This window comes from Jaculus jaculus, chromosome 4 (assembly GCF_020740685.1).
Source record: "Jaculus jaculus isolate mJacJac1 chromosome 4, mJacJac1.mat.Y.cur, whole genome shotgun sequence".
Taxonomy (NCBI): Eukaryota; Metazoa; Chordata; class Mammalia; order Rodentia; family Dipodidae; genus Jaculus; species Jaculus jaculus.
The window spans coordinates 88929011-89001099 of NC_059105.1; the positions used below are offsets into that span (position 1 = coordinate 88929011).

Here is a 72089-nt window from a genome sequence, read left to right on the forward strand (position 1 = left end):
CATGGCTCATGCCCATAATCCCAGCACTCAAGAGGCTGAAGTAGGAAGATTGCTATGGGTTCATGGCCAGCCTGGGCTACTGTTGTAGTCAGCTTCACGTTGCTGGTATGAACATCAAACAAGACACAGTTTAGGGGAGGAACAGGTTTATCTCAGTTTACAGCCCGATACATCCAAGCAGAGAGAACACGCTACAGCAAGCAAACACCAATAGATAGCAAGCAGAAATGGCAGAGCTCTAAAGTGCTCTCCACACTTTTGGGTTGGAATCTGATCCGTCCCCAGTGACATGCTCCCCTACAGCAGAAATCTGCCTGCTTGGGACTGAAGACCCAAGTTACAAGCTTTAATAAAACACCTAGTCAATGGGAGATATGCGTTCAAACTATTGCACCATACTTGGTCCATAGCAGAACTTTTTTTTTAAAGGCAAGGTCTCACTTTAGACCAGGCTGACCTGGAATTCAGTGTGTAATTCTGGAATTCACTGTGTAGTTTCAGGGTGGCCTTGAATTCACTGCAGTCTTCCTACCTCTGCTTCCCAAATGCTGGGATTAAAGACAGGCCTCACCACATCCAGCTAGAACTTTTTTTGTTTGTTTGGTTTTTTGAGGTAGGGTCTCATTCTAGCCCAGGCTGACCTGGAATTCACTATGAAGTCTCAGGGTGGCCTTGAACTCACAGCGATTCTCCTACCTCTGCCTCCCAAATACTGGGATTAAAGGTGTGCGCCACCACGCTTGCAATGGTTTGAATGTAGATATGGCCCCATAGCTTCAGGTACTTTTTTTTCTTTCCTTTTTTTGCAAGGAGAGAGAGAGAGGAGACAGAAAATGGGCATGCCAGGGCCTCTAGCTGCTATAAACAAACTCCACATGCCTGTGCCCCCCTGTGCATCTGGCTTACATGGGTACTGGGGAATCAAACCTGGGTCCTTTGGCTTCATAGGCAAGTACCTTAACTGTTAAGCCATCTCTCCAGCCCAGCCTCAGGTACTTTAAAATTGTTTTTATTGATAACCACCATAATTATAGACAATAAACCATGATAACTCCCTCCTCACTTTCCCCTTTGAAACTCCACTCTCCATCATTATCTCCTCCATCTCTCAATTACTTCAAGTACTTTTTTTTTTTCAAGGTAGGGTCGTTAGCCCAGGCTGACCTAGAATTCACTATGTAGACTCAGGGTGGCTTTGAACTCTTGGCAATCCTCCTACCGTTGCCTCTCTTTTATTTATTTATTTTTCTTTCTTTCTTTCTTTTTTTTTTTTTTTTGGTTTTACGAAGTAGAGTTTCACTCTAGTCTAGGCTGACCTGGAAATCACTATGTAGTCTCAGGGTGGCCTTGAACTCATGGCGATCCTCCTACCTCAGCCTCCCGAGTGCTGGGATTAAAGGCGTGCACCACCACGCCTGGCTCTACATTTGCCTCTTAAGTGCTAGGGTTAAAGGCATGCATCACCGTGCCCAGCCTAGCTCAGGTACTTTTTTTTTTTTAATACTTTTTTTTTTTTCTTAACTACTTCCATGATTGTAAACAATATCCCATGGTAATGCCCACCTTCCCTCCCCCACTTTCCCCTTTGAAACTCCATTCTCCTTCATATCTTCTCCCCCTCTCAACCAGTCTCTTTTTTATTTTTATTTATTTTTAATTATTTATTTATTTATTTGAGAGCGACAGACACAGAGAGAAAGACAGATAGAGGGAGAGAGAGAGAATGGGAGTGCCAGGGCTTCCAGCCTCTGCAAACGAACTCCAGACCCGTGCGCCCCCTTGTGCATCTGGCTAACGTGGGACCTGGGGAACCCAACCTCTAACCAGGGTCCTTAGGCTTCACAGGTAAGCGCTTAACCGCTAAGCCGTCTCTCCAGCCCTCTTTTTTATTTTGATGCCATGATTTTTCCTTCTATTATGATGGTCTTGTATAGTTAGTGTCAGGCACTGTGAGGTCATGGATATCCAGGCCATTTTATGTCTGGAGGAGCACGTTGTAAGGAGTCCTACCCTTCCTTTGGCTCTTACATTCATTCTGCCACCTCTTCCGCAATGGGTCCTGAGCCTTGGAAGGTGTGATAGAGATCTTGCAGTGCTGGACACTCCTCTATCACTTCTTCCCAGCACCATGATACCTTCTGAGTCATCCCAAGGTCATTGCCATCTGAAAAGAGAAGGTTCTCAACCAAAAGTGAGAGTAGCATTAATATATGAGTATGAATAAGAAAAGTGCTTACTGGGCAGATTGATGAGCATAATAAATGCATTTAGCCAGATAGCAGGAGTCATTACACCCCTAGGGCTCATGACTACCCCTGTGGTAGGTTTTCAGTATCAGGGATGTATTCCCTCCCATGGAGCAGGCCTCCAGTCTAATTAGAGGGCAGTTGGTTTCCACCATGACAGACATGCCACTATTGCACCAGTTGGCTCATTTGGCCTAGTTGGCCAAATATAAGGCTTGTAGTGTCCACTGTTGAGTGTCTTTACTGGTGATTTCTCTTTCTCCCATTGAACTGCATGTAGAATGGCTTCATCCAGCATTCTGTCAGCTGTTCTACATGGAGGAGGTTCTCAGCTCAGTTCCAGCAGGATTTCTCAGTGGCCTTGCAGCCCAAGTATGTGAAGTCTTCTGCAATAGGGTCTTACCATCTATTCTTGGTGGGAAACTAAGGGCCTTGGCAATGGCCTATAATGTTTTGAGGGCATCAGGGACCTCCCTGGCCAACAGCTCACTGGAAGGTTTCCCATCCCTAGCTCAGTTACTTTTCATTAAGCTTCTTCCTTAGTGTCCAGCAGGCAGAGCCCTGCTGGAGGAGGTGTGTCACTGAGGTGGGGTCATTGGTTTTAAGGTGTGTTCCGAGCCTACTTGAACTCTTGCTGTTTTCTCTCTGTCTCTGCTGTGGATGTATGATGAAGTGAGCCTGATTCCTCTACCATGATGAAGCTTCCCCTTGAAATTATAAGTCTAAAATAAATTCTTTCCTCCTATAAGCTGCTTCTGATTGGGTGTTTGTCCCAGCAATGTGAAGGTAACTATAACACTTTTGCAAATAAATCCCAGATACATGCTACTTTGTGCATCTGGCTTTACATGAGTACTGGGGATTTGAACTTGGGCCAACAGGCTTTGCAAGCAAGCATCTTTACCCATTCAGCTAACTCCTCAGTCCCATTGTAGAATATTTTACTTATCTGATAAAGGAATGCTGTATTATATAACTAATATCTCCTTCTCCTCCACTCCAGAGTTATAATTCCCAGTCCCAAGCAACTCCTGAATATTTTATATAAATGAAATTAAATAATTTGTGATCTTCTGTGGTTGGCTTTTGACATTGAGCATTTTGTTTCCTTGGGGCATCCACATTGTAGTATTTATCAGAACTTCATTCCTTTTGCTTGACTCAGTGGATATATCTTATTTTGTCTAATAATCATTTGATGGATATTTGAAGTTGAATTGAAATCCCAGTGTACAGCCAGATTAAAAGCTATAAGTAAGGAGTTACAGTCTTTGGTGAGATAGTAATGGTCTGGTATAGAATTAGGACATTCAAAAATACTTAGTATCTTTTTATTTTTATTTTTATTTTTTGTTTTTTGAGGTAGGGTCTTGCTCTAACCCAGGGTGACCTGGAATTAACTATGTAGTCTCAGAGTAGTCTCAAATTCGAAGCAATCCTACTACCTCTGCCTCCTGAGTGCTGGGATTAAGATATGCACCACCACGTCTGGCTACAAACTTAATATCTGGGATTTAAATGTAGCAACTAAATTAATTGACAAAGGAGGAAAAAAAGTCTGGGCATGGTGGATCACCCCTATAATCCTCATTCACTATGAGTCAGATCAAAAAGACTCACCTCCCTTTAGGGATACTGGAACAGGAATCTAGCACTGTTAAGAATTGTTAAATGCTGGCCTAGAAAACAAGTAAGGGTTGCTATCCTAATATCTGACAGGGTAGACTTTGGAGCAACAATAGTTAGGAAAAATAAAGAAGGTCACTTTTTATTGATTAAAGGAACACTCCAATAGGAGGATATTACAATCTTAAGCATATATGCACCTAATATGGAGGCTCCAGATTTCATCAAACAAATGCTATTTGAACTAAGGTCCCCGATACCACCAAACGCCCCACCTCAACACCCCACTCTCACCAATTGACTGGTTATCCAGCAAAAAAATAAACAGAGATGCATCTGGATTAAATGAGATCTTAGAACAAATGGACCTAACGGATGTCTACAGGACATCTCATCCAAATACTGCAGAATACACATTCTTTTCAGCAGCATGTGGAACATTCTCTAAAATAGACCAATATTAGGACACAAAGCAAATCTTAACACATACAGGAAAACTGAAATGATTCCTTGCACTCTATCTTATTACAATAGGATCAAATTACAAATCAATAGTAAGAAAAGCTGTAGAACACATGCAAACTCCTGGAAACTAAGCAATACACTAATTAATGATGAATGGGTCAATGAAGAAATTAAGAAGGAAATCAAAAAATTCATAGAATCAAATGATAATGAGAACACAACCTACCAAAATCTTTGGGACACAATAAAGGGAGTCTTAAGGGAGAAAGTTACAGCTTTAACTGCCTATATTAAGAAATTAGGAAAGCGACACTTTACCTTGAGGAACAAAAACAAAAACAAACAAAAACCCCTGTTGCAGTCCGGTTCGCATTGCTGGTAGAAATCACCCAACAAGAGTATTTTCTGGGAAAAAAGAGATTTATTTTGGCTTACAGGCTCGAGGGGAAGCTTCACGATGGCAGGGGAAAACGATGGCATGAGCAGAGGGTGGACATCACCCCCTGGCCAACAGAAGGTGGACAACAGCAACAGGAGGGTGTGCCAAACACTGGCATGGGGAAACTGGCTATAAAGCCCATAAGCCGGCCCCCAACAATATACTCCCTCCAGGAGGCCTTAATTCCCAAATCTCCATCAGCTGGGAACCTAGCATTCAGAACACCTAAGTTTATGGGGGACACCTGAATCAAACCACCACAACCTCCAAAGAATCAATGAAACAAAGAGTTGGTTCTTTGAAAGGATAAACAAGATTGATAAACTCTTAGCAAATCTGACCAAAAGAAAGAGAGAAGAGACACAATAAAGTTATAAATGAAGGTGACTTCCGGTCAAGATGGCGACCGCCTAGCTGCACTACAAACAACTAGGGGAAAAAAAGATAGATGCAGATCCTAAGAAGAGAGCTGCCCCAACATACCTCAAAAGGGGCCCAACTGAAACTAAGGACAACTGGTGAAATAAGCAAGGGTGATGTTTTCCTGTGAACTGGATACCAGCACAAAGGGGAAGGAGATCAACGCAGAGAAAAATCAACTCCTACCAAATCAGAGAGCCAAAGCCTCAGAGGTCCCCAACACCTCAGCACTGAAGCAGACCAAAAATGAACCCAACATGGCTCAGGGAAATCTTGCGGAAGAGGGGGCGGAAAGAATGTCAGAGTTACATGTTGGGTCATGATTTGCAGAGACATTTATCATACTAATAACTGGGGGCTATCTCCACAATGCATGACCCATTTTCATTAACAAGGAGGGTCTAATGGGAGGGGGTAGATCACAGATGAGCCTAAATAATGGTACCAAACTGCCTGTATTCACTGAAATGAAAACTAATAAATTAAATTAAAAAAAAAAGTTATAAATGAAAAAGGCATCATCACAACAGATATCAAAGAAATTTAAAAAAAATCATAGGAACATACTGTAAGAACATATACTCCACAAAGTTTAAAAATCTGAAAGAACTGGATTGTTGGGCCCTAAAAGGCCCAGGTGTGAGGCCTAGTGGAACTTCCTGAGTCTAGCTAAAGTTTGGCGACCTGTCTCTGGCAAGCTAGGACTCAGCAAGACGCCTAATGGCTTCTGGCCTGCCACTTCCATGTGGTAATTGTAATTACCATTTCAATAGTTAAAGTTTACTATTGTCCCTTACCTCTGCCCCCATCCTAAAATCCCCACCTTCGTCCCCAACATGATACAGGCAACTGCTCAGAGTAATAAAGCGAGTTGTTTCTGCGAGTTCCTGCATCAAAAAGACTCCCGACTCAGTGTGGTTTTGCTCTGGTGGCCAGGAGAGGTCTGGGTTGTTCAACGCTCATCATCCCCTCAACCCCTAGGGAGGAGCCAGCAGGCCTGGTCCTTCCCTCGGCACTACCTGACCCGGAAGGAGCCCCACATCCGGCGCCTAACGACGTGTGGCTCTGGGACCCAGACAGACTAGTGCACCCCGAGAAAGGCAGTCGTTGAGGAGGTAATCAGTATGTGCGGGTGAGCCTGTATGTACTTGTCGACATCTCTTTTTCCCTTTCTCTTCCTCTTCACCTTCGGTTCGCAGGCGGCTTTTGTATCTCTAAAGGCGTGTGTTTCTCTCTCTCTCTCTGTCTCTCTCTCTCTCTCTCTCTCTCTGCTTGGGCCTGTGAAGGCAGGCCAGCCTTTTCTGCCATTATGGAACTTCCCCTGGATCTGTAAGCTTCAGTAAATATTCCTTCCTCCATAACTGTACCTGGTCTGGAAGTCTATCTCAGCGAACCTAAAGCTGTCTGATGAGCTGAGATGAACCTGACCATGTGGATGTTAATCTTTTGGAACCTTTGCTTTAAAAAAATAGACATGGACCCCACTTTTTAAAAACTTAATTAAATTAATTTATTTATTTAAAAAAAAAATAGACATGGAGTTGATGCCTACAACTGAAGGCATCTTCTGGAGTGGTAAGCCAAATTTTATGGACTATTCAGATAAAAGTTTAAAAATACTAAGTACAGACAGACAGCATTAAACTTCGAAGCTTAGCTTATAAGCTTTCTAAGAGGAAAGAAAGACTACAGGGAACTTCGTTGGATCTGGGCTACTGGCATAAGGGCTGGCTGCGTCCTGCTGCCCAGGCCCAAAAAGAGTTTAATCAAGGTTAAATTTGTAATAGACTGATATGCTTTGCTAGAGATATTGGATTTAAAAATTAAAGGTTTGTTTTGGTTTTTCGAGGTAGGATTTCACTTTAGCCCAGGCTGACCTGAAATTCCCTATGGAGCCTCAGGGTGGCCTAAAACTCATGGTAATCCTCCTACCTCTGCCTCCCGAGTGCTGGGATTAAAGGCGTACACCTCCACGCCCAGCTGAGATTTAAGATTTTAAGCTAAAATCCTCAAGCCAATTAAAATTACAGACACTGAGACAAATTTTAGGTTATAATATTTCATTTTACATTGTTTTAGTCTCTCCTTGGTATGCCTCTATACCAGTTAAAAATGTTTACTCTGTGCCTTTATATATTGGAAATGTTTAACTTATTTAATTTTACAAATCTCAATATCTTAAATTGATCAAGACTGTGGGGACCTTTAAAATTAAACTGAGTACAATTTATAATATATGATAGTTATAAATCTATTGGGAGCCAAGGACAAAATTTGGTAATTTAAACAGATGGTCCCCCCTCCTGGTAGCTTGTGTCCCTCCTACTGGGAAATGGCGGGCAATCCACCTTCTAGGAGACTGCCATGTGGTCCCCTTGGACTGACCCAGGTGGGGACAGGGGAGATGGCCACCATCTCGTGGTTACTGGGCTCACTGACCTTTTCCTGCGCCTACTGGGCATTGACACATGCCGGAAAAAAAAATCTAAACATGCCATTAGTTATATACTTCAATGTTTCACCACTCTTGGGCTGCCTGATCAAATTAAAACAAATAATGGCCCCTACTTCATAAGCAAGGCCTTTGTAGATTTTCTCCAGACCTGGAAAATCTCACATTCCACAGGCATCCCATTCAACCCCTGGGGCTAGGCTATTATTAAAAGATATAATCATGGGGTGGAGAGATGGCTTAGTGGTTAAGCACTTGCCTGTGAAGCCTAAGGACCCAGGTTTGAGGCTCGACTCCCCAGGACCCATGTTAGCCAGATCCACAAGGGGGCGCACGCATCTGGAATTCATTTGCAGTGGCTAAAGGCCCTGACATGCCCATTCTCTCTCCCTCTCTCTATCTGCCTCTTCCTCTGTTGCTCTCAAATAAATAAGTAATAATATTTTTTAAAAAAGATATAATTAAACTCTCAAGTCTCAATTACAAAAATAAAAGGGGGAATCCTTACCCCCACACAGCCAACTAAAAAAGGCCTTATTTACCCTAAATATTTTAATTTTTTCTAACAATTTATAATGTGTGATGGTTATAAATCTATTAGACTCCAGGGGAGAAGTGTGGTAATTTAAATAAATGGACCCCAATATATTCAATTGTTTATCTTAAGGTGTGATGTGGGTTTCAGATTTCAATCTAAAGATATACAAAGTGTGCCTAGCAGGAGTTCCTAACATGTGCTGTGGCTTTAGGCTTTAGGCTTGTACTTTTAATGTCTAACTATCCTTCATTCTCACAGCTTTAACGTAGTTCCTGAGAAAGTTCAAACTGTACCACCCTTTAAGGTCTTGGGCTTGATCCTCGCCATAGATACATACATAGATACCTGTTAGATGCTCTATATACTAGGGTTAAAGGTTAAAACTCATTTGGAGTGTCATGTAGATTTTCGATGGATTTGTGTTACTTCTAAAAAATATAATAACAGCTAACAGCATTGGGAAAATACATTTAAGAGATATTTGGCACAACAATAATATTTCCTTATCTAATTCAGTTACATTCAGAGATTTTGTCTTTACAAAATAATCATCTTACTTTTGATGCAGCTAAAGCTGCTGATGGCTTAATATCTGCTTTTAAGTCTACCTTGCCTAGATAAAATTCTCTCACTTTTTAGATAGAAAGCTTTACTACTACAGGTGTTTGTCTTTTACTCATTCTGTGTCTACTGCCCATACTTGTTAAATGCCTTTTAAGATCCTTTATGGATATTCGTACAGAAATACATGGGATACAGCTACAGACCTGACCTAGGCTTCCTGAGATATTATCTTAAAGCCCCTGCAGAGGCTGGTAGTCAAAGATGGCTAAGATTCTCTCGAGTTAGGTCAACCTAAGACAGGGCATGAATGATGGAATTCATGTACCGATGACGGGTAAGGCCTAAATATCGTAGAGAACAACCTAAGAAAGACACGGTCTTTCTGCACCGAGGCCCGTAGGGGCCTGGTTCATAAAAAAATAATAAATAGAAAAGGGGGAATTGTCGGGAGCCATTTTGGCTGGACTTGTATCCATAGCTCTGGCCATTTGATAGCAAGGCTTTAGCAAGACATTAGCACTTACATGTAAGCAAGATTATGTATATTCAGTGTCGGAAGCCATTTGGCTGGCCTTAATAGTCTTTTGTACTGAGAAGTAATTAAAATACAAAAACTCTGTAACAGGAGTTTTTTGATAGAAACTTATGTAAAGCTCATAAAAGTTTTATCCATGGGAAAACTTTATAAAAAGAAAAAGACCCATTTGGGTACCAGCAAGAGAACTAAAATATTTGTCCCAACAAGGGGACACTGACAATCACTTCTCTAGGGAGTGTCCCACCCCTGAGGACTGTTCCTAAAATGGTCCTTCACCCTGCTAAACTAAATAACTCCCTCCCTTGTGGAGGATTGCTGGCTTTGCCTCCGATCTGGGCCTCTCTGGCTACTTGCAGTACAGTTGTCCATACGACCTTAAAAAGCTGCTCAGCCACCTCCCCCATCCCTGTCCAGCTTTTCCCAATGTTTCCTCTGGGCATTTGGGCCCTGCCTTCCCCTAATAATTCCAGTATAGATGTGAAATACAGTCATCCTTCCTTCTGTACTTTTAACACAACTGAGCCCAGTTCTCAATGCTGCCCGCCTTCTGGAATGGTTTGTTTGCAGAGGCGAGATGGCCTATGACTTTCTGCCCACCAATTGGACAGGCCTTTATGCCCCAACCACCTTAATCCCAGATGTATATATCATTCCCGGAAGCTAGATTCCCTGGCTGAGGTAGTCCTACAAAACAGGAGAGGACTAGACCTACTAACAGCGGAAAAGGGAGGCGTATGTTTGTTTTTACAGGAAAAATGCTGCTTTTACGCCAATAAATTGGGAATCATTCAAGACAAGATTTTAAGAAGCTCCAGGAAGACTTGGAGAGGAGGTGATGGGACCCCCAGGACAACTTGCTGCAGATGGGCTTACATGACTTCTTATCCTACCTCCTCCCTCTACCTGGACTCCTTCCCCTTCTCTTATCCTCACTGTTGGGCCTTGTGTAATTAACAAAATTATACAATTTATTCACCAGCATCTAGAGGCAATAAAACTTCATCAGGTTGAGATATCACAGGCTGGCAACTTAGGAATTAAGTTCCTCAGATGACCCACTGCCACTTCCCCTGCCCTCCATGTGACCAATGATAAGATTGCCAGAGGGGGACAACCTAAGACAGGCCATGGAGTGGGTTCTCAGTGAGCTAAACACCTGGTACTCAATGACGGGTAAGATCCCCAGAGGGGGACAACCTAAGACAGGGGCCACAGTAACTAATGCTCTTACAAAAACAAAAGGGGGAAATGTTGGGCCCTAACAGGCCCAGGCGTGAGGCCTAGTGGAACTTCCTGAGCCTAGCTAAAGTTTGGTGACCTGTCTCTGGCCAGCTAGGACTCAGCAAGACGCCTAATGGCTTCTGGCCTGCTACCTCCGCATGGCAATTGTAATTACCATTTCAGTAGTTAAAGTTTACTATGGGCCCTTACCTCTGCCCCCATCCCAAAATCCCCACCTTCATCCCCAACACGATATAGGCAACTGCTCAGAGTAGTAAAGCGAGTTGTTTCTGCAAGTTCCTGCATCGAAAAGACTCCCGACTCAGTGTGGTTTTTCTCTGGTGGCCAGGAGAGGTTTCTGAGTCATCCGTCCAACGTTCATCATCCCCTCAACCCCTAGGGAGGAACCAGCACGCCTGGTCCTTGCCTTGGCACTACCTGACCGGGAAGGAGCCTGGCAATGGATGATTTCCTTGGTTTATATGACCTACCAAAATTAAATCAAGATGAGATTAATTACTTAAATAGACCTATAACAAATAGGGAGATTCAAGCAGTTATCAAAAATCTCCCAACTAAAAAAAAGTCCAGGCCCAGATGGATTCACTGGTAAGTTTTACCAGACCTTCATGAAAGAACTAACACCGATGCTTCTCAAACTTTTCCATAAAAAAGGGGAGGGATTCTACCAGACTCCTACAAAGCTAGCATCATTCTGATATGAAAACCAGATAAGATAGAAGAAAAAAAGAAAATTACAGACCAATATTCTTCATAAACATAGATGCAAAAATTCTAAACAAAATGTCGGCAAACAGAATACAAGAATATATCAGAAAGATCATTCATCCAGACCAACTGGTCTTTATCCCAGAGATGCAGGGGTGCTTCAACATACACAAATTGAAATAATATATTATATAAATGGACTGAAAGACAAAAATCACATGGTCATCTCATTAGATTCAGAAAAGGCATTCAACAAAATCCGACATCACTTTACTACAGAAACTGGGAATAGAAGGAACATATCTCAATATAATAAAGGGTATTTATGACAAACCCATAGCCAAAATAATACTAAATGGAGAAAAACTTGAAGCTTTTCCAGTAAAATCAAGAACAAGACAAGGGTGTCCACTGTCCCCACTTTTATTTAATATAGTACTGGGAGTCTTAGCCATAGCAACAAAGCAAGAGACACACATAAAAAGGATACAAATTGCAAAGGAAGAGATCAAGTTATTATTATTTGCAGGTGATATGATTCTATACATAAAGGACTCTAAAGCCTCTACCAAAAAGCTGTTAGAGCTGATAAACCCTTACAGCCATGTAGCAGGATACAAAATAAAAACACAGAAATCAGTAGCCTTCATATATGCTAACAACAAACACACAGAGGATGAAATCAGAGAATCACTCCCATTCACAATTGCATCAAAAAAAAATAAAGTGGGCTGGAGAGATGGCGTAGCGGTTAAGCGCTTGCCTGTGAAGCCTAAGGACCCTGGTTCGAGGCTTGGTTCCCCAGGTCCCACGTTAGCCAGATGCACAAGGGGGCGCACGTGTCTGGAGTTCGTTTGCAGAGGCTGGAAGCCCTGGCGCACCCATTCTCTTTCTCTCTCCCTCTATCTGTCTTTCTCTCTGTCTGTCGCTCTCAAATAAATAAATAAAAATTAAAAAAAATAATAAAATAAAGTACCTTGGAATAAACCTAACCAAGGAAGTAAAGAATCTCTACAATAAGAACTTTAAAACATTTATGCGAGAAATTGCAGAAGACACTAGAAAGTGGAGAAACATCCCTTGTTCCTGGATTGGAAGAATCAATACTGTGAAAATGGCAATCTTACCCAGAGCTTCTTTTGATAAAGCCTCCCCTCTGAGAGGGGCTGCCCACTCTGGGGGAAGGGCTCACCCTGGGGGAAGGATTCCTCCTTTAGTTAATCTTCCTGGAAGCAACCTCAGAGACCCACTTATGAGGAATGTCTGTGGATTCGTAAACAAATCAAGTTGACTTAACCATCAAACTTAACCATCACAACACTCAAGTGAGAAATTGCAGAAGACAGTAGGAAATGGAAAGACATCCCTTGTCCTTTTTTTGTTTTGTTTGTTTGATTTTTGAGGTAGGGTCTCACTCTGGCCCAGGCTGGAATTCACTATGTAGTCTCAGGCTGGCCTTGAACTCATGGCAATTCTTTTATGTGGGAAGCCATGCTGGCTTTATCAGGCTTTGCTGTGTCAGCTACTGTGGGAAGCCATGCTGGCTTTATCAGGCTTTGCTGTGTCAGCTTGTTTACTGCTTTTGTATCCTAATTGTCTGTGCATGAGCACATGATGTTATCCTAACATGGCTGCTCACCTATCCCGATTGGGTGATGCATAGTCAGCTGATGAGACTTAAGCCAATCAGACGACACTGCACAATCATCTGACCACTAGTATATAAGCTTGGGGCTCTGTAGGGTCAGGGTCCTTCTCTCTTTCAGTCTGGAGCTCCCAATAAAGTGTGCTTGAGAAGAATCCTGTTGTTGTTGTTCTTCCTGCTGGCGGGAGGGGCGCAACAAGTGGTGCCGAACCCCGGGAACTTGTCAACAAACGGCCAATTGAGAGGACCCCTGAGGATACTTCCGAGGGAGGATTCAGAACTCAACATACGGAGCGGCGGTACCGGTAAGTTCCCCTGGTGCTATATGATAAGTTTTGGCCTGTAACTGATCTCTAAGTAACATACATAAGGTTGCAAAATGGGACAACACCACTCCACCTTTTTGGAGCCACTTCAGGAAGTACTAACACAACGTAGACTTAAGATTTCAGATAAAACTCTTAAAGGGTTTTTGGAAGAAGTGGCTATGATAGCGCCTTGGTTTGAGCTGACTGGAGGTTTAAATTTGACCTGCTGGGATAAATTAGGCAGAGACATTGACCGTGAGTCAGAAACGCGAAAGTTGCGCGCAGGTACACAGCCCTTATGGCGTTTGGTGCGATCCTGTTTGGAGGACAAACATTGTGAAGAAGTGATCAGGGAAGGTCAACGCATATTAGCACATCATCAAGATAGTATGTCAGAGTCTGAAGAAAGTAAAAGGGGAAAACAAAAAAAGGTTAAAATAAAAAGAGAACCTAGGTTTCAAATAGAACAGAATAAAAGTGCGCAGAATAAAAATGAATCACAAAAGGAAGGGCCAAATTCAGGTCCTAAGTTATATCCAGATTTAATGGAACTTGCAAATTTATATATAGAAAGTTCTAGTGAATCTGAGGGAGAAGAATTAACTCCAGAGGAAGAACAGGATTTTGAGGAAGTAGAGACTGAATGTGGTCGGGAGTGTTCTAGACCCAGACAAGATGGCGTCTTTGCTTCTCCTCCAGCTTATGCTTCTATGAGTAAAAAGTGTAAACAACAAGATGGCCGACTTCCGTTTGGGGCACGTCCTTCGTCCGGATGTAGTCTGATAAAACCAGATACTTGGAAAAAGCTGGCTAGTGCTTATCCAGTCTTTGAGGATCCTAATACCAATAATAGATATCATGAAACTATAGGATATAAGGATGTACTTGAAAATGTCTGGAAAGGCCCGGATCCAGTTATAGCCAGATCCAGGGGAGCTGTTTGTGTTTTTCCACAGGGCCAAGCTGATCCTATCTGGGTGCCAGAGCGGTTGACTCGAATCGTGCGTCATGAGACAACAAGGAATGACAACCTCCGTATTACTACTGATGATCCTGAGCCTGTTCCTGCCGATGATGATAAAGGGAATTAAGATGCAATTTTGGGCTGTGGCCAGAACATGGCCTGTCCCTATGCCAGTTCATTCATATTCTAGTGTCTTACCTACTCTATTTTCCACATCTTGCCAAGGGGAAATGCCTTGCATCAGGGATCCTATGCAAACACCAACAATTTATAATCAAACTTCTTTTCATCTGAATGGCACTTTGTGTTTTTTCCAGGGTAATAAGAACCTAGCTCCCCCATGTATTGTATTACAAAAACAAAATCTTAGTACTTGGCAGGACCCATTAGAAAAGTCTAAAGTTGATATGAGTATAATACTTGCAACTTTAACTCAGATTACTAAGGAAAAACAAAATGGGTCAGGAGAGGGAGGTAATGTTACAAATGTTAATATTACCACATTATTGATACAGAGTGAAGTGACTGTCCCTTCTAGACAGCCCAATCTTAAGATAAATGCTAGTAATGTAAAAGGTGCTCCCTGGTGTGAACCTAATTATGCATTTCCTCCGATTTTTACTCCATGTCAGAGTTCAAATAAAATCCAAAAACAAATCTTACAGGGATTTCAAATGACCCCTCCATTAAGGCGTTACCAATTTAAAAGTAAAGGAGATAATACTCTTAGTAATAGTGCTGGTTGGCCCTGATATAAATGGCTTCTGTCCAATGAGGCCGGTGCAATGGCAGATGTGTCAGCTTTAGCAGGATTATTGGGAACTAAACATGCATTATGGAATGTTTCAACAGTTAGAGTTAATATAAATGATAAAATTTATATTAAAGACATAAATAAAAATCACCAATGGATTAATAGTAGCTTTAATCCAGCCTCAATTTGTGTACAAGCTCCATTCTTTTTTCTGACAGCAAATGTTAGCACTAACATCTCTTTGATAGATTGTAGAAATATCACATGTTGGCTTGCAGAGTGCTGGAATGCTAGAGTTAATCTAGCTTTAATAGTAAAATTACCTACTTTTGTCCCCATTCCAGTAGAGGCGGATCCAAATACCTTTCCTTTAGTAGGACTTATTCGTCATAAAAGAGATTTTGGTATTACTGCAACAATCATTTCCGCCATCGTCATTTCAGCTGCAGCAGCAACTACTGCTGCTATTGCCATGACATCTCAGGCCCAAACTGTGGAAGTTGTTAATAATATAGTAAAAAAGACTTCTACAGCATTAGAAACACAAGAAGCAATTAATACACACCTTCTTGCTGGTATTCATCTAGTCAATCAAAGAGTAGATTTGGTGCAGAATCAAGTAGAGGAATTATATAAAATAATACAACTTGGATGTGTGTCTCAGTATCAACATTTGTGTATTACTCCTTTGCAATTTAATTTTACTGCTTCTTTTAATCAGAGTCACAAGCTAGCTAAATTTTTGGCAGGAAACTGGACGCGTGAAGGAGAGCAGCTATCTCGGAAGTTACTGTTCCAGATTGTACAGCTGAATGGAACTCATTTGGAGCCAATCTCTTTGGGAGATTTTACTTCTTGGTTATCTTCTGCATTTTCTTTCTTTAAGGAATGGGTGGGGGTGGCTATGTTTGGAGCAGCCCTTTTGTGTGGTATGGTGTTCTGTCTCTGGCTTATCTGTCGAATCAGATGACAACGTCACCAGGATAACATAAAGATTGTTCAGGCACTTATAGCTTTGGATCAAGGAGCATCTCCACAAGTGTGGCTGGCAAGCCTGCAAAATGGTTAGTTCCACCCTGCTTACTGTAAGGCCTTTGCACACCAAGTGACCTTGTTGTCATTGCACCTTGGAAGGCTTACATTCCTGCATGAGCAGCCTTTGCACCCTGAAGGGATTTTTCCATTGCACTCGGGAAGGTGCTGAAGCAGGCTTTTGGTCTTGGGCTCTACCCTTGATCGGACTGGCCATCATGAGGGCTGGTCCTGGATCGGGTATCCTGAGGTTCAAAACAATTTTTAAAGGGGGAACTGTGGGAAGCCATGCTGGCTTTATCAGGCTTTGCTGTGTCAGCTACTGTGGGAAGCCATGCTGGCTTTATCAGGCTTTGCTATGTCAGCTTGTTTACTGCTTTTGTATCCTAATTGTCTGTGCATGAGCACATGATGTTATCCTAACATGGCTGCTCACCTATCCCGATTGGGTGATGCATAGTCAGCTGATGAGACTTAAGCCAATCAGACGACACTGCACAATCATCTGACCACTAGTATATAAGCTTGGGGCTCTGTAGGGTCAGGGTCCTTCTCTCTTTCAGTCTGGAGCTCCCAATAAAGTGTGCTTGAGAAGAATCCTGTTGTTGTTGTTCTTCCTGCTGGCGGGAGGGGCGCAACACTTCTACATCTGCTTCCCGGGTGCTGGGATTAAAGGCGTGCACCATCATGCCCAGCTCATCCCTTGTTCTTGGACTGGAAGAATCTATATTGTGAAAATGGCAATCTTACCAAAAGCAATATACACATTTAATGCAATTCCCATCAAAATTCCAATGGCATTCATTCTTCACAGAAATAGAAAAAAAAAAATCCAAAAATTCATTTGGAATCACAAAAGACCTCGAATATCTGAAACAATACTGAGCAACAGAAATAAGGCTGGTGGTATCACCATACCTGATTTTAACCTATACTACAGAGCCATAGTAACAAGAACAGCGTGGTACTGGCACAAAAGCAGACATGTAGATAAATGGAACAGAATAGAGGACCCAAATGTAAGTCCAGGTAGCTATAGCCACCTGATATTCGATAAAAGTGTCAGAAATACTCATGGGAGAAAAGAGAGCCTCTTCAGCAAATGGTGCTGGGAAAACTGGATATGTATCTGTAAAAGGATGAAAATATAGTCTTCTCTCTCTCCATGCACAAGAATTAAGTCCAAATGGATTAAAGACCTTAACATCAGACCTGAAACTCTGAAACTGCTAGAGGAAAACATAGGGGAAACCCTTCAACATATTGGTCTTGGCAAAGATTTTCTGAATACAACCCCAATTGCTCAGGCAATAAAACCACAGATTAGCCACTGGGACCTCATGAAATTACAAAATTTTTGTATGGCAAAGGATGCTGTGAACAAAGAGGCAACCTACAGAATGGGAAAAATCTTTGCCAGCTATACATCTGATAGAAGATTAATATCTAGGATATACAAAGAACTAAAAAAAAAAAAATCAAATAATAAGGAATCAAACAAGCCAATTAAAAAAAAAATGGGCTGTGGAACTAAATAGAAAGTTCTCAAAAGAAGAAATACAGATGGTATATAAGCATCTAAAAAATGTTCTACATTCCTAGCCATCAGAGAAATGCAGATTAAAACTACATTGAGATTCCGTCTCACTCCTGTCAGATTGGCTACCATCATGAAAACAAATGACCATAAATGCTGGCAAGGATGCAGAAGAAGAGTAACCCTTCTACACTGTTGGTGGGAATGCAATCTGGTCCAGGGACTGAGGAAATCAGTGTGGTGGATGCTGGGACAGCTCAGAATAGATTTACCATATGACCCAGCTATATCATGCCTAGGCATATATCCTAAGATCTCATCTCACTACCTTAGAGATACTTGCTCAGCCATGTTTATTGTCACTCTATTCACAATAGCTAGGAAATGGAACCAGCCTAGATGTCCCTTAACTGAGGAGTGGATAATGAAGATGTGGCACATTTACACAATGGAGCCCTACTCAGCAGTAAAGAAAAATAAATTATGAAATTTTAAGAAAAATATATGGATCTGGAAAGGATTATATTTAGTTAGGTAACCCAGGCCCAGAAAGGCAAATGCCACATGTTCTCTCTCATATATGTATCCTAGCTACAAATGATTGGACTTCTATGTGAGTAGGAATAAAACTCAGTAGCAGAGGCCAGTAAGCTAGAAAGGATATATAAAGGGAATAGAAAGGGAGGAGGAATTAATAAGATGGTATTGAAAGAACAGATTAATGGGGGTGAAAATTCCTAAGTGAGGTCAGGGGTGGAAAGGTGGAGGGAGGGCTAATCAAATCTAAGAGGATATATGGAAACCTACTTTTTTGGACAACAGAACACTCAGAAGCCATAGATTGTTACTAGAAAAATTTTCAGTGCCAGGGAGATGGGATATCTTCCAGTGAGTTGTTGGCCAAGGAGGTTCCTGATGTCCCCAAAACATTACAAGCAATTGCCAAGGCTCTTGGCTTCCCACCAGGAATAGATAGTAAGATCCTATTGCTAAAGACTCCACATGCTTGGGCTGCAAGTTCAAGGAGAAATCCTCCTGTAGCTGAGCTGAAAACTTCCTTCATGTAGACCAGCTGACAGAAAGCTAGAAAAGGTATACTATATACAGTTCAATGGGAGAGAGAGCAATTACCCATGGAGACCCTCAACAGTGGACACTGCAAGCCTAAATTTGGCCAGCCAGGCCAAATGAGCCAATGGGTGCAATAGTGGCATGTCTGTTATGGGGGAAACCAACTGCCCTCTAATATGACTGGAGGCCCACTCCATGGGGAGTAATACATCCCTGATACTGAAAACCTACAACAGGAGTACTCATGAACCCTAGGCATGTAACGTCTGATGATATCTGGCTAAATGTATGTACTATGATCACCAAACTGCCTGGTAAGCACTTCTCTAATGTTCATACCCATATATTAATGCTACTCTCACTTTTGGTTAGAGAAACTTCTCTTTTCAGATGGCAATGACCTTGGGATGACTCAGAAGGCACCATGGTGCTGAGAAGAAGTGATAGAGGAGTGTCCAGCACTGCAAGATTTTTATCACACCTTCCAAGGCTCAGGGGCCATTACAAAAGAGGTGGTGGAAAGAATATAAGAGCCAAAGGAAGGGTAGGACTACTTAAACATGCTCCCACCAGACACAAAATGGTCAGGATACCCATGATCTCAGAGTACCTGACACTACCTACACAAGACTATCATAATAAGAGGAAAATATCATGACATCAAAATAAAAGAGACTGTTTGAGAGGGGGAAGGGATATAATGGAAAGTGGAGTTGCAAAGGGAAAGTGGGGGGATGGAGGGTGTTGCAGTCAGGTTTGCATTGAAATCACCTACCAAGAGTAGCTTGTGGGGAAAAACAAGAGGTTTATTTTGGATTACAGGCTCAAGGAGGAAGTTCCATGATGACAGGGAAAATGATGACGTGAGCAGAGGGTAGACATCACTCCCTGGCCAACATAAGGTGGACCATAGCATCAGGAGAGTGTACCAAACACCGGCATGGGGAAACTGGCTATAACACCCATAAGCCTGCGACCAACAATACACTGCCTCCAGAAGGCATTATTTTCCAAATCTCCATCAGCTCAGAACCTAGCATTCAGAACACCTAAGTTTATGGGGAACGCCTGAGTCAAACCATCACAAAGGGAATTACCATGAGTTATTGTCTATAATTATGGAAGTTGTCAATAAATTAAAAAAATTAAACAAGGAATTGTTAGATAGAATTTGAATTGTTAACTCTATGTTGAGCTTTGAAATTTGCTTTATTTTTCTCTCCTTCCCCTCTCCTCCCTCCCTCCCTCCCTCCCTCCCTCCCTCCCTCCCTCCCTCCCTCCCTCCCTCCCTCCCTCCCTCCCTCCCTCCCTCCCTTCCTTCCTTCCTTCCTTCCTTCCTTCCTTCTTTTCTTCCTTTTCTCCCTCTATGGCTGACCTGGAACTTACTGTGTAGTGCTTTGAAGCAGCTGGTTGCAATTTGGGAGGTGGAGCCTTGTTGGAGAAGATGTGTTGTTGGGGTGGACTTTGAGGTTTATTAGTCCCTAGCTTACCAGTGTAAGTAGGCTCACTTTCCTGCTGCTGTTTTCCACCTACTGTGGCAGAGGTGATGTCCAGCCTCTGCTCATGCCATTCTGTCCTCTGTCAGTGTGAAGCTTCCCTTCAAGATTGTAAGCCAAAAGAAGCAACTTTCTTCTCATTAGCTGCTTTTGGATGGGTCCTTTGTCCTAGCAATGGGAAAGTAACTAGAACCCTGTGTAACTCAGGTTGTCCTTGAACTCACAGTGATCCTCCTGTCTCAGCCACCATGCCTGTATGAAGTCTTTATTATAAGTTTCCTTTAAATATTTTTCTGTAAATGATTAAAACTGTCAAGAACAAGCCATTTGACAGGCCTTTCCATTATATTCAGCTCACTGGAAACACTCTCTTGTGCCTCCCCCTGGGGTTGCAAGCTTAGGTCCACTAAAGCACATCCAGGAGTGGTCTTTTCTTGCTTGCTTGCTTGTGTGTGTGTGTGTGTGTGTGTGTGTGTGTGTGTGTGTGTGTAAACGTGTGTATGTTCATGGTGTGTGGGAGTGTGGAGGTCAGAGGACAACCTTCAGGTGTCAGTGCTCACAGACGAGATAGTAAAATAAAATAAAATTAGATAAATATATGTAATCTAATGTTCCTTATGTTATTAGATCTATACGAGGATGTTGGTTTGGATTGAGCACCTACACTATGTCCAAAAGACCAGGGTTGGAATTATTAATGGTGAAACTCTACATCATCAAGAAGGTAACTTGTTTTGTTCTACCTTCCAAGAAGCCAGGGCAGAGATAATATCCAAATTCCCAACCAAACCTCCCAGTTTCTCATTTTAGTTTATCAAGAAGGAAAAATTCAGCTGGGTGTGGTAGCGCATGCCTTTAATCCCAGCACTAGTGAGGCAGAGGTAGGAGGATTTCTGTGAGTTTGAGGCTACCCTGAGAATACATAGTATATTCCAGGTCAGCCCGGGTGAGAGTAAAACCCTACTTTGAAAGAAAAAAAAAAAGAAAAAAAATTTATTTTGTGTGTGTGGTGGTTTGATTCAGGTGTGTCCCCCATAAATTTAGGTGTTCTGAATGCTAGGTTCCCAGTTGATGGAGATTTGGGAATTAACATCTCCTGGAGGGAGTGTATTGTTGGAGGTGGGCTTATGGGTATTATAGCCAGTTTCCCCTTGCCAGTATGTGGCACACTCTCCTCTTGCTATGGCCCACCTTATGAGGGTCAGGGGGTGATGTCTACCCTCTGCTGATGCCATCGTTTTCCCCTGCCATTGTGGAGTTTCCCTTGAGCCTGTAAGCCCAAATAAACCTCTTTTTCCCACAAGCTGCTCTTGGTTGGGTGATTTCTACCAGCAATGTGAACCTGACTGCAACAGTGTGGGATCTAAGCCAATCATACTATTTCTAGGTTCCTGTTTCCCACATTAAAGAACTACCCAAATACATATGTTCAAAGACAAAGATATTTATTGCAACCATATTAATGAAAATAATCTAAAATTTCAACAATGGAGCTACACTTAAATAAAACACACAACAACCAAAGCATGGAATATTTTACACTTGTTTAAAGTAACATTTTGTAGAATATTCAGTTATTTGGGAAAATGCTTGGGTTATGAAGTTTAAGGTTTAAAAAACCAGAATATGAGACTGTACATAGAGTAGAATACCAGTATTCAAATACAAATACAAATACAAATAGATACCTATATACATATATCACAAGTGGAAAAACAACTGGAAGAAAGATATGTTAAAAATGTTAACACTAGGTCTTTCTTTTTTTTCTTTTTATCAGAGAGACAGAGAGAGAAATAGAGAGAGAGAGGGAGAGAGAGAATTGCTGCACCAGGGCCTTTAGTCACTGCAATTGAACTCCAGACATGTGCACCACCTTATGCGCATGTGCGACCTTGCATGCTTGTATCACCTTGTGTGTCTGGCTTATGTGGGATCTGAAGTCAAACATGGGCCCTTAGGTTTCACAGGCAAGCACCTTAACTGCTAAGCCATCTCTAGCCTTTTTTTTTTTTTTTTCCAAGGTAGGCTCTCACTCTAGCCCAGGCTGACCTGGAATTCACTTTGTAGTCTTGGGGTGGTCTCGAAGTCACAGAAATCCTCCTACCTCTTCTGCCTCCCAAGTGTTGGGAATGAAGGCATGTGCTACCATGCCTGGCTTCCAGCCTTTTAAAAAAGTTTTAACACTAGTTACTTCTGTGTAGTAGGGTAATGAGGTTTTTTTTTTTTTTTTTTGGTACTTGAAGATTCCTTCATCTTTCAGTTTTTCCCAAAATTAGGTATTGCTTTCACATTCATAAAAATAATAAATAAATGTTAATAATAATAATAAAAGGATCAAAGAGGCTTTCAAGGGTACAAATATACACAAGTGTGGCACATTTTGAACACCTTTGTTTTGTTTTATAAATGGCTGAACCTTCCAGCTAAAAAGTTTTTGCTTCCAGTAGAAGTAGTACTTGTATTTTTTCCTTGACTGGATTTGGATATAGGATCCACTGCCACATACTTGATTTGGAAACCTCCTGCTGTGATGGAAGCGTCACTCAGGAACTTCAAGGTCATGACATTTCCTGTTGGTGAGGGACATAAAACAGAACAAAGACGTTACTACAATTTGAAGTGTCTGTTAGTTCAGCTACTCATCATTGTCATAGGAGACTATATGAAGACATGATCAAGACTCCAGGACCTCAGAAATGGATTCTCAAGTCTGTGTTTTCATTGCCAAGTAGAGCAGATGAGAGATCTCCATAGTCTTTTAATATTTTAATTAATCATTTATTTATTTGAAAGAAAGAGGAAGAGGCAGCTATATAGAAAGAATGGGTACACCAGCGCCTCCAGCCACTGCAAACTCCAGACGCATTTGCCACCTTGTGCATCTGGCTTATGTAAGTCTTGCGGAATTGAACCTGGGTCCTTAGGCTTTGTAGGAAAGTGCCTTAACTGCGAAGCCATCTCTCCAGCCCAGAGATCTTCATATTTTTAAATTCTGGCCCTTTAATCTGTCCTATGGAAAAATTTATCTATTTTGAACTTCTGCCAGATTTTGTTGTTTTTGAAACAGGAACTCATTATGTAGCCCTGACTGACCTGGAACTTAATATGTAGACCAGACTGGTCTCAAACTTGTAGGAAATCCTTAGTTCTGGGATTACAATATGTCACATCTACATCTGCTGCATATTTTTAAAATAGAATTTTCACCTCCCACTATCTCTTACAGCTCTATTTGTCTTCCTTCAAATGCTCAATTTTTTGGTTAACACATAATTTATTTATCTAATTTGCTAGAGGTGGGGGGAAGAGTATGGGTGTGTCAAGACTTCTTGCCACTGCAAATGAACTCCAGATACATGTGCTACTTTGTGCATCTGGCTGTACATGGGTACTGGGGAATTGAACCCAGGCCCTTGGACTTTGCAAGCAAGTGCCTTCAACTGCTGAGCCATCTCCCTAGCCCATTAACATAAAATATATTCCAGAGAAAAGAAAACTGAGTGAAAGGTGTATATTATTTCCCTTCTTAGGAAGATTGTATAGTGATCTAATAAGGCTTAAGCCATAATCATTCACAGGCAGCAGGAAGTTTCACATCATGTGGATATGACACATTTCACACCTTATGCAGATTGTTGCCAGAGCTAGGGTCACAGTCTGGGCCCTGGCAACCCCAACATAAAAGGCTTGCCCACCTGTCCTCCATAAGCCAAATGAAAGAGCCAAAGTGTGTGGTGGTACACACTTTTAATCCCAGCACTTGGGAAGCAGAGGTAGGAGGATCGCCTTGATTTCGAGGCCACCCTGAGATGACAGAGTGAATGAATTCCATCCGGGTCAGTAGAGTGAGACCCTACTTTGGAAAAAGGAAGAAGAAGAAGGAGAAGAAAGAGAAGGAGAAGGAGAAAGAGACTGGGCTACAGGGTGAGTTCCAGGTCAGCCTGGGCTAGAGATCTTGCTTCAAAAAACCCAAACCCAAACCAACAACAAAAAACCAACACACACACACACACACACACACACACACACACACACACACACTGCAAATTTCCTGCAAATAAGGAGGGTCTATCTGCTTATTGTGAAACCAAAAACTTGGCCAAAGTCCTTAAGTATATATATGAACAATTGGTATTTTACAGGCTAACAGACTGTATTTCACCTTAGCTCTTTTAACTTTAAAGTGTGAATGACAATCACTATGAGGACACTGAAGAAACAAATATGTTTGACTCTGATTTAAAGTGTTACCTGTGCTAATGATGTCTTCCGGAAGCTCATCACCACAAAATCTGAGAAGGAATTTTGGAAAAGAGAAATATTACACAGATGTTAGTGTGCATCATAATAAAATATTCTTAAAATACTCTATTTTTATTTATTTATTTGAGAAAGAGAGAAAGAAATAGGGACACACACACACACACACACACCCACACACACACACACACACACACACACAGCGAATGGGCACACCAGGGCCTCCAGCCGCTGCAAACAAATTCCAGATGAGTGCGCCCTCTTGTGTTTACATGGGTCCTGGGGAACTGAACCTGGGTCCTTTGGCTTTGCAGACCAGTGCCTCACCTCTAAGCCATCTCTCCAGCCCGCATCATAATAAAATATTTTATTTCCTATAAATAATTTCCCATAATTAATGGCTCATTTTCTCTAACTTTTTAATTTAATTTTATTTTTTAATTTTTACTTTTGGTTTTTCAAGGTAGGGTCCTACTCTAGCTCAAACAGACCTGGAATTCACTATGGAGCCTCAGGGTGTCCTTGAACTCACAGTGATCCTCCTACTTCTGCTGGGATTAAAGGCAGGCACCACCACACCCAGCTATTGTTCTTTTTGTTTTGTTTTTGAGGTAGGACTCTAGCCCAGGCTGACCTGGGATTAAAGGCGTGTTCCACCACGCCCGGCCTACTGCTCTTTTTATAACTTGGGTTTATAAGGGTGAAAAGAGGGATGTAGTCAGAATTAATCATGCCATGTTAATTAGATTTTTTTTTTTTTTGGTTTTTCGAGGTAGGGTCTCACTCTGGTCCAGGCTGACCTGGAATTAATTCTGTAGTCTCAGGGTGGCCTTGAACTCATGGCGATCCTCCTACCTCAGCCTCCCGAGTGCTGGGATTAAAGGCGTGCGCCATCATGCCCGGCTCAGATTTTTTTCTTTTCTTTTGAGGTAGAGTCTTACTCTAGTCCAGCCTAACCTGGAATTCACTATGTGGTCTCAGGGTGGCCTTGAAGTCACACCCAGTTTAATTAGCTTTTTCTAAAACCCTCCTTTCTTTCTTTCTTTCTTTTTTTTTTTTTGTTTATTTATTTTACTTATTTATTTGAGAGCAATAGACAGAGAGGAAAAGAGGCAGATAGATAAAGAGAGAATGGGCACACCAGGGTCTCCAGCCACTGCAAACGAATTCCAGATGTGTGCACCCCCTTGTGCATCTGGCCTATGTGGGTCCTGGGGAATCGAGCTTTGAACTGGGGTTCTTAGGCTTCATACGCAAGTGCTTAACCACTAAGCCAACTCTCCAGCCCTTAATTAGATTTTTAATGTAATTTTTTTTATTTCCACACCTATAAGTTGGTGTGCATATGTGTATGGGTGGCAAATACACACCAGACATATGCACCACTTTTTGCATCAGGCTGTACATGGTGCTGGGGAATTGAACCCAGGCCGGCAGGCATTGTAAGCAAGTGCCTTTAACCACTGAGCAATCTCCCCAGTCCCTGTTAATTAAATTTGTATGAATGGATAGACTGGTGTGACTTAGAAAAGGAAGGAGAACTTTAGATCAGGGGATTCAAAGACTGATGATTTCTTGGAGCCAAGAATTTACTGTAATAGGAGAGAAGGAGAAGTGGGGTAGGGAGAAAGAGGGGGAGAGAGAGCAAAAGGTATGAGCATGAGTGAGTGAAAGAGAGGAAGTGTGGAAAAGGGGTGATGTAACATCTGCAGCAGGAGAGCTGAAAGAGCTAGTGAGGGCCAGGGAGGGGTTTTGTGGTGAGGAGAGAAACTGTTGTATGAGGGAGGAGCCTTGAGCTGGCTTCAGAGTAAGTACTGGGGGGAGTGGCCTTCATGCCTCATAGCCCAGAGGCTCCCTCACTTACCTTACTCCAAAGCGAGCACAGCCAGGTGGGAAGGGAGAGGAAGGGAGGGGAATGGGTAGAGAGCTCTGGTACTCTAACGGGACCTGCTTTTATACAACAACCATTTATATACCTTAATTTAGTAATACTTTGTAAGGTACTTAACATTTAAACTGTATTAAAATTTGAAATGTGTCATGGTTATTCACACCTGTAACCTGAGTTCTCGGGAGGCTGAGGCAGGAGGATTGCCATGAGTTTAAGTTCAGCTTGGTGTAGAATGAGACCTTATTTCAATATCTTCCCCACAAATTGTGTTGAGAACACAAACATATTATACCTCAATATTTTGAAAACCAAGGGAAAAATATTAAGGGAGGTCAGATTTTTTTTTTAATGGCAAAGAAAGTCATTTTAAAGAAATGTCCATTCTATATTGAGCTAAATTATGTGAGAGGAACTATGCTTTGCTAATCTATCTTATATCCATAATACGTAGCCATACTTTAGAAAAGAGAAGGGAACAATCACTGAATTTTACGAGAGTGACCGAAATTAGAATACTTGAGGGCTAGGAAGGTGGCTCAGGGGTTAAAGGTGCTTGCTTGCAAAGCTTGAATGTCTGGGTTCAATTCCCCAACACCCATGTAACGCCAGACTCAAAAAGTGGTACAAGCACCTGGTGTTCAGTTGCAACCAGCAGTAAGAGACTCTGGCACGCCTCCCCCATACCCATAAAGGCGTGGTGGCACCCACCTTTAATCCCAGCACTTGGGAGGCAGAGGTAAGAGGATCACTGTGAGTTTGAGGCCAGCTTGAGGCTACATAGTGAATTCTAGGTCAGCCTGAGCTAGAGAGTGACACCCTACCTCGAAAAACAAACAAACAAAAAGAGAACGAAGAACAAACAAGAAGAGGAAGAGGAGGAATAGCCTGATGTTGCTGAAGAATAGAAATACTTATAATCACTTTCATATGAATAACAGAAAAATTAAAAAATAAATACTGGATGTTCACTTGTCTTTCCAGATGAAGGAAAATACATACCTTCCCACAAAGCCATGCACATCATCATAACTGTCATATATTTCAACATAGTCAGCCAGGCAGCCCGGATCATCTTCCAGGTCAAAATCCAAAAAGCTCAGGCGGATCCGCTGGCCGTACCTGAGCCTAATGTGCCAGTAGCAGATCTGGTTGTCCTCATACTCGTGTGGGAAGCCTGGAGACTTAAAAATGTGCTTGGGCTCTGTAAACACACCACCACATTCTTTTGCTGAAATGGAAACCGGAAATTCATTTCTTAGATACCAATTTACTACTCTTTCAAAAATAAAATACTGAAGAAATGGATTAATATATTCTGTATATCATATGTTATGTATGTTTATAACTCAATAATAAAGACATTTTTATTAACAATTTAATTCTCTCAAATGAACACAGATTGTTTATAAAATTTTGAAGAGTAAAAGTGGCAAGAAAGGGGCTGGAGAGATGGCATAGCCATTAAGGCACTTGCCTGCAAAGCCTAAGGACCCAGGGTCAATTCTCCAGGTCCTATGTAAGCTAGATGCACATGGTGGCTCATGTATCTGGAGTTCGTTTGCAGTGGCTAAAGGCCCTGACATGCCCTTTCTCACTCTTTTTCTCTCCCTCTCTGTCTCAAATAAATAAATAAATAAATAAATAAATAAATAAATAAATAAATAAATAAGTAAGTAAAAACAAATCTTTAAGGCCAGGTGTGGTGGCATATGCCATCCTGAGACTATATAGTGAATTCCAGGCCAGCCTGAGCTAGAGTGAAACTCTACCTCAAAAACCGTCCCCCCCCAAAAAAAAAAGTACCAAGAAAAATATAATTCTGGGCCAGGCATGGTGGCACACACTTTTAATCCCAGCATTCAGGAGGCAGAGGTAGGATCACTGAGAGTTACATAGTGAATTCCATGTCAGCCTGGACTAGAGCAATTCCTTACCTTGAACTCCCCCCTAAAAAAAAAATAATATTTTTATTCTTGGTTACATTTTTTTTCCTTTCTTACTTTTGTCTTTTTTTTTTTTTTTTTTTTTTCCAGGCAGGGTTTCACTGTAGGTCAGGCTGACCTGGAATTCACTATGTTAGTCTCAGGGTGGCCTCGAACTCATGGTGATCCTCCTACCTCTGCCTCCCGAGTGCTGGGATGAAGGGTGTGTGTCATCATGTTCTTTTTTTGTTTGGGTTTTTTTTTTTTGAAGCCATCTTAGTTTATAAGTCTTTATAAGTTCATAATACACTTACAAGTGTACAGAATACTAGAGACTGGCTCTTCTCCAGTTCTCAGTGTATTTGGTTTGCTTTAGACTTAGTGGCATACTGATTACTTAGCTAGTGGTTGAAGCACACTGTGGACTCCCTGAACTACCACCAGAGGAGCAGCGCATCACAGCATGATAGGAATGAAAAGCTCATAATGGTATCAGAAAACGAAGCAATTCTTACTCATCAGTATCACCAACTTAGAGCTGACTGAAATAAGCAAGAAGAGTCATTAAGTGTTCAGAAGTTGTTCAAGTTTGGAGTCTGTGAAATGATGTCGACTGACTTTGTCTATGAATATTTTTGTATTTTGTGATAGTGTCACTGTGCTACAAAGAATGTTCTTGAACATTTTATTTTATTTTGAGATAGGATCTCACTCTACCCAGGCAGGCCTTGAACTTACACCAGTCCTCCTTTCTGAGGAAAACATGTATGTATTATCTTTAGAAACAAACCATGTGGGTTGTAGCAATAGGCATCCCATCTTTCACTCCTATTGAGCCGGATTCCGTAGTCAATTATACCAATTTTTCCAAATCCACAGTTGGGCCCGGGTTTCACAATGGGATATCCAACTCTGCCCTTGGCCATCCATCCAGCAGCACAGACATGGAATCCTGCAGGAAAAAGCAAAGCTTGAGTTTAACTGGCAAAGTGCCTCAGCTAGAGGCCATCTTACAAAAGGGCAGCCATTTCCTACCCTAAGTTGCTCAAGTAGCCAAACACACTCCCTGTAAAATGAGACAAGTCAAAACAAAACTGTAATATTTGCAATGTGGAGGTTGAAGCAGAAAGATTGTAAGTTCTAGGCCGGACTGGACTACATAGTGAAATCCTGTTTCCTGGGCTCAGCTTTGGAAGCTGTGTTAGTATCTGCTAAGGATGCCATCCAAGTGCCATTTTCCTCTAGGTCCAAGATGGCTGGGACTAACCACGGCCTTGGACTACATCATCCCAGCTACTCTGCCTCACTCAGCCTGTGAATGCAGGTAGGCAGTTGTCTGGGGAAGCTTGGGGCAACAGTAAATCAGCTGTGGATCAAAAATATTTCATTAAGGGCTGGAGAGATGGCTTAGTGGTTAAGCGCTTGCCTGTGAAGCCTAAGGACTCCAGTTAAAAGCTCAATTACCCAGGACCCACGTTAGCCAGATGTACAAGGGGGCACACACGTCTGGAGTTCGTTTGCAGTGGCTGGAGGCCCTGGTGCGCTATTCTCTCTCTCTCTCTATCTGCCTCTTTCTCTGTCACTTTCAAATAAATAAAAATAAACAAAAAAATTAAAAAAAATATTTCATTAAAAAAGTCACACCGAGGAGCTGGAAAGATGGCTCAAAGGTTAAAGACTTATGCTTGCAAAGCCTGCCGGTCTGAGTTCAACTCCCCAGTCCCCACATAAAGCCATATGCACAAAGTGGCATATGTGCCTGGAGTTCATTTGCCACCTTGGTGTGCTCATTTTTTTTCTCTCTCTCAAATAAGCTAAAACATTTTTTAATTAAATATTTATTTGAGAAAGAGAGAGAGAGCAAGAGAGACAGAGCATATCAGGGCCGTCAGCCACTGCAAATAAACTCCAGATGCATGCAACCTTGTGCATCTGGTTTACGTGGGTACTGAGTAATTGAACCTAGGTCCTTTGACTTTGCAAGCAAGCCCCTTAACCACCAAGCAATCTCTCCAGCCCTAATAAAATATTTTAAAAATTTAATGATGGGGCTGGGGAGATGGTTCAGAGGTTCAAGGCACTTGCTTGTGAAACCTACCAACTTGGGTTCAATTCCCTAGCACCCACATAAAGCCAGCCCCTGAAGTACCTAAGGACACACACCAATAAATAAATAAATAAGTAAATTTCTAAAGAAAATGGGCAAAGCACTTGCCATGCAAGTGCGAGTGTGAGGACCCGAGTTTGGACCTGCTGACCCCACGTAACGTCAGAGTTGGCAGTGTGTGTAATCTCAGTACAGTTCAGTGAGGTGGGAGACAGAGGCAGGAAATCTGCTGGAAGCTTACAGGCCAACTAGCCTGGTGTATATAGCAGAGAACCACAAACAAACAAACAAACAAACAAACAAACAAACAAACAAACCCTGCCTGAGACTATATAAGAATTCCAGATCAGCCTGGGCTAGAGTGAGACCCTACTCGAAAAACAACAAAAAATTTTTTTGAGGCAGTCTCACTGTAGCTAGGCTGACTTGGAACTCCCTCTGTAGCACCACGTGGGCCTCAAATTCACAGGCACCCTCCAACCTCACCCCCACTGTGCTGAGTGCTGGAACTAAGGGCACAAGTCACCATGCCAGGCCATCTGATGCCACTTTATCTGGAGGACTTGAGCATCCTTGGATTCTGGTACCAGTGAAGAATCCTGGACCCAGTGCTTTCCTGATACTGTGGGCCAAATGTATGTTTGTCTTGGATAAGGTATAAGAATAGCATGGGTTTGGCAGGTGTTTCTCTTTAAGGAAAGGTGTCCTGAAGGTGATGGTCTACTCCCACGAAGGCTCAGCTGTATAAAGAAGCAAAGAGCCAATCTGGGGTGAAGTGGCCCAGCTAGCATGGGCTATATGGGACTTTGTCTTAAAAATAAAAGTTAACTGGCTGGAGAGATGGCTTAGTGGTTAAGCGCTTGCCGGTGAAGCCTAAGGACCCTGGTTCGAGGCTCGATTCCCCAGGACTCATGTAAGCCTGATGCACAAGGTGGTGCATGTATTTGGAGTTCGTTTGCAGTGGCTGGAGGCCCTGGTGTGCCCATTCTCTCTCTCTGCCCCTTTCTGTCTGTTGCTCCCAAATAAATAAATAAAAATAAACAAAAATTTTTAACAAGTTAACCACTGGCATTGCTTCCCTGTTCTTCCTCCTACCAGTTTATAATCTGTTTATGCATTTTCTCATTTTACGACATGCAGTGGGGATTGAGCCCAGGGTCTTGCACGTGTGAGGTAAGTGCTCTACCACTAAGCTATACTCTCAGTCCTTTCCCTCACAGTTTGTAATCCTACACTACAGCAGTACAAAAGCATTCCACCACTTAATGTTAAAGAATGTTAAAAAAAAAAAAAAAAAACCAAAAAACAAAAATACTTTGGTGTGGTGGTACCCATCTGATTCCCAGCATACTGGATATAGAAGCAGGAAGATCGTGACTTTGAGGCCAGCCTGTGCTATATGGTGAGACCGTCAGAGAGAGGGAAAGACACTGAGAGGGAAGAAGAGAGAATCTCCAAGTTCAATATTTCTCCTAGTAGGTGAATTTCTTTGTAAGCTTCAACATAATGACACGATTTAGTAGCTGAAGAAACCAATGAGCCAGTCAAAAGGAATGCCAATTACATTAACATTGATGAAATGTATTTCAGTGATAATAAGGTAAAGAGATGCTCACATTTCCTTTCTGGTTCTTTCCTTAGGTCTCACTGGATTGTGACCCTATATTTGTGCCTGTATTAATTAGAACTTTTCTGGCTCTAGGCAGAGGAAATGAAGGAAGCAAGGACGTACTTGTGGCTTAGAGAACTATCCCAAAGGGCTGGAGAGAGAAGTCTTCTTAAGATATATAGGAAAGGTGCAGGCCTGTCCGCTCCCACACTACCACCAAGGGTAAAAGAAGAAGAAAACTTGTTGGGGCTGAGGACATGGATCAGTGGTTAAATGCACTCATTTGCAAAGACTGACAACCTGGGATCAACTCCCTGGTGCCTACATAAAGCCATATGCACAAAGTGTCACATGTATCTGGAGTTTATTTGCAGTGGCAAGAGGCCCTGGAGTACCCAGACTCTTTTTACTCCCTCCTGCTATAATACATATATATATGAATTTTTTTTTTTTTTGAGGTAGGGTCTTGCTCTAGCCCTGGCTGACATGGAATTCACTATGTAGTCTCAGGGTGGTCTGGAACTCATGGTGATCCTCTTACCTCTGCTTCCTGAGTGTGTACACCACCATGCTGGGCAATAAAATATTCCTTATAGAGAAGGAAAATTAAGCCAGGTGTGGTGGGGCATACTTTTAATCCCAGCTCTCGGGAGGTTGAGGTAGGAGGATCATCATGAGTTCGAGGCCACCCTGAGAATACAGATTTAATTTCAGGTCAGCCTCGGCTAGAGTGAGGCCCTACCTTGAAAAACAACAACAAAAAAAAAAAAAAAAAAAAGAAGGAAAATTATTGCCAAATGGCTTACCAATTTTTCTGGCTGCCTCTAGTTGCTTGTAGGTGGCGAGACGGCCTCCTTCGAATTCACACACTGCCTTAGCCTCTATGTACGTGAGCATGTATTTGCCAGACCGAGCTTCTCTGTGGTACACACCCGCTGCTTGTTCTGAGAAATGACAAAATGTCATCAATGCACTCTTCGCCACTCTTGTGGAACAAGGGAAATGTCCCCTCAGCTGAAAGATTACATCAGATATTGTTCTTGCCAAAGAACTTTCTAGGTCTGCTGCCAGGGCTGGTTAAGTTTTCATTGTTAGAAAGCTTTGAAAAAAAATGAAAGAGGGAGATTTTAGGGGAATTTTGGGGGCATACACCCAGACTGAAGGCTCGATTGTTTCTGATTTGATAGCCCGAAAGAAAGTTTTTAATAGATTACATTTGTATACTAACCACAAATAACAATTTTTTTGGCTTTAAGTCATAAGAACTTGGTAAGGTAATCAGTAGGGGGGAAAGGGAGGGGAAGGTGAAAGGAACCAGTGAAAATGACTCTATTGTTTGACTCACAATAATGGAGAAAAATAAGCCAACACTAACCACTCGAGGGAATGACTTAAGGTGATGTAAGTGAGCATTTAGTAAATAAGTTGACAACTCTGGGAGAGCATGATAGAGTCCAAAGCCAAAAATAAATAGTACATCAAGGAAGAGAAAAATGAATTCAAACACGAGAGGAAACATGGGGCACACCTAACTACCAGTGAGCTCCGCATTTCATCTGGTGCAGCTGGTCTCTGTCTCATGCTGTTCTGCCACCATATTTCCGGCAGTGCTAAGTCACACTTGCACAGCCTTCCAGTAGATCACTGTTGAAACAGATTGTTTTCGGTTTGGAGTGCCTTCTCCATAGAAACAAAGCGAAGAGATTCCCAAGACAATAGTCACAAGTTTAGCTTTAATACTGCTAGTAGTTCTACATAGTTGGCCAGATTATGGTTAAATATTTGTACCCTGACCTGCTCATTCATCCACTATTGAGGTCATTCCCAGTGAGCTGGCATGTTCCTTGGCATACAGGGAGACACAGATTCAGTAGTACTAGAAATGTAACTCTAATTCAAGTCATTGTTCTCAAACTGATGTTGACTCTGACAATAATTTGATGACAATGGTACTTGGTGTATTCTCTAAGGGATCCTGCTCTTGTAAATTACATGCAAATGTTCCATTACTTAGAGAGAGCATTAGTCAATTTGATGCTTGGAGACCAGACAGTACCAGCAACATCCGATCATCACCAATCAAGATGCCTTCCCCTTTATAAATGACTGGCTAGCTCCTCAGTGCCATTAGATGACAGTAAACTCACAAGTTTCCAGTTAATTTTTCTTTATTGGTTTAATTTTGTTTGAGAGCAACAGACAGAGAGAGAAAGAGGGAGAGAGAGAGAGAGAGAGAGAGAGAGAGAGCAGGGAGAGAATGGGCATGCCAGGACCTCCAGCCACAGCAAATGAACTCCAGATGCGTGCGCCCCCTAGTGCATCTGGCTAAGGTGGGTCCTAGGGAATTGAGCCTGGAACTGGGGTCCTTAGGCTTCACAGGCAAGCGCTTAGCTGCTAAGCCATCTCTCCAGCCTCAGTTAACTTTAAAAAAAATTTTTTTTATTTATTTATTGGAGAGAGAGAGAGAGAGAGAGAGAGAGAGAGAGAGAATATGGGCACGCCAGGGCCTCCAACCACTGCAAACAAACTCCAGACACATATGCCACCTCGTGCAGCTGGCTTACTTGGGTCCTGGGGAATCAAACCTGGGTCCTTTGGCTTTGTAGGCAAGTACCTTAACCACCAAGCTATCTCTCCAGGCCACTTGATTTTTTTTTTTTTAAAGAAACGTTCTTGAGTCTACCCTTGCAGTCTTTTCTAGAGGTCATAGAAGAGTCTGGCTTCTCCTTTCTTTTAAAAAGAAACTTTTTATTTTATTTTATTTGTTAGAGAGAGAGAGAGGCAGATCGAGAGCATGGGCTCGCCAGGGTCTCCAGTCACTGCAAATAAACTCCAGTGTGTGCCACCTTGTGTATCTGGCTTACATGGGTGTTGAGGAATTGAACCTGGGTCCTTTGGCTTCGCAGGCAAGAGCCTTAACTGCTGAGCCATCTCTCCACCCCAGTTTGATTATTTTAAGCATGTAGTTTGATATGTTTTCCTAGGCATTATGGAATTATAAGATTGAGTATTATCCCCCTCAAAGAACTTGGAAACTCAAGGGCAATTTGAGTGACTTTTTGTTTGTTTGTTTGTTTTGGTTTTCAAAGTAGGGTCTCACTCTAGCCCAGGCTGACTTGGAATTTACTATGTAGCCTCAGGATGACCTCAAACTTATGGTGATCCTCCTATCTTTGCCTCCCAAGTACTGGGATTAAAGGCGTGCATCACCACTTTTGTTTTTGATGCAGGATTTTGCCCAGACTGGCCTGAAGCCTGTGATCCTTGGACCCAGATTTTCCCAAGTGTGAGAATTCAAATGTGTGTCACTATACCCAGCAGAATGAAATAGTTTAAACACTATGCCTTTTGGTAGAGAAAAAGAAGGCATGAGTAATTTACATATATATTTTAGAGATTGTTATTTTGTGTAGGTATACATGTAGTGTTCATATGTGTGTGTGTATGTGCATGTTGAGGCCAGAGATCAGTGTCAAGTGTCACTCTCTACCTTATTCTTTGATATACGGTCCTTTATTGAATGGAGAGCTCATTGACTGGACCACACTAGCTAGCTCATGAGCCTCAAGGATTCCCTGTCTCCATCTTTGCCGGACTGGAGTTATCTTGTGCACCACCATATCTTGCATTTTAATTCCTCATGCTTGCACAGCAAACATTTAACCACCGAGACAGTGCAGAGATTGTTAATCTTTTTTCTTTTTATCTATTTTATTTCAAGGAGAGAGAGAGGGAGAGAATACAGAGAGAATGGGTTTGTCAGGACCCCCAGCTGCTGCAACCGTACTCCAGATACATGCTTCACGTTGTGCAGCTGGCTTTATGTGGGCACTGAGGAATTGAACCCAGGTTGTTAGGCATTGCAAGCAAGCACCTCAACCACTGAGTCATCTCTCCAGCCCAAGGTTGTTAATCTTTAAGAATGTTAAAATATATTTGTAGTCCAAGAATATAGAGTTAAAAACATCTTCATTAAAAAAAACACAACACTATACAAATTATTGTAATGGATGCCAAGCCTTCCTGGAACTGATTTCATGATATTTTATTGTAATGTTGAAATATAGGTCTTTAGTCCAGGCTGGCTTTGCATTCCTTATGTAGCTAAGGATGATCTTGAACTTCTGATACTCCTGTATCAACCTTCCTTGTGTTGGGATTAGAGGAATGTACCACCACACCTGGTTTATTCAGTGCTGAGGGTGGAACCCTGGGTTTCATGCATGTTAGGCAAGCTGTCTACCAACTGAGCTACATTCCCAACATCTAACAAACTTTCAGAAAATAATTTCACCCAGCCCAGCTCTTTAAGTAACTGCTAACACTTGTCTGTTAATAGAATAATAATTGAAATAACATAATTCATGTGCTTTAATTTTAATTTGTTAATAGTAATATTTCATATTACTCCTCAAAGAATACCAAAATTTTCAATATTTTGCTTTATGAGCAAGCAAGCTGAGAATTCTTTTTTTTTAAAAAGAGTTTATTTTTATTTAACTATCAGAGACAGAGAGAGGGAGAGAGAGAGAGAGAGAGAGGGAGAGAGAATGGGTGTGTCAGGGCCTCCAGCCACTGCAAATGAACTCCGGATGCATGCACCGCCATATGCATCTGGCTTATGTTGGACCTGGATAATCAAACCTGGATCCTCAGGCTTTGCAGGAAAGTGCCTTAACCATTAAGCCATCTCTCCAGTCCTGCAAGCTGAGAATTGTTGATGTATATACTTGACTAAATAATCAATCATTATTTATGCCAGTCTCACTATGTATCGCAGTCTGCTCTGGGACTCACAATCCTTTGGCCTCAGCCTTGTAAGTAGGTGCATGATTATAGGTTTGTGTCACCTCACCTAGGGATAATTTTAAACAAAACATTTTATTTACTTATTGTTATTTATTTTGAGTTCTTTGGAAGCAAGTTCTTCTGTGTAGTTTAGGCTGACCTAGACCTCACAATTCTCCTGCCTCAGCCTTCCAAGTACTGGGATTATAGGTAAGAGGCATTTATTTTAAAGTATTCCTCAATTCAGAATTTTTAAAAATATTTAAAAAATATTTTTACTTATTTGAGATAGTGAGACAGAGAGAAATAGGCAGACACAGATAGAAAATGAGTATGGGTGTGCCAGGGCCTCCTGCCACTGCAAACAAACTCCAGATACAAGCATTACTTTGTGCATCTGGTTTTACATGGGTATAGGTTTTACATGGGTACAGATGCAGAAGAGGACACAGGCATCTGGAGTTCGTTTGCAGTGGTTGGAGGCCCTGGCGGGCCCATTCTCTCTGTCCCTCTCTCTCTCTCTCTCTCTCTCTGTCTGCCTCTTTCTCTGTCTCTCAAATAAATAAATAAAAAATATTTTCAAAAACTATGGTAACTTTTATAGTTTGCCTCTGTTATTTAGGGCTCCTTATATAGTAGAGGTCAGAGCTTTGAAATAAAGCTTTTCTCTAACCAATGTACAAATACATATTCATATTCATTTATGTTTATGGCCACACAAAGGTCTCTTGCTTTTGCAAATAAATGTCCATCTAGCTTTATTTATTTATTTTTTTCGAGGTAGGGTCTCACTCTAGCCCAGGCTGACCTGGAATTCACTATGGAGTCTCAAGGGTGGCCTCGAACTCATGGTAATCCTCCTACCTCTGCCTCCCAAGTGTTGGGATCAAAGCCATGAGCCATCACGCCCAGCTTCCATGTAGCTTTTTTTGTGGCTGGTTGGGGAACTGAACCTTTGAAAGCAAGCAAGCATGAAAGTGCCTGTGGCTGCTGAAGATATCTCTAACCCCACTACTCTTTTTTCATTGTTAATTTGTTTGAGGTCGGATATTGTTGAAGCTCAGGCTGACCTGGAATTTATTATGAAGTCTCAGTTCTCAGTGGCTTTGAACTTGCAGAGATCCTCCTACCTTTGCTTCCCAAGTGCTGGGATTAATGGTGTGCGTCACCACACCAGACCACTACTTAATTTTTAAAACACCAAATATTTGTTTAACATACGTGTGTATATGTGATATACATACAAAAATATTTTTCTTTTTTTTTTAAAATTATTTATTTATTTATTTGAGAGCGACAGACACAGAGAGAAAGACAGATAGAGGGAGAGAGAGGGAATGGGCGCACCAGGGCTTCCAGCCTCTGCAAACGAACTCCAGATGCGTGCGCCCCCTTGTGCATCTGGCTAACGTGGGACCTGGGGAACCGAGCCTTGAACCAGGGTCCTTAGGCTTCACAGGCAAGTGCCTAACCGCTAAGCCATCTCTCCAGCCCTTTTTTTTTTTTTTTTTTTTTTTTGAGGTAGGGTTTCATTCTTAGTTAAGGCTGACCTGGAATTCACAAGATAGTCTCAAGGTGGTCTTGAACTCACCGTGATCCACCCATCTCTACCTCCCAAATGCTGGGATTAAAGACGTCCGCCACCGCGGCTGACTCCAAAAATATACATCTGTTTACAAATGACAGCAGAAGAATGTTGACTGCAGTGTCTGCTGCTGGTCCCACTGGGGAGGAGTCAGTCACAGAACCTTGTTTGTATAAGTTACTGCTGGACCCTCAGTTTTCTCCACAGCAAATGGGAATAACGATAGCATCTAGGCTCTGTTAAGAGTTCACCATGTTCTTTTCTTTATTTTACAGATTCAACACAAAGGCTGAAAATAATTGCTCTTTGTGCTTTCAATTTTCAGATCCACGTTAACTGATTGGTATTTATCTTTCTTTTAGTCCGTTCTTTGTTGCTGTTTTAAGTTACTGCTAGGGGACTTAGAAGAGATCAGAATCAAGTCTCATGTGCTTCACAGTTGCTAACAGATTCCTGTCTTCTAATCTAAACTCTCTTTCCTCCTTGAACATTCTCTAATATTATTTTGACCCAACCAACTGTAAATAATCTGTGCGAGGCTGACTGGTCAATGATTTGTCCCAGATCGAAGACTTTGCGGTCATCCCGAGCCTCAATTTGTAGCAGGTTATTAGCAAACGCTTGGGTTTGCTTCTCTGTGCCTCTGGGGCAGAACTGCTTTTGTCCAGCCTTACATTTTTATAACACGCAATGCTATTCAACAATGACTTCAAATACGTTGATCCCAAATGAGACAGACAGTATTTCAAAGTTTATACATATGGGTTTAGTTCTTACTAGCCTTATGACTTTTTTTTTCATTTCTGACAAATATGTATATATTTCCACAATTTCACTGTAGGCAATAAAACAAAGAGACTTACTCACTCTTCTAGTACATTCTAAAACCCATCGTAACCAAATGGATCACACAGAAACTAGTTCACTAACTCACGATGGAAAAAAAGGGTGGCAAGGCTGTACATTACAAAACGGCGCTTTTTAATGAATTCCGCATGGTTACAGTTATTAGCAGAGAGGAGAATCATGCCAGAGGGGGAAATAGTCTACCACCATGTTCTGCTTTGCAAGCATAAATCCAAGGTCTAGGTTAATTTTGCTCTTTCTATTTCTTTATTCTGTCAAAGTATCTGTCAATTTTCCCCCTAAACCATTCAAGATGTTTTCACTATTAAACACAATAATGAGTGAAAAACAGCACCAATTTGTACCATAAGAAATTAAGTATTGTTTAAAGTTTTTGTATTTTGAGATTCTTTTTTCTTGGTCTATTGTTTATCTTCACTGTTTAGCTTTTCATTCCTTAGACTTAAAACAACAAAAGAAACCTTCCTTGTTTAACAAAAAGGTTGGGAAAGTAGTTATAATGTTTAGTAGTACAAAGAGCCAAAGTAGTAAGAATGAATTCAAAAGCAGAAACCATCTTCATTTTTTTTTTTCTGCATTGCATCCTGGTTTTGTTAAAATACTTCAAAGATATTTAGAAAAAGTAAGATATACCCTGAATTATGACTGTACAAGTTTTGCATATGTCATTTAATCTGAAATCTGCTGGCAAATACAATTGAAATAAGAAACTTTTGTACTGGTGTTTTTAGTTTGTTAAAGAAATATTTCTCAATGCATTACCACATCTGCTTTGAAGAAATCTTAAAATATATTTTCACAATGGATACAAATCTTAACCTCTGTTTCCTATGGATCAATTCATTGTGTAAAAAGATATTCTAAAGTTTTAGTAGGCAGGAAAACTTTCTAAGATGGGATTTCAGTGGCTGTCTTTCCCAAGCATTTTCTGTGGAAACCTTGGCTTTAAACAGATTAGACGTTTTTATTGCTTTGATTCAGTCCTCCAATGTTTCAAAGAATTGACATTCCCAACAAGAAGCCCATGAGGGAAGTTTCTTACCAAGCCATATGGAGTTATGAAAGATTCCATTCTTGAATCCCCATCCTTGAGTCTCTCCCCACAGCAAGACGAATAAGGACATTAAGATGATCATATCTCCAGTTGCAGGAAGAGTCTGTCAGGGCGGCTCACAGTAAAATTCTCAGAGCAGCGGCTGAAGTGCAGCTGAAACATCTGGTTTCCACATCTTTTAAATAGTTTTTTTGACTGTGAGGTCAGCATGTGCTGTCCAATGGCATCCTCTCTTGCACAGTTACACAATTGACTCAGTGTTTCAAGCAAGTCCTCTGACTCATTTGCATTGGCAGCCAGGACGAAGGATGTAGGATGATCATCTCTGAAAATTCACTTTCTCAGAAAGGAGTTCATTTATTTCTTCTGTCACCAACACCTCTCTGTTAGGAAGGTTGTGTAATGGTGCAGATTCAGCAGTGATTAAAAGAAAGCCAAACTTCAGTCAGAATTTTAAGAGAAATCCTCAATGTTTTATTTGCAGTGTCAATTTTGTGACTTAGAGTTTTAATGCCAGTCTCTAACTTGACTCTGATAGTGTTAGATTGGTTTTGCTAAACACTGCCAAGGCTGTGTAGAAAACTGAAAAGAAAAAGTCCACATAGTTGGGCAAATCCTGAGCCTTCTACAGTGATGTAAGATTTCTTACTCTCTGTCTACATTTCTTTCTTTCCTACCCCCCCCTTTTTTTTCTTTTTGTGGTCAGCAGGTAAACTTATTGGCTTTTAGAAAAGCAGTTCACTTTCAAAGTCTTAGTATATTCAAGTAACTTTGGAGTGTCTTATTATAATATAAATGTCCCCGTCCTTGATATGTTAGAGGAACATACATGTTAGGTAGCTAGTTGAATTATTAGCAGGCTTGTAAGACGTTGGGGCTGTGGACCCTTCCTTTATAATTCACAGCCTCTTTAAAAAAACATGGAGAAAGCAAGATTTTAATAACTGGTCAGAAGAATGGGACATGAGTCATATCTCTGACTGTAGGAGGAGACACAACAACCTGAACACCCAAGAGGAAATTAATGGATGTAAACATGGCTCCAGAAGCCCGAAACATTACAGGAATACTGTATAGCAGGAGGTTTTCTGATAAGGAACACCAGGGCCCAGTGGCACAGACCTGGAATCTCAGCTTGCCTGGGCTACACAGTGAGCTCAGGGCAGCTTGGGCAGCTTTGTGAGCCCGACCTCAAAACAAAAGCGGGGGGCGGGGGGGAGAGGGAGGAGAGGAGGAAGAGGAGAGGGAGAGAGGGGAGTCAAAGAAGAGAGAGAGAAGAAGGAGGAGAAGGAGGAACAAGAGCAGCAGGGGAGAGAGAGAGAGAGAGAGAGAGAGAGAGAGAGAGAGAGAGAGAGAGAGAGAAGAGAGGGCAGGAGGAGAGAGAGACCAAGCTAGCACAAAGGGCTCGGATATGGCTCAGTGGTAGAGTGCTTGCCTGGCGTGCATAAGACCGTGAGTTACATCTGCGATTGTACCCTCCTATTAGAATCGATCCAAAGAGGGTTGTCAGTCACCTGGATAGAACCAAGTCCCTCAGGAAAAACTGCTTGTTCTAGAAACTTTAGAAAATACTATGAAAACTACATAAAATGTAGGTTGGGGTAGTGGTAGTGGTCACTTTGGCCACTGTTTACTCTTAAAGTAAATGCAATAAGCTCTACCTGTCTTCCACACCCTGTGTGTTTCTCCTGAATTCCATGACAGAGCTCACATAGGAGGCAAGAAGAGTTCTGACTGGGATTCCAGTGATATATAGACAATAATTAAGTTAACAGAGATGTGGCTGTAGCTTCCCTAGATGCTCTAACTTTGATGAAGATGATTAAAATAACAGGCTATAGTGATCTGGGGAAGTCACCATGCCTTCTAGCATCTCAAACTCTTCTTGTCCACAAAAATACATGGTGTTCGGCTGACATGTCTGCTCATATTCTCACTGCTGCTCATGTTAATGACGTGTCCCATTGACTGATTTACTTACTAGTAGCTTTTGTTTCTCTTTCTTTCTTTTTTTTTCTTTTACTTTTCTTTCTTTCTTTCTTTTTCTTTTTTTCTTTTTTCTTTTCTTTTTGTTTTTGTTTTTTGAGGTAGGGTCTCACTCTAGCTCAGGCTGACCTGAAATTCACTATGTAGTCTCAGGGTGTCCTCGAACTCACGGTGATCCTCCTACCTCTGCCTCCTGAGTACTGGTATTAAAGGTGTGTGCCGCCACATCCTGCTTTTTGCTTTTTCTTTCTCTTTCTTATTGGCCATTCTTTTTTACTTAGTTTCTCTACTGTTGGTACCAAACTGCCTGCCATTGGCTGGTATCATAGCCCTCCTTTCTCTCAGGCTTTCTTACTCCCTCTACTGATTTCAGCAGCCTTTGAAAAAGCCAACTTTCTAGCCAGGCGTAGTGGCACACACCTTTAGTCCCAGCACTCGGGAGGCAGAGGTAGGATGATCTCTGTGAGTTTGAGGCCACCCTGAGACTACATAGAGAATTCCAGGTCAGCCTGGGCTAGAGTGAAACACTACCTTGAAAAAACAAAACAAAACAAACAAACAAAAGCCAACTTTCTAGGGATGCTTCCCTTAGACATCTTTTTTTTTTTTTTAAACTTGTATTATAAGAGATTTTTTAAATTTTTTTTTAATTTATTTGAGAGCGACAGACACAGAGGAAAAGACAGATAGAGGGAGAGAGAGAGAATGGGCATGCCAGGGCTTCCAGCCTCTGCAAATGAACTCCAGACGCGTGCGCCCCCTTGTGCATCTGGCTAACGTGGGATCTGGGGAACTGAGCCTCGAACCGGGGTCCTTAGGCTTCACAGGCAAGTGCTTAACCGCTAAGCCATCTCTCCAGTCCCCCTTAGACATCTTTGCAACCTATGCGGATACTGTCCAATTCAGTGGGCCCTCACTGGGCTATACCTTTAGTTAACAGGGGTTCACAATTCCTGTTTTGGGTTCATGACAAATGAGAGGTGGAGGACAGCGTCAATGACTAGCTAGAATTTAAATTTGGTGCCCAAGTGGGTGTGACCATGGAGGGCCCAGGCAAGGTCAGTGGGAACAGGATGAATAGGTGGCTGGAAGGTACAAATCATGATGTTTTCTGGAAAGTGGAACTACATGAGTATTTTGAGTTTGTGGTTCAGGATGCAAATATAGCTCTTACTCCCACACTGTCACAGTAGAGGTGTTGTAGCCTTCCCTTCTGCCTAGTCACTTTTCTCTGGTCATGCCATGTCTGCATCTATCTTAAGCACCTCATTTCCCCCTGTTTCTCATGTATCAAGACCTACTCTCAGGAAAGCATTTGAAATTAAGTAACTAACAACAAATACCCTTCTGTTTTTTATTTATATTTTAACGAAGTGCCAAGTATGGCAGGGTATGAATGTTTATTTTATTTTATTTTATTTTATTTGTTTTTGTTTTTCAAGGTAGGGTGTCACTCTAGCTCAGGCTGACCTGGAACTCACTATGTCGTCTCAGGGTGGCCTCAAACTCACAGAGATCATCCTACCTCTGCCTCCCGAGGGCTGGGATTAAAGGCATGAGCCACCACGTCTGGCCCTCAACTTGTTTTAACATGAAAATTTCATGAGTTGCTTTGATGGATTAACCTAGTCTAAGATAGAGGATTTCTTTCTCCATGTCTCAAGGCTCAAGTAGTGTTTAAAAATCTTGTCCTCCTTGTCACCAGTGAACAGAAAACAGTGACTAAGCCTGGTATGGCTGTACTCATGTGTAATTCCAGCATTTGGTCATGGGTGAGGGACTAGGCATGGGATGGATAAATTCAAGGCCAGCCTGATCACATCTAGACCTTGTCACAAGCAAACAAACAATGCCTAATGATTTGGACCCTGGTGTTCAGCTCCATAGTAGATGAAAAGATGTTTTTTTTAAAAAAACTTTTGTTTTTGAATACTGTATTTTTTTATTTGAGAGAGAGAGAGAGAGAGAGAGAGAGAGAGAGAGAGAGAGAGAGAGAGGAAGAGGCAGATAGAGAATGGGCACGCCATCGCCCACAGGCACCACAAACGAACTCCAGAAGCATGTGCCCCCGTGTGCATCTGGTTTACATGGGTCCTGGGGAATTGAACTGAGTTCCTTAGGCTTTGCAGGCAAATGCCTTGACCGCTAAGCCATTTCCCCAGCCTGAAAATATGGTTTATGTGGCTGATGAACTTGTCTTGAAAGCTGCCTAGGAAGTTGACTCCTAAGCTGCTTGTAGGTGTGTCTCCTGAGGAGCTGAGAGAAGATGGGATACACAAGGTCCTGTCAGGGGTTCAGCAGGCCTTCACAGATGAATAACTCACTGGATCTCTCTCTCTCTCTCTCTTTTTCTTTTTGGTTTTTTGAAGTAGGGTCTCTCTCTGGTCCAGACTGATCTAGATTAACTATGTATTTCAGAGTGGCCTTGAACTTGTGGAGATCCACCTACCTCTGCCTCCCAAGTGCTGGGATTAAAGGCGTGCGCCTCACTGGATCTCTTGATCCAAGGTGTGTGGTGGCTCTTCCTGTACCAGCTGTAACTGGCTGTAAACCTACCTGGCATGGCTGCCATTTTGTGCAAAAGAAGGAAGCTTGGGGCCAGAGAGATGGCTTTGTGGTTAAGGTGCTTGCCTGCAAAGCCTAATGACCTGGGAGAACCTGGTTTGATGTCCCACTACCCATGTAAAGCTGGATGCACAAAGCAGCACGTGCATCTGGAGTTTGTTTGCAGGGGCTAGTGCCCATTCCCTTTCTTTCTCCCTGTGCAAATAAAAAAATATTAAACACACACACACACACACACACACACACAGATAGAGAGAGAGAGAGAGAGAGAGAGAGGCTCTTTTGGTTTCTCCCCCCACTTTTTTTTTTTTTTTTTTTTTTAAATTTATTTATTTGAGAGCAACAGACAGAGAGAGAAAGAGCCCAATAGATAGATAGAGAATGGGCACGACAGGGCCTCTAGCCACTGCAAAGGACCTCCAGACGCATGCACCCCTTTTGCATCTGGCTAACGTGGGTCCTGGGGAATCAAGCCTCAAACCGGGGTCCTTAGGCTTGACAGGCAAGCGCTTAACCGCTAAACCATCTCTCTAGCCCATTTTTTTTTCAAGGTAGGGTCTCACTGTGGCCCAGACTGACCTGGAATTCACTATGTAGTCTCAGGGTGGTCTTGAACTCATAGCAATCCTTCTACCTCTGTCTCCAGAATGCTGGGATTAAATGCATGCGCCACCACACCTGGCTCTCATTTGATCTCTTTTCACAAAGTTCCCACACCTGTAAGCCCAGAGAGCTATGGGTATCTGAAGACATAGTGGTGACAACTCCTCACCTGAGTGGGCAGGTGCACAGAAGAGACATGACCTCCTAAACTGGCAGTGGTCTAGTGATTTCTCTTGTAAATTAGAATACGAGTATACCAGAAAATAAGACTACTGTTTTTTGTTTTTTTTTTTGAGATAGGGTCTGGCTGTACCCAGGCTTACCTGGAATTCATTATGTAGTCTCAGGGTGGCCTTGAACTCACGGTGATCATCCTACCTCTGCCTCTTGAGTGCTGGCAAGACTACTTTTGACCTGGTATGGGTTAGTGTGTTTTGGGAGTTTGGTTCTCTTAAGCAACTTCCAGGATAGTTTCACGGTCAACACTCTCTTTGATATTCCTCCCTCCAGTTATCCATCTTTGTCTTTTCTATATAAAAATCCCCCTTTCCCACCACATAATTGGGAACACCTCCTTAAAATTAGAGCTTGCAACAAAAGGAAAGCGACAAAAAAATGTCACATGGATATAGACAGAAAGCAGAAAGGAAAAAGAGGGAAGGAAAACAAATTTTAAGAAAATATTCATCTGATTATATGTTTAAGTTTGCATTTATATAGTAACATACTCTGGGGAACCACAATTTTTTTGACAGGGTATGCAAACTAAAGTAAAAATTAGGGCTGGGAGATGGCTCAGGAATTAAAGGCACTTGCTTACAAAGCATGCCAGTTCAGATTCACTTCCCCACTGCCCACATAAAGCTGGGTGCTCACAGTGGCCATGGTTCTTGAGTTCTTCTGTAGAGGCAAGAAGTCCTGGTGCACCCATCCTCTCTCTCTCGTTCACAAATAAACTTATAAAACTATTTTTGAAAACCAAAACCTTGTTTTTTTTTTATTGATTACATATTTATAATGTTGGAAAGAAAAGGAAAAGGGTGGAACTCAGTGGATTACAAAGTGTGTCAACAGAGGACATCCTCACCACTGCCAGTGAGGACATGAAATTACAATACAGGAATTCCCCCCACCCATCCTCAGATTTTCCTGGGGACCAGGATGGGAATTAAGGCCATGTTAGCAAATATGAGTCTATGCATAACATTGAACAGAATAATGTGCTTTCAAGTTTATGGGAAAACAAATGTTAGAAAAACATTTGAAACTGATACTGCACTTCCCATGGTTCTAGGATCTACCCGTCTCTGGTAACCTTTAACAGAGTGCAGCTCTCCATCTTGTAGCACTGTGGCTGTCTTGCATCTGCAGACATCTGTGGTTCGGTGGGACTGTGTAATTATTCTGGCCAGTAAGATGAGTTTAGAAATGAAGGTCTGGTTAATGATTCACTTTCCCATCTTACATGAAGGGAACACTTGAGACCATGGCTGTGAAATGCATGGTATTCTATATCATTTAGTGTAGCATAATGAAGTCTATAAACCTTTGTTGTTTTAAGTCATTAGGAGTCTGGAGCCATCCATTACTGTGTGCATATCTGGTCTGTCCTGTTGAAGTGAGCTAATGTGAATACTAAAGGAGTGGATGGTTTTAAGCGGTTGGAGTGGGGCTGGGACACTGTGTGACGACTTTCTCATGAGAAAGGTAATTCAGGAAAGAGCAAAAGGGGGCGGTGAGAGCAAGAACAAAAGAGACAATGATAAACAGACCGGGCCTCCCCAGCCTTCCAACCTCTTTACAACACACAGCCCCTCAGTCTGACTTACTTGCCTACCTGTATTGACCAGTGCTTCCCCAGATACAGCCCTGTCATTTGATGCCTCTGTTTATATCCGATAGATCATAAATTCTGCCTCTTCTTCCTTGTCCGTCTTTCTTGACTATAGTCAGAGAATTACAGAGGTCAGTTCTGGGAGTTTAGAGGTGAATTGATCTGTGTTATGCTGCCATGGAATCTTTATTTTATTTTTAATTTTAATTCATTTGAAAGAGACAGAGAGAAGGAGGGAGGGAGATAGACAATGGATGGGCACACCAGGCTTTCCTACAACTACAAATGAACTCCAGATGCACGCACTGCCACTCTGTGCATATGGCTTGACCTGCGTACTAGGGAATCAAACCTGAGCCATCAGACTTTGCAAGCAAGTACCTTTAACCACTGAGCTATTTTTGCAGTCCTGCCATGAAGTCTTTAGGTCAAATTTTTGTTGCTATTGTTGCATATTTTCAAACGTCAAGTTCTTTGTCTTGCGACCATGGACCACAAGGTGTAAGTAAGATAAAGTGGATTTACTGGATTAAAAAAAAAAAGGCAGGAAAAGCTCTAAATGTCAGGACAAGCATGCTGAGGATTTTAGCTGACATCCAAAGAAGAGGAAGAAAGGAAAAATTATACTTTTCCAAGTTACAGCTCAGAGGAATGGGCAAGTTCTAGTCAGGATCTGTGAGCAACTGTAACCAGGGAGGGGTGGCTGCTGGTTTAAATAAGTTGTCGCACGAAAGGGACAGCTATTCCCCCTCTTTATAGGTCTGTAGGTAAGGGGTGGCCTGAGGTCTCTCGGGCTCCACAAGGCTCATGCTCTGGGTAGTTTAGAAAGTCAAGTCCCCACCCACGGCCAGAGGTAAAAGTCAGAGTAGCTTTCAAGTCATTGGAAGTCTGGATGCATCCATACTTCTCTGTTTTATATGGCATTTAAAATCCTATGAAGGAAAGTGTCATTGTTATGCTTCCCTTTCTGAATTATCGGGAATGGAGGTAGAGCGTACCCTTCAATTACCTGTAAGCCTAAGGTCTGCCTGCCCACCTGTGGTTGGCATTTCTCTTTCTTTTATTTTGTGTCTGGCATGCCATGTGGTGAGTGTGATGCACATGGGGTGTATGCATGTCTGTGTGCAGACGCATGTGCCCCATGTGCAGGTGTCCAGAGGCCAGAGGAGAGCATTGGGTGCTCCCCTCCGTCGCTTATCTATGTTTCCTTGAGAAAAAGTTTCTTACTTATTCTGGAACACTCCATTTTTTTTTTTTTTTTTTTTGTTTTTTTTTGTTTTGTTTTGAGAGTCCTAGAGTTCTGTCCTCCCCACAGGACTGGGGTCACCGGGCATGTCCAGCTGTTTATGTGGACACTGGGGAATCTAGCTCAGGTATTATCAGACTCACTCAGGACCCTATGCTTGCCTGGAAAATGCTCTTAATTTTTGTACCATTTCTCCAGTCCCCCATCTCTTTTTTTTTTTTTTTTTTGAGACAAGGTCTCAAAAATTAAAGGCATTGGCCTTTAATTCACTCTATTTTATGATATTCCTCCTGTTTGGGTGCTGGGATTGCAGACATGCACCACCACACCTGGATTTTACTGTTATTAAGGCCCACAAAATAAATCTTTATACTTCCTTTCAGGAAAAGTTACAAGGATCTGTGAAGATCATATTGTTTTAGGTGGGCAGACCTCAGCAGCAGGCTTGGTGGTTGTTAGAAAATCACCCACCTCCTACTTCTCTGGTAACATTTGAAAGGGAAACTTCTCAAATACTATGTGAAAGGGAAGAGCCTCTTCCTCTTGACCAGACAAAGTAGAAATTAAATTACCTGCTTTGAGAGTCAGTCATGGGGCTGGAGAGATGGCTTAGCAGGTAAGGCATTTGTCTGCAAATCCTAAGGACCCAGGTTTGATTCCCTAATACCCATATAAACCAGATGCAAAAGGGACGCATACATCTGGAATTTGTTTGCAGTGGTTGGAAGCCCTGGTGCCACCATTCTCTCTCTCTTTCTCTGCCTCTTTCTGTGTCAAATAAATAAACATTAAAAAATATTTTTAAAAAAAGTTAAGCCTGGACTGAGGAGATTGCTTAGGGGTTAAAATCACTTGTGTTTTTACAAGCCTGCTGGCCCAGGTTTGATTCTAGTTCCCACATAAAGCACGACGCACAAAGTGCTGCAAGAGGCCCTGGCAGGCCCTTTCTCTCGTGCTATCCCTCTTTTGCAGAAAAATAAATTTCTTTCTTTCTTTCTTTTTTTTTTTTTTTTTTTTTTGGTTTTTGGAGGTAGGGTTTCACTCTAGTCCAGGCTGACCTGGAATTCACTCTGTGGTCTCAGGGTGGCCTTGAACACATGGTGATCCTCGTACCTCTACCACCCAAGTGCTGGGATTAAAGGCGTGCGCCACCTTGCTCTGCTAAAAAAAAAATTAAAGAGCTAATCCAACTGAGCCTGTCAATTACTCACTTGGTCAAGAGATCACATGCTACAGAGGTGGGAGAAATAGTTATCCCCTTAACGAGATTATGTGTTACAATCCTAGAAGCCCCTCCCTGACTGCGTTTGTTCTCAGGATCTCACTGCTAAACTTGCCCACAGCTACCTCCAAAGTGTAACTCATTCTGCCCCCTTTCTCTCTCTCTCTCTCTCTCTTTTTTTTTTTTTTTTTTTGAGGGAGGGTCTCACTCTAGCTCAGGCTGACCTGGAATTCACTATGTAGTTTTAGGGAGGCCTCAAACTGTAAGTGATCCTCCTACCTCTGCCTCCCGAGTGCTGGGGTTAAAGGCCTGCGCCACCATGCCCGGCTAGCTTTTCTCTCTTCTTTAGATTCCCGTTGACTTCTCAGCTTAAGTCTGCTTTGCTTTATTTACTCATCATCTGTCTATGGGCTCAGTGTCTTGTGGTCAGCAGACAAAGGACATGGCAGTATGAAAATCTGCAACAACACACCTGGCTTTGAATAGTTTTTAGAAGGTAGACATTCAGAGCAATCTTGGCTTGATAAGAAGATATAAATACACACATACATGTTTTGTTTTGTTTTGTTTTGTCTTGTTTTGTTTTTCAAGGTAGGGTCGCACTCTGGCCCAGGCTGGCCTGGAATTAACTATGTAGTCTCAGGGTGGCCTCCAACTCAATGCAATCCTCCTACCTCTGCCTCCTGAGTGCTTGGATTAAAGGTGTGGGCCACCACGCAAGGTGAGGAGAAGATTTTTTTTTTTTAATTTTTATTAACATTTTCCATGATTATAAAACATCTCCCATGGTAATTCCCTCCCTCCCCACCCCCACACATTCCCATTTGAAATTCCATTCTCCATCATATTACCTCCCCATTACAATCATTGTAATTACATATATACAATATCAACCTATTAAGTATCCTCCTCCCTTCCTTTCTCCACCCTTTATGTCTCCTTTTCAACTTACTGGCCTCTGCTACTAAGTATTTTCATTCTCACGTAGAAGCCCAGTCATCTGTAGCTAGGATCCACATATGAGAGAGAACATGTGGCACTTGGCTTTCTGGGCCTGGGTTACCTGACTTAGTATAATACTTTCCAGGTCCATCCATTTTTCTGCAAATTTCATAACTTCATTTTTCTTTACTTCTGAGTAGAACTCCATTGTATAAATGTGCCACATCTTCATTATCCACTCATCTGTTGAGGGACATCTAGGCTGGTTCCATTTCCCAGCTACTATAAATTGAGCAATAAACATGGTTGAGCATGTACTTCTAAGGAAATGAGATGAGTCCTTTGGATATATGCCTAGGAGTGCTATAGCTGGGTCATATGGTAGATCAATCTCTAGCTGTTTTAGGAACCTCCACACTGTTTTCCACAATGGCTGGACCAGATTGCATTCCCACCAGCAGTGCAGAAGGGTTCCTTTTTTTCCACATCCCCGCCAACATTTATGATCATTTGTTTTCATGATGGTATGATGGTGGCCAATCTGACAGGAGTGAGATGGAATCTCAATGTAGTTTTAATCTGCATTTCCCTGATGACTAGTGACGTAGAACATTTTTGTAGATGCTTATATGCCATTCATATTTCTTCCTTTGAGAACTCTCTATTTACCTCCATGGCCCATTTTTTTAAATTTATTTATTTTTTTTAATTTTTATTAATATTTTCCATGATTATAAAATATATCCCATGGTAATTCCCTCCCTCCCCACCCCCACACTTTCCCATTTGAAATTCCGTTCTCCATCATATTACCTCCCCATTACAATCATTGTAATTACATATATACAATATCAACCTATTAAGTATCCTCCTCCCTTCCTTTCTCCACCCTTTATGTCTCCTTTTCAACTTACTGGCCTCTGCTACTAAGTACTTTCATTCTCACGCAGAAGCCCAGTCATCTGTAGCTAGGATCCACATATGAGAGAGAACATGTGGCGCTTGGCTTTCTGGGCCTGGGTTACCTGACTTAGTATAATACTTTCCAGGTCCATCCATTTTTCTGCAAATTTCATAACTTCATTTTTCTTTACTGCTGAGTAGAACTCCATTGTATAAATGTGCCACATCTTCATTATCCACTCATCTGTTGAGGGACATCTAGGCTGGTTCCATTTCCCAGCTATTATAAATTGAGCAGCAATAAACATGGTTGAGCATGTACTTCTAAGGAAATGAGATGAGTCCTTTGGATATATGCCTAGGAGTGCTATAGCTGGGTCATATGGTAGATCAATCTCTAGCTGTTTTAGGAACCTCCACACTGTTTTCCACAATGGCTGGACCAGATTGCATTCCCACCAGCAGTGCAGAAGGGTTCCTTTTTTTCCACATCCCCGCCAACATTTAAGATCATTTGTTTTCATGATGGTGGCCAATCTGACAGGAGTGAGATGGAATCTCAGTGTAGTTTTAATCTGCATTTCCCTGATGACTAGTGACGTAGAACATTTTTTTAGATGCTTATATGCTGTTGCAGTCCGGTTCGCATTGCTGTTAGAAATCACCCAACCAAGGGCAGCTTCTGGGAAAAAGAGATTTATTTTGGCTTACAGGCTCGAGGGGAAGCTCCACGATGGCAGGGGAAAACGATGGCATGAGCAGAGGGTGGACATCACCCCCTGGCCAACATAAGGTGGAACACAGCAACAGGAGGGTGTGCCAAACACTGGCCAGGGGAAACTGGCTTTAATACCCATAAGCCGGCCCCCAATGATACACTCCCTCCAGGAGGCGTTAATTCCCAAATCTCCATCAGCTGGGACCCTAGTATTCAGAACACCTAAGTTTATGGGGGACACCTGAATCAAACCACCACATTCCGCCCCTGGCCCCCATAAACTGATATCCATACATGATGTAAAATACAATGCATTCAGTCTGACTTTAAAAGTCCCCATAGTTTTTATCAATCCCAATGATGTTCATACATCCCCATAGTTCAAGATCTTCTAACTGAGCCATAATACCAAAATATAACCTCAAAAAACCCAGAATGGCACAGAATAAATATTCACACTGCAATAGATGGCATTGGGCATAGCAAAGAAACATTCAACCAATACAAGATTTAAAACAACCAGGGCAAACATCAAACTCTGTAGCTTCAAGTCCAGCAACTCAAACCAGTGACAAATCTTCAAGTCCGATAATTCTAACCAGCAACAAGTCTCTGGCATTCCAATTCCGCCCCTCCAGCTAGGCTACTCACAGTCCTGGAAAACTTCATCAGGGCCGGCAGCTCCTTGGTAGCCATCTCATGGTCCCGGCATCTCCACTGGGTCTCCACTGCAAGCCACGGTTCATCCTCATGGCCCCATGGGGTCTCTATGCAGGCAACCAGCAAACCCGCTTCACACTGCCCATGGCCATTTCCAAAACACAAGACCGTGTTGCAAACTCAATGACCCTCTTATACTCCACAATACCAGGTAGGGTGCCAATTTGTTAATCCAGGGGGGAATAAAGCCGACTTTGAAGAACAGGACTCCTTGAGCACTCAGACCCCTTCAAAAGAGTTGACATTCTTCTTGTTGCCCCAGCGCAGGTCAGCTAGCCCAGTCTCAAAGGTTGTAACTGAGAGATCAGTTGCAGCTGAACGGGCAAGAGTTCACCCAAAGATTTTTCTTTCTGTGCCATATCCCTCTGCACATACCAGTTCATTTCTACGCAAAGCAACCCTGCACAACTTCTCAGGACACGGGCACAAGAGCAAGCTTCTCACACAAACTGCTAGCCCAGTCCAGGCACAGCTCTTTCTCACCCTCATAAGCCAAACCTCACAGTCCATAGTTCTTACTGCCTTCAGGTCTTGCAGCTCAGACCAGAATAGTCCAACAAGCTGTACTTACAGCACTGCAAGGTATCTCTTAGGCCATGGTTTTAACTCCTTCTACATTCCTCTTAAAAATCAGCTACAAAAGGCTGAAGCCACATAGTCAGGTGTCTAGCAGCAATCCCACTCCTCGGTACCACTTTACTGTTGCAGTCTGGTTCGCATTGCTGTTAGAAATCACCCAACCAAGGGCAGCTTCTGGGAAAAAGAGATTTATTTTGGCTTACAGGCTCGAGGGGAAGCTCCACGATGGCAGGGGAAAACGATGGCATGAGCAGAGGGTGGACATCACCCCCTGGCCAACATAAGGTGGAACACAGCAACAGGAGGGTGTGCCAAACACTGGCAAGGGGAAACTGGCTTTAATACCCATAAGCCGACCCCCAATGATACACTCCCTCCAGGAGGCGTTAATTCCCAAATCTCCATCAGCTGGGACCCTAGTATTCAGAACACCTAAGTTTATGGGGGACACCTGAATCAAACCACCACATATGCCATTCATATTTCTTCCTTTGAGAACTCTCTATTTACCTCCATGGCCCATTTTTTGATTGGCTTGTTGATTGCTTATTATTTAACTTTTTGAGTTCTTTGTATATCCTAGATATTAATCCTCTATCAGATATATAACTGGCGAAGATTTTTTCCCATTCTGTAGGTTGCCTCTTTGCTTTTTTCACTGTGTCCTTTGCGGTGCAAAATCTTTGTAATTTCATTAGGTCCCAGTGATTAATCTGTGGTTTTATTGCCTGAGCAATTGGGGTTGTATTCAGAAAGTCTTTGCCAAGACCAATATGTTGAAGGGTTTCCCCTACTTTTTCCTCTAGCAGTTTCAAAGTTTCCGGTCTGATGTAAAGGTCTTTAATCCATTTGGACTTAATCCTTGTGCATGGCGAGAGAGAAGAATCTATTTTCATCCTTCTGCAGATATATATCCAGTTTTCCCAACACCATTTGCTGAAGAGGCTGTCTCTTCTCCAATGAGTATTTTTGGCATTTTTATCGAATATCAGGTGGCTATAGCTACTTGGGCTTACATCTGGGTCCTCTATTCTGTTCCACTGATCTACAGGTCTGTTTTTGTGCCAGTACCATGCTGTTTTTGTTACTATGGCTCTGTAGTATAGGGTAAAATCAGGTATGGTGATACCACCAGCCTCTTTTTTGTTGCTCAGTATTATTTTAGATATTCGAGGTTTTTTGTGATTCCAAATGAATTTTTGGATTGTTTTTTCTATTTCCATGAAGAAAGCCTTTGGAATTTTGATAGGGATTGCATTAAATGTGTAGATTGCTTTAGGTAAGATTGCCATTTTCATGATATTGATTCTTCCAATCCAGGAACAAGGGATGTTTCTCCACTTTCTAGTGTCTTCTGCAATTTCTCGCTTGAGTGTTTTAAAGTTCTCATTGTATAGATTCTTTACTTCCTTGGTTAGGTTTATTCCAAGGTATTTTATTTTTTTTGATGCAATTGTGAATGGGAGTGATTCTCTGATTTCATCCTCTGTGTGTTTGTTGTTAGCATATATGAAGGCTACTGATTTCTGTGTATTTATTTTGTATCCTGCTACATTGCTGTAGGTTTTGATCAGCTCTAACAGCTTGCTAGTAGAGTCTTTAGGGTCCTTTATGTATAGAATCATGTCATCTGCAAATAATGATAACTTGATTTCTTCCTTTCCAATTTGTATCCCTTTTATGTGTGTCTCTTGCCTTATTGCTATGGCTAAGACTTCCAAAACTATATTAAATAGAAGTGGAGACAGTGGACACCCTTGTCTTGTTCCTGATTTTAGTGGAAAAGCTTCCAGTTTTTCCCCATTTAGTAATATGTTGGCTGTAGGCTTGTCATAAATAGCCTTTATTATATTGAGATATGTTCCTTCTATTCCCAGTCTCTGTAGGACTTTTATCATGAAGGGATGTTGGATTTTGTCAAATGCTTTCTCTGCATCTAATGAGATGATCATGTGATTTTTGTCCTTCAACCCTTTTATGTAATGTATTACATTTATAGATTTGCGTATGTTGAACCATCCCTGCATCTCTGGGATAAAGCCTACTTGGTCAGGGTGAATGATCTTTTTGATATACTCTTGTATTCTGTTTGCCAATATTTTGTTGAGAATTTTTGCATCTATGTTCATGAGGGAGATTGGTCTGTAATTTTCTTTTTTTGTTCTATCTTTGCCTGGTTTTGGTATCAGGGTGATGCTGGCCTCATAGAAGGAGTTTGGTAGAATTCCTTCTTTTTCTATTTCCTGGAAAAGCTTAAGAAGCAATGGTGTTAGCTCTTCCTTAAAAGTCTGGTAAAATTCAGCAGTGAATCCGTCCGCGCCTGGGCTCTTTTTTGTTGGGAGATTATTGATAACTGTTCGGATCTCCATGTTTGTTATAGGTCTATTTAAGTGATTAATCTCATTTTGATTTAATTTAGGTAGGTCATATAGATCAAGGAAATCATCCATTTCTTTCAGATTTTCATACTTTGTGGAGTATATGCTTTTATAGTATGTCCCTATGATTTTTTGAATTTCTCTGTAATCTGTTGTGATGTTACCTTGTTCATCTCTGATTTTATTAATTTGTGTCTCTTCTCTCTTTCTTTTGGTCAGATTTGCTAAGGGTTTATCAATCTTGTTTATCCTTTCAAAGAACCAACTCTTTGTTTCATTAATTCTTTGGATTGTTCTTTTTGTTTCTATTTCATTAATTTCTGCCCTAATCTTTATTATTTCTTCCCGTCTACTACTTTTTGGTTTGCCTTGTTCTTCTTTTTCCAAGGCTTTAAGGCGAAGCATTAGGTCGTTTACTTGCGACCTTTCTAATTTCTTAATATAGGCACTTAAGGCTATAAATTTACCTCTTAGAACTGCCTTCATTGTGTCCCAGAGATTTTGGTATGTTGTGTTCTCATTATCATTTGACTCTATAAATTTTTTGATTTCCTTTTTGATTTCTTCATTGACCCACTCATCATTTAGTAGTGTATTGTTTAGTTTCCATGATTTTGTGTATGCTCTATAGCCTTTCTTGCTACTGATTTGTAGTTTAATTCCATTGTGGTCAGATAGAATGCAAGGAATTATTTCAATTTTCCTGAATTTGTTAAGATTTGCTTTGTGTCCTAATATATGGTCTATTTTAGAGAATGTTCCATGTGCTGCTGAAAAGAATGTATATTCTGCAGCCTTTGGATGAAATGTCCTGTATATATCTGTTAGGTCCATATCTTCTATGACCTCATTTAGTCCAGATGCCTCTCTGTTTATTCTTTCCCTGGATGACCTGTCAATTGATGAGAGTGGGGTGTTAAAGTCACCCACCACCACTGTGTTTGGTGTTATCTGTGACCTTAGTTCTAATAGTGTTTGTTTGACGAATTTGGGAGCCCCCATGTTAGGTGCATATATGTTTAGGATTGTAATGTCCTCCTGTTGGAGTGTGCCCTTAATCAGTATAAAGTGACCTTCCTGGGCTGGAGAGATGGCTTAGCGGTTAAGCGCTTGCCTGTGAAGCCTAAGGACCCCGGTTCGAGGCTCGGTTCCCCAGGTCCCACGTTAGCCAGATGCACAAGGGGGCGCACGTGTCTGGAGTTCGTTTGCAGAGGCTGGAATCCCTGGCGCGCCCATTCTCTCTCTCTCCCTCTATCTATCTTTCTCTCTGTGTCTGTCGCTCTCAAATAAATAAATAAATAAAAATTAAAAAAAAATATTTAAAGTGACCTTCCTTACTTTCTTGACTAAGGTCGGACTAAAGTCTACCCTGTCTGATATTAGGATAGCAACCCCTGTTTGTTTTCTAGGCCCATTTGCTTGAAACACCGTCTTCCAACCTTTCACCCTAAGATAATGTCTATCCTTTGTAGAAAGGTGAGTTTCTTGGAGACAACAAACTGTAGGATCCTGATTTTTAACCCAGTCTGCAAATCTATGTCTTTTCGTTGGGGCATTGAGACCGTTGATATTAAGAGATATTATTGAAAGGTGTGTATTTATGTTTGCCATTTTTTTTTTGTGCGTGTGTTTCTGGTTCTACCTGTGCTGTCTTCTTTTAACTGGTATTTGTGTATAGCTTGTTTTTTCTAGGTTCCTTATATGTGTGCTTTTCCTTTTGTTCAGCATGGAGGATTCTATGAAGTATTTTCTGTAGAGCTCGTTTTGTCTTCAAATACTCCTTTAACCTGCTTTTGTCATGGAATGTCTTTATTTCTCCATCTATTTGAATGGATAACTTTGCAGGATAAAGTAACCTTGGTTGACAGTTGTTATCTTTCAGAACTTGGAATATATCACTCCAAGCCCTTCTGGCTTTAAAAGTTTGTGTTGAGTAAGCTGCTGTAATCCTGATGGGCTTGCTTTTGTAGGTAACTTGATTTTTCTCTCTAACTGCTTTCAATATTTTTTCTCTGGTGTGTGTGTTTGGAAGTTTGATTATAATATGGTGAGGAGAGGTTCTTTCTGGGTTTTGTCTGGCTGGGGTTCTAAAGGCTTCCTGTATCTGTATTGGCACCTCTTTCCCAATTTGGGGGAAATTTTCCTCTATGATTTTGTTGAAGATGCCTACTATGCCTCTGGAGTGGAGTTCTTCTCCTCCTACTATGCCCTGAATTCTTATATTGGATCTTTTCATAGTGTCCCGAATATCTTGAAATTCCCACTCATACTTTTCTATAAGTTTGTCTTTCTCTTTGTTGGACTGCATTAGGTCTGCCACCTGGTCTTCTAGCTTAGATATTCTGTCCTCTCCCTCATCCATCCTACTGTTGAGATTTTCTACAGAGTTTTTTATTTCATTAACTGTGTTCTTCATTGCTAGTAATTTGACTGGTTTTTCTTTATTATTTCTATTTCCCTATTTATGTCTTTTATTGCCTTCTTTATTTCATTAAATTGGTGTCCTGCTTCTTCTTTGATTCCTTTGATTTCCTCTTTGATTTCGTCTTTGATTGTTTTCATGTGTTCTTTGACCTCTTTGAACATATTTATAATTATTCTTTTGAACTCTTTCTCATGCATTTCCTCTAACTCTTTCTCACTGGAGGACATTTCTGATGCATTAATACTTTTAGGTGGATTTATATCATCTTGCTTTTTAGTGTTTCTTGTGTTATGATGTATATATTTTTGCATCTTGGATTAAGTTAATGCTTGGATTTTCTAGCTAGCTGTGTATTCTTAGCTGTATCAATTGATTTGATGTAATATATTTTCAGGGTAGGACCTTAAGGTGTTAGGTGTGACTCTTAAGACTCTCAGAGTATCTACAAAGATGTTCTTAGGGGTTGAGTTTCCCTGCTATAAGAGTATTCAAGCAGGCTGAGTGGAATAAAATACAGGTAGATTCTAAAATTTAACTAAACACTGTACACATTCAATCAAAAACAGCCCCGAGTATGTATGCCAGAGTAGTTATTATAATGACCAGATCCTCTATCAACAAAGAGGTTTAGATTTCTGGTCTGTTGAGGGATCCAAGTCAGCTTGTGACCAAGTGAGACCCTTCCCTTGTGCAATCCCAGTTACCTTGGGTGATTTTGGTCTCAGTCAAGTTGCTGCCTGGGTTGTTGGGCTGCTGTTCTGATTTCTGGAGCTGGGCACTTGCTTTTCCTACAGGGCAAACTGAGCCGCTGCTGCTGCCTCTGCTGCTGCTGTAGCTGCCACTGCTGGAGCCACCACTGCTGCTGAAGCTGCTGCTGCTGTGTCCACTGCCGCTGCCCCCCCTGAAGCTGCTGCTGCCGAGTCTGCCGCTGCTGCCACTCCTGGGTCTGCTGCTGCTGTGGCCGCTGTTACCGGTGCTGAAGCCGCTGATGTTGCTGCCGAACTCTGCTCCTGTTTGGGTCCCGCTGTCAGCCCAAGTTGGCGTGGCCGGGTCCCGGGCCGCTGCTCTGTTCGCTGGAGCTGTGTTCAGGCGGTGGGGGAGGGGAGGGAGCCGCAGCTTCTCTGGTTCTCACTGCTCCACGTGTTCTTCTACCTCGTGGTCTGCTCCTCCCCTGCTCGCTGCCGCTCTCCCCTCACATTTCCCAAGTTGGGGAGAGCGCGGTGTGAGGGGAAAATCCCGCACCTGGCTTTTCCTGCGGCTCGAGCCGAGTCTGGAGGCTTTCTGCTGCGCCGCGGCTGTGGTGGTTGGCCAAGCTGCCGGAGCCGCTTTTCCCGCCTGTGCAGGCTCTGGATGCTCTATAACTCTTCTACTTCTCCGCTGCCGCTTCAATTTCCTATACACCTCACTTTTTAGTAAAAGTGTGTATTTTGCTGAGTTTTTTTTTGGTCTTTTTCCTCCCTAGGCTGCTTTGGCGTGGTACCTACGCCGCCATCTTAACCGGAAGTCCGAAGATTTTTTTTTTAATTTTAAATTTAATTTATTTATTTTCAAGGGGAAGAGAGAGAGAGAGAGAAAGAGAGAGGGAGAGAGAGAGAAATGCGTATGCGAGGGCCTTCAGCTGCTGCAAACGAACTCTAGATGCAGGTTCCAGTTTGTGCATCTGGCTTTACATGGGTACTGGGGAATCGAACTCTGGTTGTCAAGCTTTGTAGGCATGTGTCTTAACCACTTAGCCATCTCTCCAGCCCAGGGAAAGGTATTTTTAAGTACATGAAAAAGGAAAGTATGGAAAGACACATGCACAAATGTTAAATACCCCTACATCATATCCTTGCTCTTTCTTCATAATGTTTTTTGTCATTTTCAATTTGTACTAGAATCAAACATCTAGGCTGTGAGATGCTGGAGTACTAATATTAGGAACTTAGCATTGGAAGAAGGAAGCATTTTATTCAAAACTTGCTCTGAGGGAGTTAGAGGGGTTATGGACTAGCTTGTCAAAGCTCCAACTTTTCAGCTGGAGCAAGAGGTATACAAAATTTAGTGTCATTGTCATCCCATGTCTGATTCTAGAAGGTGGTTGGTAGAAGTTGTTATTGTTGTCACTTGAGGGGGGGCAGTCTGGTTCCTATAATATAAACACTCCTGATTCAGGGTCGGCTTTTTTATCATAATGACTGTTTTCATTGAAGGAACGGGCTTCAGGATGCTTGAAGTTACATGGACATAGTTTGGGTTCTGTTGCAGTCCGGTTCACATTGCTGGTAGAAATCACCCAAACAAGAGTAGCTTCTGGGAAAAAGAGATTTATTTTGGCTTACAGGCTCGAGGGGAAGCTCCACGATGGCAGGGGAAAATGATGGCATGAGCAGAGGGTGGACATCACCCCCTGGCCAACATAAGGTGGACCACAGCAACAGGAGACACTGGTAAGGGGAAACTAGCTATAACACCCGTAAGCCCGCCCCCAACAATACACTCCCTCCAGGAGGCATTAATTCCCAAATATCCATCAGCTGGGAACCTAGCATTCAGAACACCCAAGTTTATGGGGGACACCTGAATCAAACCACCACAGGTTCCATTACCATAAAAATGTACAGGGATCAATACTTTTGTTCCTAGAGTCTAAGATGACTGTAGGTTTAAGAAAATGTAGACCTTTGGGCACCTTTTGAAATTCTGGAATGGGACATTGGAGAAGCTTCCAGCAAAATGACTAAGAAAATAAAAAATGAAGGCAGAGACACTGGGCTTTCATCTTGCTTGTAGTTACCTTAAGGACTTGAGTAAGGAGTCAATGCCTTTTAGCAAAAGCAGCTGTTAAGTATCTGTTAAATTACTAGAAAAACAGGGACTTTTTATATTCTGGTTAACCTTTGACTCCACAAGGCCAAGAGTGTAACTGATTGTGGTAGTTTGAATGGATGGCCCCCAATATATTCAGGATTTTATTAAAGTTTGCGATTTAGATCTGCAGCCACCTGGCTGGAGGAGGTGTCAGCGTGAGTGGATCCTGGGTTCAGGCCCAAGGTGTGGGGTGGATTTGGGATTTCAGTCTAAAGATAGACAAAGTACCGGAGCTTTGCCTGGAGTTCCTAAGTGTGTTTGCTTACTGTGCTGGGGTGGCTTGTGGCCTTTTCTCTCTCTGATTGGGCCTGTGAAAGAGGACTAGCTTCTTCCGCTGTTATGAAACTTGTCCTGGATCTCTCTGTAAGCTTCAGTAAATATCCCTTCCTCCATAACTGTGCCTGGCTTGGAAGGTCATTCCAGCAACATGTGGGTGTCTGCTACACTGTTTTATCACAGACTGGGGTGTGGGGGGGAAACTCTTTTGAAAGGATGAAAAAGAGAAGAAAGAAAGGGGAAGATGAAGGAAGCAAAGTGCTGGGATTATCTTTTCTTTTATTTTTTAAAATCTTAGCCAGGCCTGGTGGCACATGTCTTTCATTCCAGCACTTGGGAGGCAGAGGTAGGAGGATCATCGTGAGTTCGAGGCCAGCCTGAGACTACATAGAGAATTCCAGGTCAGCCTGGGCCAGAGTGAGACCCTACCTCAAAAATAAAAGTAAAAAAAAAAAAAAAAAAAAAAAAAAAAATATATATATATATATATATATTTTCTATATATATATGCATACACACACATAAACACACACACACACACACACACACACACACACACATTCAGGGAGAAGTAGAGGAGAGACAGAGAGAACGGGTGCACCAGGGCCTCCCTCCTGCTGCCTACCATGCTTGGTTTGTTTTGTGCTGGATGGAATCCAGGGCTGTGTGCATGCCAGGCAGGCATTCTGGGGACTGAGCCACACCCCAGCTCTTTTCAAACTCTCTTTTGCTACTTTGTTCCACAAGTTTGCCCTCCCCTGGGCCAGGCCTTCTCTCTCCTTGCTGTCAACTCTTCAAGTCAGGTGCTCACTCAACACCTTTCACAGTCTCCAGAAGTTTCTAGGGTCCTTCCTGCTGTGGCCAGTGATCTTAAACATTTCTTTCACAGGACCCACAGATTAAGGATTTTTTCTTTCTTTCTTTTTCTTTCTTTCTTTTTTTTTTTTTTGTTTTTGAGGTATGGTCTCTCTCTAGCCCAGGCTGACTTGGAATTCACTTTCACTCTGTAGTCTCTCAAGCTGGCCTTGAACTCATGGTGATTCTCCTGCCTTTGCCCCCCAAGTGCTGAAATTAAAGACATGTGCCACCATGCTTGGCAATATTTTATTCATTTATTTGAGAGAGAGTGAGAACACCAGGGACTCTAGCCACTGAAAATGAACTCCAGATACATGCACCACCTTGTTCACCTGGCTTATGTGGATCCTGGGGAATTGAACTGGGATCCTTTGGCTTTGTAGGCAAGTGCCTTAACTGCTAAGCCATCTCTTCAGCCCCAGATTAAGGAATTCTTTGTTGACTCCATAAAATTATCGTATGGCTCTAGTGATTCAGGAGATGGAGGGTGCATCCTACTGTTAGAGCCCTGGTTTCTCCCCAGGGCTTACTTTCCCTGAGTTGGCTGTAGCGTTGGACTGTGGCCAGAGCCATAGGGCCACAGCAGCCACCTGTGTCGTTTCTGAGGGACCATGCCCATACACACACATGATGCTCACTTAGCCAGGTTGCAGTTTTCTAATTTCCCATGACATTCAAGGGAAGATACGATTCTCTTTTCCTTCTAATATCTTCTTCTGTATATCTGTATCCACAGGGGGGACTTTTGATTTCTCTTAGCTAATTTATGGGGGACAGTCTTGAGCCCATATTCTTTGCTTTAAGTAGGAATATCTTAGAAATGACAACTTACAAGGATGTTCATTCTAACATTCTTTATAATAAACAGATTAGAAGCCATAACAATGATAACTGACAAGAAATGATTAAATCTTAGCATTAGCAAAGTCCTGAAATACTGTATGATACTGTGCAGAATTAGAAGGAAGCATTCCTCAGTAGGTTGAGTAGGAGGGACACGGTGAGTTCAAGGTCAGCCTGATCATACTTTGAAACAAAACAACAACAACAACAACACAAAACTAAATAAGAGAAGGAAAAAAGTCCAAGATTCCTAGAGTGGGATAATGTATTTGTCAGTGATTTGAGTATTTAAAATGATGGCGTGGTTACTGAGTAATTCATTTTGGGGCTGGAGAGATGGCTCAGAAGTTAAAGGCATTTGTTTTCGGAGTTTGCCAGCCTGGGTTCAGTTTTCCAGCTACTCACAGAAAGCTGGACCCAAGAAGTGGCACAAGTGTCTAAAATTCTGCTTGCAGTGCCAAGAGGCCCTAGCACACAACACCCCACCACAAGTAAATAAATAAAAATTAAAAATCTGGAAATTAAAAAGAAAGGCAATTTATTTGATTGGTTATATTTGAGATTTGGGAGAGGGCATGTCTTTCTGACATCCTCATTTTCAGATATAGAAATGAGGATCCAGAGAAATTACAGTGGCTAGTCAAGGTTGTTAGCTGTTCACACATCATTAAGAAGCTCCTTGGTGTCACCTCCTGCCAGAGGAAACAAGGTGTTTTCTTTTTTTAATTTTTTTTCTCATTTTTTATTAACATTTTCCATGATTATAAAACATCTCCCATGGTAATACCCTCCCCCCGACTTTCCCCTTTGAAATTCCATTCTCCATCATATCCCCTCCCCATCTCAATCATTCTGCTTACATATATACAATACCAACCTATTAAGTACCCTCCTCCCTTCCTTTCTCTTCCCTTTATATCTCCTTTATAACTTACTGGCCTCTGCTAAACAGGGTGTTTTCTGAAAGAAGTCTTTACATCTTCTTAACACACAGTCACTGCACAGAGGAAGCTGAGCAGCGGGTGGCTCTAGGATTGGAGGAGGGGAGCTGGCTGGCACAGACATCACTGGTAATAGAGCAGATAACATTGCACACACTGACATAAAACGCATAGTGGCAACAGCAGTAAATGTGATCTCTTTCAGCAAAGAATTAACTTTAAATAGTGCTAGTATCTTGGTGAGATAAACCTGACAAGTCCAAAGGGAAGCATACTTGGAGACTGAGAGACAGAAACAAATCTCGCTTCTTGGAGAACAGTTAAGATTTCAGCAGAGCTGTGGATGGAGGGCTCAGTAGGCGACGGAGAAGCAGAAGGAAGGAGGCTGGTGGGAGGACATCTGTTCTTCACTGAACCCAGGAGTGGCAATGTTTCATCCCAAACGCTGGAGGACACCTGGCAGTAGCCCAGAGCTTTTCTAGAGCAAGTTTCTTGCTTCAGCCTCTCCAACCTTCAAGACGTTTTTCAATAGTCCACATGCTCATGCCCTTCTCTGTCTCTATGGACAGTTAAATGTATCTGTCTATGTCATCTGTTGGTCTGTCTATCTATCTATCTATCTATCTATCTATCTATCTATCTATCATCTATCTATTTCCGTGCTGGGAATTAAGCCCAGGGCCTCCAGTGTGCCAGACAAGCACCATATCACCAAGCCATATATATCGCCAGCCCACATTTCTTTGTTAAATTTAAGAGATTGTTTTAAGAAAATTTTTTTTAATCCAATGGTAAAGAATGGGTAGAAATCTCTGTATATTCAATACATCTTGATATCAGTTTCAAGCGCTATTATAAAAATAAATACACAACCAGGTGTGGAGGTGTTGGGCCCTAAAAGGCCCAGGTGTGAGGCCTAGTGGAACTTCCTGAGCCCAGCTAAAGTTTGGCGACCTGTCTCTGGCCAGCTAGGACTCAGCAAGACGCCTACTGGCTTCTGGCCTGCCACCTCAATGGCAATTGTAATTACCATTTCAATAGTTAAAGTTTACTATTGGCCCTTACCTCTTCCCCCATCCAAAATCCTCGCCTTCGTCCCCAACATGATACAGGCAACTGCTCAGAGTAATAAAGCGAGTTGTTTCTGCGAGTTCCTGCATTGAAAAGACTCCCGACTCAGTGTGGTTTTTCTCTGGTGGCCAGGAGAGGTCTGGGTTGTTCAACGCTCATCATCCCCTCAACCCCTAGGGAGGAGCCAGCAGGCCTGGTCCTGCCCTCGGCACTACCTGAGTGGGGAAGGAGCCCCGCATGGAGGCACATGCTTCTAATCCTGACCTGAGGAGGAAGAGACAGGAGAATTGTTAATTCAAGGCCAGCTTGAGCTACATAAGTCCTTGTCTCAAAAAATTAAGTGTGTTGGCGCACGCCTTTAATTCCAGCCCTTGGGAGGCAGAGGCAGGAGGATCACCACGAATTCAAGGCCACCCTGAGACTACCTAGTGAATTGCAGGTCAGCTTGAGCTAGAGTGAAACCCTACCTTGAAAAAACAAAAACACCAAAATGATGGTCTGGAGAGATGGCTTAGCAGTAAAGGCACTTGCCTGTGAAACCTAAGACCCAGGTTTGATTCTCCAGGTCCCACGTAAGCCAGATATACAAGGTGGTGCATGCATCTGGAGTTCGTTTGCAGTGGCTAGAATCTCTGGTATGCCCATTCTCTCTCTCTCTCTCTCCTTCTCGCTATCTTAAATAAAAATAAATAAGTTAATTTGAAAGTAAACAAACCAAAGAAACAGGTGAGGCAGCAGTAGGTGAGAAGTGACTGTTCCAATGTCACCGGCAATTTATGAGTCCAGAACACAGGTTATTTGATTCCCAAGTGTACATTTTTCTGCTACTTTGTTCTAGGAATTAAGCCAATTGTCAAATAAAAGTTTATCTGAATAAAAAACCCAAAATAAATAAAGTAAATTGAGTTGGGTGTCGTGGTGTACACCTTTAATCCTAGCACTTGGGAAACAGGAATAGGAGGATTGCTGTGAATTTGAGGCCACCCTGAGACTACATAGTGAATTCCAGGTCAGCTTGGGCTAGAATGAAACTCTATCTCAAAATACATGCACATTTAAAAACAAGTTTGGTACATGGTCTTGTGATTATAGGACATTGTCATGTGCAAACATTTTCAAGACCATGAATCTGCCATGAAAATGAGGTTTAACCAGAAGCATACCATAACTGGCTAATAGGAAATAAGGATCGGAACTTAAAAAAAAAATGTTTTTTAGTGGGGAGGGAGGGTATTACCATGGGATATTTTTTCTAATCATGGAAGTTGTTAATAAAAAAGAAAATAAAAATAAAAATAAAAATAAAAACAAGTTTGGGCTGGAGAGATGATTTAGTGTGGTGCATGCATCCAGGGTGCATTTGTAGGAGGCTCTGGCATGCCCATTCATTCTCTTTTTTTCTCTCTCATGCAAATAAATACATAAAATATTTTTAAAAACTTGGGCAGGAGAGATGGCTTAGCGGTTAAGCGCTTGCCTGTGAAGCCTAAGGACCCCGGTTTGAGGCTCGGTTCCCCAGGTCCCATGTTAGCCAGATGCACAAGGGGGCGCACGGAGTTCGTTTGCAGAGGCTGGAAGCCCTGGCACGGCCATTCTCTCTGTCTCCCTCTAACTGTCTTTCTCTCTGTGTCTGTCGCTCTCAAATAAATAAATAAAAAATGAACAAAAAAAATTAAAAAAAAACTTTATGGTCTGTCCTTAAATAACACCCCATAGATACTAATTGAAACAAGTTTCTAATAAACAGATTATAGGCCTTAATCTGATAGACATCCCAAAGCTGGGCTGGAGCCATGGCTTAGCAGTTAAAGTGTTTGTTTGCAAAGCCAAAGGATCCCAGTTCAATTCACCAGGACCCATGTAAACCAGATACACTAGGGGGCGCATGCATCTGGAGTTTGTTTGCAGTGGCTGGATGCCCTGGTTGGCCCATTCTCTCCCTCTCTCTCTCTCTCTGCTTCTTTCTCTCTCTCAAATAAAGAAATAAAAATTAAAAAAAAATCTTTTAAAAAATAAAATAAAACCCAAAGCTGTCATGAAAGATTAATAATAATAATAATAATAATAATACAGTTTTATAAAGGACAAAAAACTGAGGAGATGGGCTGGTAGTAAAGGCACTTGTTTGGAAAGCCTGCAGACCCAGGTTTGTTTCCCCAGCACCCACATAAAGCTAGATGCACAGAGTGGTGCATGCATCTGGAGTTCATTTGCCACAGCAAGAGGCCCTGGCATACCTGTTCATGTTTTCTGTCTCTCTTTTCTTGCAAATAAATAAAATTAAAAAATAAAAGCTATAGGGGTTACGGCATTTGCCTGTGAAGCCTACGGATCTGGGTTTGATTCCCCAGGACCCACGTAAGCCAGATGAACAAGGGGACATATGTATCTGGAGTTCATATGCAGTGGCTGGAGGCCCTGGCGTGCCCATTCTCTCTCTATCTGTCTCTTTCTCTCTCATAAATAAAATATTTAAATATTAAAAAAGTAAAAAAAATGAAAGCTAGACAAGGGGCTAGGAACATAGCTTGGTAGTAAAAGGTGCTTACTTGCAAAACTTGCTGCCCAGGGTTCAATTCCCAAGCAAGCTGTCTACCTAAGCCAGATGGGAGAAGTGAAGTGACTGGTGTTTGCTTGTAGTGGTGCCCATTTACACATGCAAATAAAAAAATTAAAAGAACTGTAGAAATCTTGAAAAAAATCCAAGAGAAATACTTATGATTATCTAAGCACAAGAAGATATGCAAGAAGGAAAGGCGTTTTACTGAAAGGCAATGTACTGGTTCTGAGGCCCTTCTGAAGTGCAGGGCAATGGCTTAAGTCATAGCAGGGGTGTGTCCCCAGCCAACTGCCAGTCTGGGGAGCCATCTAGAATGGGCTGTCTTGGAGCAGAGATGAGTCCAATATCTTCTTCTAAATAGGGGCAGTGTGGGTGAGGACTCTGGTCAGGGGAAAGGCTCTATCTCTAAATGTCTGTTTAGCCTCAGAGGAGGAACTGCCGTTTCCTGGAAGTGGTCTCCTGTAATGGCGACATCCCACCAGGCAGCATAGCTAGTCGACTCCTCCACAGTGCCTAGTGTAGCCTGGGTCAGAGAAACATGGAATACTCAGGCCAGAGGTATAGCTCACTGGTACAGTACCTGACTATATAGGCTTGATTCCTAACCCTGAAAAAAACATATTTCCAAGAACAGAATTCTCAGAAATACAAATACGGAAACCCTACCACGAAAAACCATAAATAAATAAATAAATTTAAAAAATACATCACAGAACTGGGCATGATGATTTATGTCTTTTAATCCCAGCACTCAGGAGGCAGGGGTGGGAGAATCACTGTGAGTTCAAGGCCAGCCTAAAACGACAGTGAGTTCGACAGTGAGTCAGTCTGGGCTAGAGTGAGGACCTACCTTGAAAAAAACGGCAACAGGGGCTGGGGAGATGGCTTACCAGTTAAGGCATTTGCCTGCAAAGCTAAAGGAACTTGGTTCAATTCCCCAGGACCCACGTAAGTCAGATGCACAAAGGGGCGCATGAGTCTGGAGTTCATTTGCAGTGGTTGGAGGCCCTAGAGTGCCCATTCTCTCTCTATCCCTCTCTCTCTCAACTAAATTTTAAAAAAGAAAGAAAAAAGAGCAACAAAAATACATCACATATTATTTATGCTTCACTTTGAGGCAATTTAACAACCCCCTTCACACCTACCAGTAGAAACAAGGCATGTCTTTGAGCCTGTAGAGGGAGAATCTTGATTATTATACTTGTTACAGGCCAGAAATGTCAGAATAGTCTGGGCTTGCTTTCTCTTGCTGGCTAGAGGGGTTCTCTTTTCCTAGGAGACATAATCACCCCTTTCTGAAAAGGTTACACCCTCCCTGAAAGATTGAGAGTCCTGGGAAAATCCATCTTTCTAGAAATCTGGCACCCCACCACACACCTGGCATCAGGAGTAAACTGACTAGCTGAGCTGCCCATCCAGGGGCTCCCATGAAAGACCCCAGTCTGGGTCCCATTTTCTGAGAACCCCACTACGGTCTGGTTGGGCAGCAGGTTTGCCTTTCTTTCCTTTCCTTAGCTGGAAGCTCTAGCTCTCTAAACTCTTCCTATAAAATATTTCTGGGATGGAGAGATGGCTCAGCAGTTAAAGGTTCTTGCTTGGAAAGCCTGGAAGTCTGATGGTCCAGGTTTGATTCCTCAGAACCTTCTACATAAATCCAGATGCACAGAGGGTGCATGTGTCTAGAGTTCCCTTGTAGTGGTAGGAGGCCCTGGTGTGGCCATACTCACTTTCATTCTGTCTTGCCTCTCTCTCTCTCTCTCTTTCTCTCTCTGTCTTTTGAAATCCATTTTATTTTACTTTTTATTTGAAAGAGTGAAAGAGGCAGGGAGAGAAAGAGAGAGGGAGAGAATGGGCATGCCAGGGCTTCCAGGCACTGCAGATGAACTCCAGATGCATGTGCCCCTTTGTGCATCTGGCTTATGTGGGTCCTGGAGAGTAGGACCAGGATCCTTTGGCTTTGCAGGCAAAAAGCTTATTCACTAAGCCATCTCTCCAGCTCTCTTTCTCTCTCTCTTTTTTTTTTGAAGTAGGGTCTCACTCTACCTCAGGCTGACCTGGAATTTACTACATAGTCTCAGGGTGGCCTCCAACTCACTGTGATCCTCCCACCTCTGCCTCCCAAGTGCTGGGATTAAAGGTGTGCACCACCCGCTTGGCTAGCCCTCTATCTCTTAAATAAACAAAAATATTTTTAAAATATTTCTAAATCATATTCTCTAGTCTGTTGATTTTAGTCATCAAGATTCATAAGGCAAGCTGGGTGTGGTGGCACACACCTTTAATCTCAGCACTTGGGATGCAGAGGTTCGAGGATCACCATTAGTTCAAGGTCACCCTGAGACTATATAGTGAATTCCGGTCAGCATGAGCTTGAGTGAGACCCTACTTAAAATTAAAAAAAAATTATAAGGCAAATATCCAGAGGTTGCTGACTCAGTGAAAACTTTGTGTGACCATTAACCTTTGGCACCTCAGCTCCTAAGTTATTGTCTATTCAAGGGCCAAAACAAGACTCCAACACTTGAAGACACTCCAGATTTCCACATCATATTTTAGTTCATTGGCTGGGAATTTTTTAAAACAAGATCATTTTTTTAACTTTATTTTTATTTATTTATTTGAGAGAGAAAGAGAAAGAGGCAGAGAGAGGGAGAGAGAGAATGGGTGCACCAGGGCTTCTAGCCACTGCAAACAAACTCCAGATGCATGAGCCCCCTTGTGCATCTGGATTATGTGGGTCCTAGGGAATCTAATCGAGGTCCTTTGGCATTACAGGCAAACACCTTAACTGCTAAGCCATCTGTCCAGCTCTTATTTTTTTTTAATTGAAAACTTACATAATTGTAAACAATATCCCATGGTAATTCCCTCCCTTCCCCCCACTTTCCCATTTGAAATTCTACTCTCCATCATATCCCTTTCCCCTCTCAATCAGACTCTCTTTTATTTTATATTTTTTTAGTGGTCAAAGGTATTTTTTAATAAATATTTTTTAATTTTTTTGTTTATTTTTATTTATTTATTTGAGAGCAACAGAGAGAGAAAGGCAGATAGGTGGGTTGGGGAGGGAGGGAGAGAATGGGCGCGCCAGGGCTTCCAGCCACTGCAAACGAACTCCAGACATGTGCACCCCCTTGTGCATGTGGGTAATGTGGGTCCTGGGGAAATCAAGCCTCAAACCGGGGTCCTTAGGTTTCACAGGCAAGCACTTAACTGCTAAGCCATCTCTCCAGCCCAAAGGTATTTTTTTTAATATATTACTTTTAAAAATTTTTTAAATTTTTTATTAACATTTTCCATGATTATAAAAAAAATCCCATGGTAATTCCCTCCCTTCCTCCCCCCCCACTTTCCCCTTTGAAATTCCATTCTCCATCATATTACCTCCCCATCTCTTTTATTTTGATGTCATCATCTTTTCCTACTATTATGATGGTCTTGTGTAGTGTCAGGCACTGTGAGGTCATGGATATCCAGGCCATTTTGCATCTGGAGGAGCATGTTGTAAGAAGTCCTACCCTTCCTTTGGCTCTTACATTCTTTTTTCCACCTTTTCCATAATGGACCCTGAGCCATGGAAGGTGTGATTGAGATATTTCAGTGCTGAGCACTCCTCTGTCACTTCTCAGCACCATGGTGCCTTCTAAGTCATGACAAGGTCACTACCATCTGATATGAGAAGGTTCTATAACCAAAAGTAAGAGTAGCATTAATATATGGGTATGAACATTAAGAGAAGTGCTTACTGGGCAGTTTGATGAGCATAGTATATACATTTAGCCAGACAGCAGCAGCAGCAGCAGCAGATGTTACACCCCTAGGGCACATGACTACCCTTTTTGTAGGTTTTCAGTTTCAGGGATGTATTCCCTCCCATGGAATGGGCCTTTAGTCAAATTAGAGGGTGGTTGGTTTTCTCCATAACAGCTGTGCCACTATTGGCTTATTTGGCCTGGCTGGCAAAATATGAGGCTTGCAGTGTCCACTGATGAGTATTTTCACTGGTGACTTCTCTCTCTGTCATTGAACTGTATGCGGCCTGGCTTTTACCAGCTTTCTATAAGCTGGTCTACTTGGAGGAGGTTTTCAGCTCAGCTCCAGCAGGGTTTCTCAGTGACCTTGCAGCCCAAGTATGTGCAGTCTTCAGCAATAGGGCCTTACCATCTATTCCTGGTGGGAAACCAAGGGCCTTGGCAATGACCTGTAATGTTTGGGGGCATCAGGGACCTCCCTGGCCAACAACTCACTGGAAGGTATCCCATTCCTGGCACTGAAAATTTTCTAGGAACAATCTATGGCTCCTGCATGTTTCATTTTCCAAAAAAGTAGGTTTCCATATGATTTATTTATATCCTCTTAGATTTTGATTAGCCCTCCCTCCACATTTCCTTTACTCCGTCTCTTCCCATAATCTCCCTTAGTCCTTTTCACCCCTCTT

General features: G+C 42.1%; 1 protein-coding gene across 1 annotated transcript; it reads right to left on the reverse strand.

The window, feature by feature from the left end:
* Positions 1-22177: 22177 nt before the first annotated feature.
* Positions 22178-40272, reverse strand: Tnfaip6 (TNF alpha induced protein 6). Its single transcript, XM_004651834.2, has 6 exons — positions 40120-40272; positions 32644-32781; positions 28912-29073; positions 27199-27427; positions 24300-24340; positions 22178-22618 (listed from the first exon to the last, which is right to left on the reverse strand). The coding sequence occupies exons 1-6, from the start codon at positions 40211-40213 to the stop codon at positions 22449-22451; spliced, it is 834 nt and encodes a 277-aa protein (XP_004651891.2). The 5' UTR covers positions 40214-40272; the 3' UTR covers positions 22178-22448.
* Positions 40273-72089: the final 31817 nt, after the last annotated feature.

Excerpts from the sequence above, each read along its gene's own strand:
- Tnfaip6 (XM_004651834.2), bottom strand. The coding sequence starts at position 40,213 with ATGATCATCTTAATGTCCTTATTCGTCTTGCTGTGGGGAGAGACTCAA. Across the intron at positions 29,074-32,643 it reads AGAGGCAGCCAGAAAAATTG|GATTCCATGTCTGTGCTGCT; the intron begins GTAAGCCATTTG and ends TTTTTCCTGCAG. Across the intron at positions 27,428-28,911 it reads CTATTGCTACAACCCACATG|CAAAAGAATGTGGTGGTGTG; the intron begins GTTTGTTTCTAA and ends TTTCCATTTCAG.